This window comes from Ammospiza caudacuta, chromosome 8 (genome assembly GCF_027887145.1).
Source record: "Ammospiza caudacuta isolate bAmmCau1 chromosome 8, bAmmCau1.pri, whole genome shotgun sequence".
Lineage (NCBI taxonomy): Eukaryota > Metazoa > Chordata > Aves > Passeriformes > Passerellidae > Ammospiza > Ammospiza caudacuta.
The window spans coordinates 29,672,247-29,736,301 of NC_080600.1; the positions used below are offsets into that span (position 1 = coordinate 29,672,247).

General features: G+C 44.3%; 2 protein-coding genes across 5 annotated transcripts; both read right to left on the reverse strand.

Moving 5' to 3' along the window:
* Positions 1 to 16,332: 16,332 nt before the first annotated feature.
* On the reverse strand, positions 16,333 to 19,517 carry RPL37A (ribosomal protein L37a). Its single transcript, XM_058809808.1, has 4 exons — positions 19,463 to 19,517; positions 18,415 to 18,543; positions 17,126 to 17,208; positions 16,333 to 16,494 (listed from the first exon to the last, which is right to left on the reverse strand). The coding sequence occupies exons 1-4, from the start codon at positions 19,463 to 19,465 to the stop codon at positions 16,431 to 16,433; spliced, it is 279 nt and encodes a 92-aa protein (XP_058665791.1). The 5' UTR covers positions 19,466 to 19,517; the 3' UTR covers positions 16,333 to 16,430.
* A 3,827-nt stretch (positions 19,518 to 23,344) lies between these two features.
* Positions 23,345 to 58,835, reverse strand: SMARCAL1 (SWI/SNF related, matrix associated, actin dependent regulator of chromatin, subfamily a like 1). Of its 4 annotated transcripts, none has more exons than XM_058809534.1 (17): positions 58,816 to 58,835; positions 56,794 to 57,973; positions 56,049 to 56,099; positions 53,201 to 53,461; positions 52,017 to 52,067; positions 49,130 to 49,310; positions 48,036 to 48,186; positions 45,016 to 45,174; positions 43,208 to 43,273; positions 35,419 to 35,559; positions 30,004 to 30,222; positions 29,149 to 29,219; positions 26,916 to 27,018; positions 26,068 to 26,250; positions 25,485 to 25,585; positions 23,976 to 24,072; positions 23,345 to 23,601 (listed from the first exon to the last, which is right to left on the reverse strand). In XM_058809534.1, the coding sequence occupies exons 2-17, from the start codon at positions 57,881 to 57,883 to the stop codon at positions 23,404 to 23,406; spliced, it is 3,123 nt and encodes a 1,040-aa protein (XP_058665517.1). In that variant the 5' UTR covers positions 57,884 to 57,973; positions 58,816 to 58,835; the 3' UTR covers positions 23,345 to 23,403. The 4 variants fall into 4 exon arrangements, 3 of the variants coding, with proteins under 3 accessions (XP_058665517.1, XP_058665518.1, XP_058665519.1); XM_058809535.1 differs by having other exon boundaries at positions 56,794 to 57,917; positions 58,816 to 58,824; XM_058809536.1 differs by lacking the exon at positions 58,816 to 58,835 and adding an exon at positions 58,389 to 58,569 and having other exon boundaries at positions 56,794 to 57,917.
* Positions 58,836 to 64,055: the final 5,220 nt, after the last annotated feature.

Consider the following 64,055-nt stretch of genomic DNA (forward strand, 5'->3'; position numbering starts at 1 on the left):
TGACCTTCAGTGCCTTCTGTGGGAGGAAAATGCACAGAGCAGCCAAGAACCTGCTCCCTGTCCAGTACAGTCCCTGCTCCATGAGCTCCTGGTGGTTTCCTTGCCCACCTCTCAGGACAGATGGAGACGATGCATGGAGGTTTTGTTCCTCTTCAAGGCTTTTAACAGTGTTTTAATGAACAATTAGCAAAGCTGTTCAGAAAGAAAGGTTGTTAAAATGTTGCTTTTTGCTGCTAAAAAATGTCATTATCCTTGACCTCTTTTTAAAATGTTTCTCAGGTTTAACATGAAGAAATAAAACCTACAAGGTTTACAGCAAAGGCCCATAAATTTGATTTAAAAGAAAATAACCTCAGAGTTGGGTTATTTGGTCAGTTTCCCATGAAAAATCTATGGAAAAAGTCCTCAGAGAGAGATGTACCCTGTTGAAATACTTAGTTTCACAAAAAGGACTGGTTTTCATAATAGGAAAACAATTTATGTAAGAAAATAAGAAACATATCTGATGAGAGAGTTCATATGGGTTTGGCTCAATAGGAGCTACTGGATCTGGTATTCTTATATTCTTACCCTGTCACACTCTTTCTGAAACTGTCAGTAAAGGATCTTGAATCCTATAACCAGGTAACTAAACAAGATTGACATGTCTTTGCTCTTTCCATTACAGGCACGGATTCATCGTTGTTCTTGAAGGCTTTCATTTGCAGTATTCAGCAGTTCAACAATTGCCCCATGCCTTCTGCTCATTAATTACATCAATGAAAGGAATGTATTTGATTTAATGCAGATTGTATCCATCTATGTCAAAAAACAACATGAGTGACACTTTCTAACATGAACAATGTATTCAGCAATAAGAGGAATGTCACAGTCCTTTCCAGGATGACAATAAACTGATAGATCTTGGAGTTTTTAAAGCAGAGATAAGGTAAATTAATTCAGATTGTTCCTCCCAGTGCCAAGTCTGAAGCTGATGCCTTGCCAAATCTACTATAGAAGTGCAAATTGGTGAGGAAAAGCAATGAGAGATATGAACTTGTCACTTGTTTTCCTGTTGCTCCAGACAGTATTTCAAACCACCTACTGCAAAACAGCTGCCTCTGTGGCACACACATCCTACCCACAGAGAAACCCAAGCACTCCTTTTTTCTCAGCTTCCACCAAGGAACAAGTGCAGGTCCCTCCTGAGAGTGAGCTGCAGGTGATGGCTTCAAGGACCTTACCTATGGGTAGTAGCACAAGGAGGGAGGAACTGGAAAGGACATGGAGGTGCCTGGAGGCCCAATGAAACCTTTCACAAGGCCAGAGGGGCAGATAAACTGACTTACTGCTATCCAAAATGTACAGCACTCCTGCCCTCACTTTTCAGGAAAGGACCAGAGGTAGCACTAGGCAGACAATGTCTGGTTCAAAAACACTATCTGACCATGCCTTTACCTATCAGCAAGCTCACAGGATACCCCTATCTGCTTGCCTTTCTTCCCATAAATGTTGTTGTTCAGGTCCAATCACAGCAAATAGTTTCACAGTGGTGGCTCTGGAAACTTAATCCGTTTTTGCCTAGAGAAGTCATCCAGTTGAGCCAGCAGAAGTTTCAGTGCAGCCAGGAACAAGAAAGATGAACCTGTCTTTTACCAGACACATTTGTTGGGCTGAATTTTGAAGCTGAGGCTGAAGTACATGGGAAAGAAAATTACTGAGGACAAAAGATGGAGGGGGAGGAGATATTCCTTATGAGATCTGCTCTTACAGTCCTGAAAAATTCTGGCTCTGCAACTGTTCAGAAGACTGGATCACCAGTGTCCCCTTCATCTTACCTGAGCCACTGCTCAGCCAGCTGCAGTGGACCACTTGAGATGACCAAGACAATCAGTCCATTAAAAAGAAATGGTCATCTACATTTTGGTGAGGGACTCTGATTAAGCACCAGGCTCCTGAACAATGCAGCTTGCATTGTCCAGGTATTGCTCTCCCTCTGCCTAACCCATAAGCTCAGAAACCAGCCAGAAGACACTAGAACAATCACTCAGTCTGAACTCTTACACAAAACAGACCACAGAGCCAGCCCCAGTAATTCCTGCATGAATACACTGCAGTCCTCTGGAGCCACTGGGAATACAGGGATGGAAACAATAGCTCGAAAGAACAAATCAAACTTATAAAGCAAAACAAAAAAGGGGGGGGGGTGGGAGCAATAAAAGTCACGATGAGTCAAGGAGGCAATTATGTGTGATATCAGGGTTCCTTTGGCTGGGGACCAGCAAGAGACACTGTCTGCATTCAGCCCCTGGGATGAGCATGACAGAGCAGTTTGTGCTGCAGAGAATTAAGTCTCCAGACAGGAGAAAGGCAGCCATCCGAGACTGGGCCAGGCCTTACTCAGACACGCACAAGTCATTAAGCTAATGTCTCTTAGCTAATTGCACACACAGAGACATATCCTGCAAGGAAAACAGCCTGAGAAACAGCCTCACGGAATGGGCATTAAACAAGCACATTAACCAGGGAACAGTAATCCCTCCTCGGTGCCAGCAGGGTGTGAGGCATTTCTCATCCACAGGACCACAGCCATTCAGTCATGCTCAGCCCACAGGAATCCCACAGAAGCAAGAAACTGCAAGAAGCTACAAGCCCCCCATCACTGCTTTGTGTACAATGGCTCAGGGCAAAGAGGAAGAGATGTGGCTGATGATATGTGTATGCTGTTAAACACACCTCCCGGGAAGGGACTGTGAGCCCCAGGTTTAGATTTAGTAATGAAATCATGAAATGTGAGCAGCAGAAGGAGCCCAAGACTTCTGGGTATTTGCAGCTCTGCCTGTTTGCTCAGTGATTCAACACAGCATTACTGGGCTTCTTAGAAAAGGGCCATGAGTCATCTCATCTACACCATTGGTTCCTTCCCTCTCCAGAAAGCCCCCAAACCAAGAGGGTGAACATGGGAGAACAACAGTTTTCTGAATGGAACCAGTTGGCCTCCCAGATTCCCCCATCCTTTCTCATGTCAGTTATCTGTGAGCCTCAATATCCTCCAAGCAGAAGTGGAGGATGCATAGCCTGATACCCTCAGATGTCAGTGCTTGAGAGTGAAGAGCTGATGGTTTTTAAAGTCAAAAACAGAAGAGACATCAGAAGGACATTCTGCTTTCCCTCCTTTGAACACTGACAGCTCTCCCCAAGCCACTTCTGACAAATGCTTGCCTAATCTCCAACTTGGAACTTCCCAGACGTGACATTACTATGACCTCACTTCATCACTGTGTGGCCTTCCTTATTGAAGGGAAATTGTTCCTATCACAGAATTTTAGAATTTTATTGCTGGAAAGGACCTCTGGAAGTCTCTGCTCCAAGCCTAACTCAAAGCAAGGTCAATCAGATCTACATGGCCAGAAGATGTCCAACCAACACTCAACCCGCTGCTGGAGTTTCAGTCATCATTTCTTGTTAGGTCTGCAGTGAATACAGAGAACCAATGAGGCCATTTCACCTTACAGCAAAATATCTTGTGTATTTAAAAACAAATGTTTTCAAAAAGGCTCTCCTTCTTCAGATCTTTTAGCCTTTCCTCATGAACACATAGGTCATGTGTTTAGACTGATGATCTTTTATGCCTACTTCCCACAAATAATTTCCAGTCTGCAGCCACACAGATCCTGGAGCTGCCAACTCCATGAAGGCTACTGTGACTGTAGCTGGGAAGAGTCAGATGCCTCCATGGCTTCCTCCATGGAGAGGAGAAACAGAAGAAAGGCTGGCAAAGCAGAAACAGCTCATCAGATGCTCTGAATACCAGCCTTCCCTTGGCTCCCTTCTCCTCACATCTCTGACAACCTCAAGCATAAAGATGTGTGAAAACTCCACATGCTCAGTTTAGCTGCTGTACTTCTTGCTGTGCCAATATTCTGTGCTCCAGCTCTTTCCCAGGGCTAGCATCATAAAAGAGTGGAAAACCTAACTCACGAGACCATAGTGTTACTGTTATCTAACTGGACCATGCTAAAACCCCCCCCACCCAGAGGAGAGCCCTTTAGTGTCATGAACAGGCCAAACAGAGGCCAACTGCTGACCAGCAAAGTGGGAGGAGAGACACTCCTGGCAAGATGTGCTCCTCAGGATCCACAAAAACTAGGACCAGGTTTCCTTTGACTGTAAGCCTATGCTTGGGTATCCCCTGCTCTGCAAATTCCTTTGTGGCATCACCCCCATCCTCTTCCCAGTCCTGTCCTGGGAGGTGTGCTTCACCATCCCTCCTTGCCTGTCCCTATCCCCCAGAGCACTTGTTACTTTACCAACCATGAGAAAAACCCTCACTGGAGTTCTCTTCCACCTGCCCTGTGTACTCCCCACATCTTCCCCCTCCCCAAACACATGCATTTTAGGGCCAAGAAATTCCTCTAAAACAGGAGGTGCTTGAGGACAACAGGACTTTGAAAAGAAAGGGTCTTGCCATGTTAACTAGAGGTGCGTGCCAGCCAACAGCCCAGCCCCTAAACACACAAAGAATTTTGACCTCACATAGTGAAATTTCCTAGAACTTTAAACCTTTGTTGTTGTTGCTGCTGTTGTTGTTGTGTCATTGTCATCCTCTCTCTGGCTCTCTCTTGCTTTTCAATTTTCCACTTGGCAACCGTGTTGAAATGATGCAAGGGAGCAGCCGCTGCTAAACTGCAAATTATTAATTAGCTGCCAAGGAGTCTGTGCATGACTGCACGCAGGGCAAGGGGGGCTCTGTCCTACATTACAAAACCAACCGACTGCCTTGGCACTGCTTTTCTGCCCAGAGATATAATTTAGTGGTGAGTCTCCATTTGTTCCAGAACTGATTCCTAAAAGAGGAGGCACTTGCACAGTCTGCTGAGGGGGAGAGGGGGAGGATAAAACCAAAACAACTCCCCGCCCTTGGTGACCAAGGACTGATCCTTTAGCTGTTTAAACTCTTTCCAAAGAGCCTCAGTTGCTGTTAGAACAAATACTAATTGTTCTCAGCTAGGGGCTGGCTATTTATAGCCTGAACAGGCCATCCTGCTGTGAAATATCAATCTGATAAAACTGGGAATGACTTCAGGTGCTCAGGGCTACTCAGGTCTCTAAGTTTTTTTAAGACGTATTGCCACCCCAGTAAGAGAGCAGACACCCCTCTGCTGAGACAGCATGTCTGGCCACATGTGCCCTCCTGAACTGCTGCAACACAACTGAGAGTAGGTTTGCACAAGCTGTGGCTGAAGGCGCTGAGGTTTTTGGTGCTGTACATACACTTTGCCCTAGACATGTCTCTGCTCACAGAACCTCATAGTTTAAATACTGAAGACCAACAAACATCCCAGGGGGGATCTGCTCCAGTGGGTAATTGCCCTTATTGTTAAAAATTAACAACAAAACAATAATCGTAGACAGCTGGGCCTTTCGTGACTTTTATAGCAACATTCCCACAGCTCCGCAAGAGACATTGTTTGGGATTCACAAATAAATTTTCACCCCAAATCAGGATAAATCTTTAGTCAACCATTTCAAATACCTTCCCAAGAGAGAATGGTCATATCCCAGTGGCTCACCATGGCATATCTTCCTGGCATGCACATCTCTGGCAGTGGGGCTGAGGGGCTTTAATGCTTGTGGAGACAATCTCCAAACAATTCTTGTACCCCCAGAGCTGCTGCATCCCTCATTTTCTTTGTGTTTTAACTCACAGAATTTCCTGGCCTTGACGTTGACAGAGACTTGTGAGCCTTTGGTCACCCCCTCCTTCCAAAAGATCATCTGGTGGCAGATGGCCCAAGGCAAAGGGAGGCTCAAGGGGAAGTGTAAGCATACAAAAAGCTACAGCCAGTTCATCTTCAAGGAAGCAGGCAGGGGTGACCAGGAGATGGACTAAAACTGAGTAGAGAAACAACCCCAGCTCCTGCAAGCCAAGCTGATACCTAGGGAAAACTGATGGGAAGGGTGGAGGGAGATCAGCTGTGATGATCTGCATCCTACAAAGCCAAAAAAGCACCCTTGGCTTGGAATGCTCTGAGTGCCAAACCTGAAGTGGTCTTGAGACTGTTATTTGAAGGCAGATCTCAGCTGCACCCTGCTTGTCTCAGGCTTGGGTGTCTCATTCTTCTACCACTCATAACAATTTGTATTTCTGTGTGCCAGGAAGTGCTAACCAAGACTGAGGGTGCGGGCTTGCAAAGCCTCCTGCAGCTCCCCGAGATGCTGTGGCTGATGTCTGACACTCCACAGCCTGACATGAAACCACAGCAGGGTGATGCAAACCATCACATAGACCCTGTCAGGATCAGCAGGAACAGCCAGTGCTCAATTCCTGCCCTGAGAATCAGAAACTTGGTAGTCCAGACCAAGAAACATCCCTGGGGAATTTGCTCCACTGATTAATCAACATCACACTTAAAAATTAATAACAAAATAATGATAGTAGGCAGCTGTGCTTTTCCTGCCTTTCATAGTAACGTTCCCACAGCACAATGAGGGACATTGTTTTGGGTTCACAAACAGCTTCTGGGACACTTACACATCTTTATCTCTTTTTCCATGGCTTACCTCTCACCTGCTGGACCAGCCTTCAATAAATCTAACTGTCTGGCAGAAAAGTACATGGGTTGGCATGGCAAGGTTTTGATAGCAGAGGTGGCTTCTGTGATAAGCTTCCAGAAGCTTCCCCTGTGTCCAGCAGAGCCAATGTCAGCCAGCTCCAAGATGGACCCACAGCTGGCCAAGGCTGAGCCCATCCACAGTGGTGGCAGCACCTCTGGGATAAGGGATTTAGGAAGGGAAAGAAAAGAAGTTACTGCACAACAGAGGGAGGAATGAGAGGAACAGACACCAGCTCAGTGAAGAAGGAAGGGCAAGAGGTGCTCCAGGTGCTGGAGCTGAGATTCCCCTGCAGGACATGGGGAAGACCATGGTGAGGCAGTGGTGCCCCTGAGGCCATGGAGGAGGGAAAGAAAATCAGGAGTGGAGCTGTGCCTGGGAAAGAAGCAAGGGCTGGGAGGAAGGTGTTTTAAGAGTTTGGTTTTCATTTTCTCATTACCCCACATTGATTTGATTGGCAATAAATTAAATTAATTTCCCCAAGTCAAGTCAAGCAGCTTTGGTGGGCACCTGGCAGCCACCACACAGACACATGCAGCTAGCTTGGTCCTAGCTTGGGGGAAGATTAGCATTCCTTCACATTCTGGGATATGGAAAGAGTTGCTCAAACCAGGCTCATGGCAACCTTTTAGACGTCGCACTCAGAGTTATGTAAAATATTTTTCCTGCTTTGGTAGCTGGCAAACTTTGTTTTATAAGACAAATGGAATTTATTAATGCAAAATATTTATCAAGTCTTTTTGCTTTTTTCCCCAAGGGAGTAGAGAGGTTGATCAGCAGTCTTTCATCTTTGTTGGCTTCTGAATGTTAAAAATGCAGCTGATTTAGAGCAAAACCACAAGCCAGAGTCTGTCTCATTTCTATGCAACCCCTTTTTCTGCAAGTGATGGCAAGTTTTCCCTTTGACAAAGGTACCAGTTCCTGTTGTGATGGCAGGGAATGCTCCTGAAATGTATTCTCAAAGGCTTGGGTGATCTCCATGCTCCCGATGAGCAGAGGTAACAGGCAGCATGCAGGATCCTCTGTGCTCAGCTTGCCCCAGTGGGCAAAACAAGAGGATGTTCCATGCTTTAAGGGCCTCACAACATGGGAGGGGTCCATGTAAGGTGAGAACACACCAGAGAAGGAAGGGAAGCAGTAGAAAAGGGCAGGAAAGTACATTGACCAAACAAAGTAGCCTGATTACCATGTACAATCACTCTCTACCCTCTGAGAGCAAAAAAGTAACACCACCAGCAGCTCTATCACCATTTCTTATGCCTCAGATTCTCCAAGTGAGCAATGTGAAATGACTTATCACTGATGAAGGTATATATTGTAAAACCATCATTGTCTTCACCTGCTAAGCACTGGTGCAGTAATAATAGTCCAAACCAAAGTGATGGCCAGGCTGCTGATGGGCTCAGATAAAAAGCCTGTTTTTAGGGCTGTGAATCTTCCATATCTGTTTGATTGTTTACCATCTTCTATCTTTTTCTTGGACTGTTTTGTTCTTTGTTTTGACAGGTACCAGCATAGTCTTCACCTGAGGTCCCCAAGGAGCACCACAGCATTTCTGAGCATTTCTGTCAGAGGTGGACCTACTTTGGAACCAGCATCTCCTGCTTGCTGCAGGAACTCGCAGTTTCATATTCCTCATGCAAAAAGAAAAATACATCTTCAGCTGACTAAGGTTAAAAATTAATTGTTTAATGCCTAGATTATTTATTTGTTCCTCTTCTTTCCTTGCATGATTTGGGTCTAGTTTTCATTTAAGGATTTTTTTAATGTTCCCTTTACAGATTTGCCTTTTAATCTCAAATCTAATCCATCATAGTAATAGTAGGGACAGTTTCAAATGCAACCACTTGAATGGAAAAAGACATGACTGATAGAGCCCAAGATCCTATCTTCAAGCAATCAACTTGCCCTCACAGCTGGGATATTAGAGACAATCCTTCTTTGCATCAGAATGTCTTCCTTCAAAGGTGAGGCCCAGTAGTGGGTGGCAGCTTGGAAGAAGTATATTCAGTGAAAAAGGCAAGTGCCCTCTTGGCCCATCACTTAGCATCAAGTATGTTTACTTGAAGGAATCAGGTTCTCTCTGCACACTTGCAGAGAGCTGAAGCTGTTCCAGAATTGCCTGAAGGGCAGAGCAAAGCTGTGACTTGCAGGACATTTGTCTCAGGGTGGGGAAGGACTGAAAAATAAAACTCTCGTCTTACAATAGGAGGTTTAATCAAAGAAATGGAGAAGGGTCACAGAGCAAATTCCTGAAACTAAACTCATGAGTTATAAATAAATATTCCTCAGTGTGAGCAGAGGTCCCTTCAATAACACCACTGCTCATTCCGGGCTGCAGCGTGATGCACTCAGGCTCTGGCCCCACAATCAATTCCTCTGCAGCACCTTCCCTGCATCCCACATGGAGCATCCTCTCCATGAAGAGGAGGTAGGACTGAGTACAGGGAGGGGAATCCAACCCCCCAACCTGGACACAAAGGCTTGCTCTCAAGGTGTGCCCATCAGATGATTGAAGGCCAGGAGAGCAAATCAGGGGCAAAGCTCTCCAAATGCTCAGGCAGGATTGTCTGCAGTGAAGCCAAAGGGGGATGTGTAACCTCATACTGATTGATGAATGCCGACTGTCCCAGGGTAAGGCTTCCTTCAGGGAGACATTGAGGTTTCCAGAGGTGCTGCTCTGGCTTCTCGCTGCTTTCTTTGCTTTGTAAATTCCGGATGCCAGAGCAGCGCAGCTCTTTGCCTGGGGCAGAGGGAGAGGAGCAGCCCGGTCTGAAGCTCTAATCTCGGGTCCTGCCCGGCTGCAGGCACCACCTCCAGGGCTGCTTCTCACCCGGATAAGCGCTGGGGAGGAAACAAAAGGGGAGCATGACAACCTCATTCACTTGCTAATAGGCTACTGGAAGAAAGACATCAAATCTACAATTGCCATGCAAGAACACAGTCCAGCTTGCTAAGAACAGAGGAAAAACAAGAATGGCAAAGGAGGAGAGGAAATGGATTAGGTTTTCCACAAGCACCCCGAAATCCATGCGTCTTACTCAACAGGAGCCCGGGAGGTTGAGCAGGGCTGTGACACCAAACTGTTGAACACGAATCAAGCACCTTTTTTTGGCTCTGGTTAGAAAAATCCTTTCTTGCAGAGCTGCCATAGTTCATGTGCTTAGAGCAACAGCGTACAAAAAGAAGGGTTGGGGTTTTTTGGGAAGGAAGGTGGAAAAAAAAAAAGAGCACAAACCCTGCACTGGGAAAGCCGCACCGATGAGCTTGTTAACATTTGAAGAGACTGCTTGGCATGATTCCTTACACAGATTCCTGCCAAGAATTTGCAAGAGAAAAGTATATTTAGCAATCCAAGGCATGCCAAAGCCTTGACAAGAGAAAAAAAAAGCTTTTTGAATATGTGGAATAGCAATTAGACATTTTCTAAGCAGCCATTTTCAAAATGCATCCAGGCATCTAATAAGGGCACCTGAGGCATATCCACAACTCTGCCACACTCCATGGCTCAAAAGACATCCGCTGAGATCAAATACTCGGAGCAAGGATGTGTTACCGGTGGCAACTGCCCACTTCCAGAGCACTGGGGCCAGCTTCAAGCAGGCACCTCAAGCTGTTGGAAATACACAATCTCATGCCGCTGCAAATCATTTTGTAGCATCCTTTAAGGAGCCATTTTTCCAAGGAAAGCTGGGTAGCAGAGAGATGTCACCCATAGGACTGGCTTCATCCATAGGAGCTGGGCCAGCTCTGTGATGCAATTGTCCCCCAAGTGGAGCTGCTGAAAATCCAGGTAGGATGAGCAGCAGGTGGAAGCTAGGATAATACATAAAATCAGATGGTGACTTGCAGCCCATTGAAGTGGTGCTCACATCATTCTCTAAATCTGGCTGCTTCTCTTGTTGTCCAGTGTTCTGAGCTGCATGCAAAGCCAGCAATAAACTTCCTCACTAAATCTCCTTTCTTTCTAGGGAGAGACCTGGAAGATAATCCCAAGACCCGGTTAGTCTGCACCAGGAAGGTGACTCACCTGCATCAGTCACTTTTGTTTCTGAAGTGCCATTGAAATCTCCTAGGGATGCAGCATGGAGGAAGGAGTTTAGGAAGGCCATGAGCAAGCCTTGGTTGTGCTCAAGGAGGAAAGCAGCTGGCCATACAACAAAACATTTGATGGCCATGAAAGTTAGAAATCACATTGGAATATGCTCCTTAAAACATGGTGCCTATTGCTTATAACTGCGAGGCTGTGTTACAGTCAGATTCCTAAGACACCAAACCAAAAGGGAGCACCTGCACAGAGGCTGAGTTCACACCACCCTTAAGTCAGGACATGCAGAAAGAGCAACCAACCAACCTCTGTGGCTGAGGTTTCTCATTCCTGTAAGCCCTAAACTCCCAGTCTTTAATATGGGGCATAGCTCCAGGGGTGCCCCCAAAGCTTAGCATTGTGATCCCCTACAGACCAAACAGGGTGTTGGTCACCAAGAGGGGGCAGGAAGCACAAAGGGGGAAAAGCCAAAGCAATTATTTTGTTTTGGAAACAAAGAAATGCTTAACAGAAATCAGAATGAGGAAAGCTGCCCTGAGTTTGTTCAGTTTTTTTTATTTCCAAGTTCCTTTGGGCTCCTAAACACCTTTTGGTACCTGAAATGCCATGCTGATTACAGCTACCATCCCCTTAGGTTATATCCTTGATCCTGAAAGAAAAATCCCACGGGACTGGTAGGTTGCTCTGAGAAAGAGGTCCCCTTCTCACTTGCTCTTCAAAAGTAACCAAGATAAACTAACCTGCACAGCCACATCTACAGAACATTCAGTCAGATTCAAAGTCTCAGTTTCCATCAAACCCTTCTCCAGTTCCCAGAGCTGTTGTAATCCAGATGGGTCTGGCATTGCCATAAACTCACACCTTCCAGGACAGGTATCAGCTCTCTGCTGCTACAGCATCTAAGACAACTCTACCCCGGTTCCTGACTAAGGTTTAACAGCAAATGTACTGAAAGCAGTAAGCAATATTGTTTAGAATTCCTGTTTTCACCCTAGATTCCCAGAGGAAATGCCAAATTTGGAGAACCACCTGGCTGAATCACATAGTTGTCAATGTAAATTTCTCCTAGTATATACACAGCATTTGGATTGAGAACTTGTGATAGTGTTCACAGGGGTTCTTGGATGAGGGAAGAGATGAAGGATCTGACTCCATGTTTTAGAAGGCTTGGTTTATTATTTTATTATATATATTACATTAAAACTATACTAAAAGAATAGAAGAAAAGGTTTCATCAGAAGGCTAGCTAAGAATAGAATAGTCAAGAATGATAACAAAGGCTTGTGGCTCGGGCTCTGTCCCAGCCAGCTGACTGTGATTGGCCATTAATTACAACCAACCACATGAGACCAATCACAGATCCACCTGTTGCATTCCACAACAGCAGGTAACCATTGTTTACATTTTGTTCCTGAGGCCTCACAGCTTCTCAGGAGGAAAAATCCTCAGGAAAGGATTTTTTACAAAAGATGTCTGTGACAAGCACTGACACAAATTCAGCTTTGCTAGAGGTGACCAATGACTACAAAATCCTCATGTCCAACCTGCCCTTTCCTATTTTAACCTCCCGATGCCTTCTGTCACAGACAATCGAAGAGAATGCTATGATGTGTTTTGGGGGGGAGCAGGAGCCGCTGAGCTGAGCAGCTGTGGCCGGAGCCCAGGGGCGCGGAGCCGCTGACGGGGGGATGCAGCGGAGCCGGGGATGCAGCGGAGCCGGGGGATGCAGCGGAGCCGGGGGATGCAGCGGAGCCGGGGATGCAGCGGAGCCGGGGGATGCAGCGGAGCCGGGGATGCAGCGGAGCCGGGGGATGCCGCGGAGACGGGGATGCAGCGGAGCAGGGGGATGCCGCGGAGCCGGGGGATGCCGCGGAGCCGGGGATGCCGCGGAGCCGGGGGATGCCGCGGAGCCGGGGATGCAGCGGAGCAGGGGGATGCCGCGGAGCCGGGGGATGCCGCGGAGCCGGGGATGCCGCGGAGCCGGGGGATGCCGCGGAGCCGGGGGATGCCGCGGAGCCGGGGATGCCGCGGAGCCGGGGGATGCCGCGGAGCCGGGGATGCAGCGGAGCCGGGGGATGCAGCGGAGCCGGGGGATGCAGCGGAGCCGGGGATGCCGCGGAGCCGGGGGATGCCGCGGAGCCGGGGATGCAGCGGCCGCGCAGCAGAGCGGCAGTGGCGCCCGCTGGCCGCTCGCAGCATTGCCAGCGCATCCCTCCCTCCTGCCTGCCTCACTTCGGGGAAATGGCACTGGCTGCCTCGAAGATTCACCCACGCAGAACGCCTCTGCCGAGGAGCACGCCGGGGTACCACGGCATAAGATGCCCAGGGGATCTGTGGGCACAGCCCATCCCACAGGGCTAGGGATGACCACACAAGGTAGGACCACACAATCCAGGTCAAAAAGATCGTCTCGCATCCTTATCTCGTCTTTGTATTTCTACCCTGCCCAGCTCCAACCTCTGCAAATATAAATCCAAAGGGAACTAATAACCTCTTCAGCAGGAGTAGAAGTCGTCTCAGAGAAGATACCTGTGCAGCCATCCTGGGGTATCAACACAGTGAAACATATCCTCTGCACCTGTTAATGAATAGCCATCCGTACTTAGAGCAGTTGAGAAAGCTTCATCAGAAACCTGTACTTCAATTACGACCTCTGCATTAATGAAGAAAGCACAGAGGTGTGCAGAGTCATGTCTCACCACCTGGAAATGTGACCCAAGCACACTGAATCAAGAATAAAAAGCAATGTGCAGAACCACACTGTCCTGCCCATGAGAGGATGCAACATTCCCACGGGGCAGGGGCTGATCTCTCTGGTGGTCAGTAACAGGACCCAAAGGAACATAATTAAGTTGTCAGGGGAGGTTTAAGCTGGATATTAGGAAAAGGTTCTTCACCCAGAGAGCGGGTGGCACTGCAACTGGCTTCCCAGGGAAGGGGTTACACCACCAAGCCAGCTGGGATATGAGGATGTGCAGATTGATATGAATGACACCAGATACCTGAATGCATGAATTGACTTCAGTAAGGGAAGTTTGAATTAAAAGGAAAAATGAAAAGTTTGGAAAACAAGTTCAGGTGACTGAAGTCAAACTTGTGAGCCACAGACTTTTTGCAGCTTGGGAAAAAGTTCCTACTTAGGTCCAGCTTTGAATTAATATTTTGAAGATGTCAGGCTCTTTAATGAATCATTATTGCTGTGGCTTATCACTCCCCAAATCCATGTAAAGCTTAATTTGGAATAAAAATAAGCAACTCTGCTACTTTCTTGCTATTTTTCCTCCAGCAGAAAAAAATGTTTATAAATTTTGTTAATAACCAAAGTTATTAACAAGACTTTTGTTTTCTGACCTGTATTGCTAGGGATGGGAGATGCAGCCACCAAAAAAAACCCAGATAAAACCAAATTGAAATTCACAAGTCAGACCATAAAAGATATTCCAGCATCTTGACAGTTTAAATGGATTATTTGTAGGCACTAATTAACTCAAACAGCAGCTTTTTCAACAAGACTGAATGCCCAAAGCATTGGCTTAACATGAAAATTTATTGTTGCAACTCAGTGTGGATTAGGTGACTCAAACATCTGGACATGAGAGCCTGCTACCAGACCAGGGAGCAAAGTGTTCAGGTGGGGTAACCCCGAGATCTGCACACACCAGAACACTCCCAGCTATCTGTGTGAGGTGCTGAAGGATTAGCAGCACCAGCCATCTTGCAGCACATGGCCCAGTTTCTTGAGGAAATGGGAAAAGACAGAGATGTTTTATGTGTTCTCTCTTCCCCCCCTTACATCTGCCCATTCCTCCATTCCTTGAGCTCTACTCTATTCCTCGAGGTACAGATGTGAAGGACATACCAAGATGAGCCAGGCTTCTCCAAGTTATTTAAGCTTTCCTCAGATTCACCTCAGCGCATTCAAGCAACAAAATGTGCAATTAACTAGAAAGGAAAGTGGTTTTTAATGGTTTCCCCAGTAACCAGGGCCACTCAAACTACTGGATAGCACTGCTAGTGTCCCCATAGCTAGACCTATAAATACAGAGCAGTGCACTGGGTTTGCATGGCAAGGTTTGGCAGTGGGAGGGCTGCAGGGCGGCCTCTGGGAGAAGCTGCCAGAAGCTTCCCCTGCCTGACAAAACCAATGTCAGCCCACTCCAATGTGTCCCACCACTCGCCAAGGAGGAGCCCATTGGCAGTGATGGTGGTGTCTGGGGTAACAGATTAAAGGAGAAAAAAACCCAAACAGCAATTGCAGCCAGAGAGGGCAGTGAGAGTATGAGAGGAACAGGTCTGGAGGTGCCCAGGCCACTGCAGCAGAAACAGGAGATGCTCCAGGCACCTTTGAGAGACTGAAATTTTAAGGGTTAATGACAAAATCAGCCTTTCCAAAAGCAGCTGGTGAGGTGCAGGACTTTAAATCAACTTTTGTTTAGCAACAAACTGGTTTTGAGCCAGGTGAGGGAGAAGGGCATTGAGCAGCAGATCCTTCGAGATGGGAAAATTCTTTTTAGCATGCAAATGTCCTCCCTTACACCACTGGCTGAGATGTAAAACTCCTCCTCCCTTTCCTCCCTCCCCTGAAAGGTACTGGGACACCCACATGCACGGGTAGGCATGACAGCATTCATTCCTGCCTCAGCGAGGATGATGTGAGGCAGCTGTCATGGCTTGGTCATAAACCATCAAAGAGCCCCGAGGCACCCCCAGACCCATTTAGGGCCTGGACTGCACCTGACCCACAATGTTACATCCAGTGGACACCCCACCCCCCTCAGGGGAGGAACCTGGGCATTGCCACCACACCTGAAGATACTAACCCAGTGAACTTTTGTGTTTCAGGGGCTCCCCACCCCGCACAGACAAACTGTGACCATCATCTCGACTAAGGGACGTTGAAGTCACCCACAATCAAGTCTTGTCACTGGATCCATGGGTGGTATTTTTCACATTTTACTCTTTTTTTTTCCCATTATTTGCTTACATATGTATTTTTCATACTTTTATGGTGCTCTCTCTATAGCTAATCAAAACAGCTACATACCTCCTTTCCACTGCAACCAAATTATTCTAAAATGAATCTGCCATCCCAGTCCTACAGCCCATGGAGGCTCCATGCTGAAGCAGGGCTGTCCAAAGGAGGCTGTGACACTGCAGGAAGCCTGCAGTGCAGCAGGCCTGTGGCAGGACCTGTGCCCTGCAGAGAGAAGAGCCCAGGAGCCCACGAGGAGCAGGTTTGCTGGCAGGACCTGGGATGCCATGAGGGACCCATGCTGGAGCAGAGGAACTGAGAGGAGCTCTCCCCCTGAGGAAGCTGGAGCAGCAGAGTCAGCATGTGACGGACTCAGCCCCCTTTCCTCATCCCCCTGTGCAGCTGCTGGGGAGGGCAAGAAGAGTAAAGCTGGGACTTGGAAGAAGGGAGGGTGATTAGAATTAACATTTGGTCTTATTTCTCATTATCCTACCCTGATACAACTGGTAATAAATTAAACTGATTTCCCAGGTTGGTCTGTTTTGCACATGACAGTAGCTGGTGAGGCATCTCTCCCTGCCCTTATCTCACCCCACAGACCTTTCATTCTGTTTTCTCTCCCTTGCTCAGTAGAGGAAGGCAATGACGGGGCAGCTTTGGTGGGCAGCTGGCACTCACCATACATAACAGACAGGACTTTTTGCAGAAAAGACAAAAATTATTCCACTCCATCATCATCATCCTTTTATTGATAAAAGGATAGCTCTTGACAGTGGAGGAAAAAGGATGTTTCACAAGGAGAACAGGAAGTAGCTTCTACTGGTCTTTCAGTTCCTTCAGTCTTCTGATGGCAGATTTGACTGTCACTGCAGAGGTGGTACTGGAGGGAGAAGCAGAGTCATTTGCATGTGGCAGAACAACTGTGCTGGTGTTGTTTATTTTTGAGAAAGCACTTATCATTTCCAACTGTTATAATCTGACTGCGCTGTCAAACAGGGTCTAACTCCACTTTGATTTTAATTTTTCCTCACAACACAGCGTAGGCCTGGCTCCACAAAGCACATGGAACTTCAGAGGCTGCATCCCAACCCCAATCTCCCAGTCATGCACTGACCACGAGCACCAGCGTGTGGGCTCAGGTCCCTCACAACTGCTACACGCATGTGGGGCAGGAGTGTCTTCTACAGGATTGTGGGGGAAGGAGCAAACAAGGGGAGCAAGCAACTGCACCCTCACAATAAAGGGTATTATAACTCAATTTTTTTGCTTTTACAACAAAAGGAAAACTTGAAAATAACTTATCTTGGAATAAATCTGGCTTTGCCTATTGCAAAGAATAGCAATCAAATTTTAACAAAACAGGCAACTTCCCCCATTACTATCTCAAGACAGATCCACTTAACGATTAGTAGATCAAAATTAAAAAAAAAAAAAAAAAAAGAAGTCAAAAGCTGTATTATGCCACAGCTATGTGAGAATAAATACTGATTAGAGCTCCTTCATTTCCTTACTTGTAAGTCCAGGCACCACCAGCAACTGTCTTCATGCAGGACCCGCAGTGCCAGATACCCACAGCCTTCCTCTTCATCTTGGTCTGGAACAGAATTACAAAGAAAAAAAATAAAGTCACTCTCCATCAGCTGAAAAAGCCGAACAAGAAACTTCAGGCAAGGCCTTCACAGCACTCCTACAAGCCAAGTTTAGACAAGAAAGGGACAGACAATCCTTTTACTCAAATTCTGCAGACACTTCTGAAACACTTGCATTCAGATATGAACTGGGTCATTTCTGAAGGCATCATCAAAACTTTAGCTTATTGTGAAGGAGAAAAATAGTAAGGAGCTACCTTGGTTATAACAACTGATATTCTCTCTGGTTTGGTGCTCATGTAACCCCACTGTTCCCAGGACTCCCTGGGCAAGCCCAGCTTGCTCAACCAGACCCACTTCCAACAGCATCTGAGTGAGTGGTGAGTACAGAACTCCCTCCCCAGGCAGGAATCCCTCACCCTGCAGAGGTGACAACAGGCTTGCCCACACCTATGCCTGATTTAGGCCGCTCTGCAAACTATGAACATTCTCACTTCATATATGAAAAGCAGTAAGTTAAAAACAAACAAAAACCCAACAACAAATCAAAGCAAGTAAAAACCCCATGACGAAAATATTTTTACATTTCCAGACAATTTAAAGATTCCTACTCTACAAACAGCAATAAAATTATCTGTGCAAAGCATAAGGTGATGGACCTTTCAAACTGTCAAAAACTAGATCTAACAGAAAATTTTAATTATGTACACATGCAGGTAAGATCACTTTCTATCAGAAATTCTTCCCCATCCAGAGTTATACAGCACACAAAAGTAAGCAACTGCCATCAGAAGTTTAAAGTAGAAAAAGCAAGCTCTGTTCCTCTGCCAGGTAAGCTGTAGAAAGTTACCGAAGGGGAAAAACGTCCAACTTAAGCCTTAACTATCAAGATAACAACTGTGATGCTTCAATTCTGTCAGGTTTCTTTTATTAATTATGTAAAACATATAATATGGCAACATTGCTCACTCTTTTGCATCATGAAATGTAATAATGTTTGTTTTCATTTAACTACTACTAAACATTCATGTGAAATGTCTACTCTCTTTTTCAAGGACTCTGACAGCAGCTTAAAGCTCACTACACACTAGTCCCTGTCTTGCAACCAGGCACGTTTCTTTTCAGTACAAAAATTACTGTTGATGCACCTTTCTGGCATCAACAACAATGCGATTTTTAAAGACATTTTTTGGGGGAAGGAGCTCTCTCACCTTGCCACAGAAGGAGCAGGTATACTTGGCATGCTGGCTGATTTCAATCTTCTTCACCATTTTCCTAAGGGATGCACCGTAACGGGTCCCATATTTACCCACGATCCCGACCTTCTTGGTGCGCTTGGCCTGTGGGGAGGCAAACCAGAATGAGCTCCAGCCCTACAGAGACAGCTTTCTCCTCGCTGCTCCCCTCTCCCAGCATGGCAACTGAGTGCTGAGCACCTACAGCCGGGCTGCAGCCTGGGAAAACTGAGTATGCACAGGGTGCGGCTGGAAGGGCCACCTGGTCCAGCCTGCCTGCTCAAGCAGATCGGCCCGGAGCACACGGCACAGGAGGGCACCCAGACTGTTCCCGAGTATCTCACTGAGGGACACTCCACACCCTCTCTGCGCAGCCTCTCAGTGCTCGGTCACTGCACAGCGAACTTCATCCCCGTGCTCAGGTGGGACTTGCAGTGCATCGGTGTCTGCCCGTTTGTCCTACGGCTTGGCACCACCAGAAGAGCCAGGCTCCTGCCTCTTGACAGAAGAGATAATATCCGTACGCTATTTTAACTATCTAATTATATACATTTATATAATGAAATCCCCTCTCAATCGCCTCTTCTGAGGCTGAACAGGCCCAACTCCCCCAGCCTGTGCTCATGAGAGCCGTTCCAGTCCTCCAATCCTCCTCGCTGCCCTCCCCTGGAGCACTGGCGATGAAACGCCACCGGGCTGGTGCTGCCGCAGCCCCGCAGCTCCTGCCGGGCACCCGGGGCCGCCCACACCGAGCAGAGCTCCGTCCGTCCCGGGCCAGCCGGCGGTGACACGGAGCGCTGCAGCCCCGCTGTGCCCGCGCCCCGGCTGCCATTCCCCTCACCCAGGCCGCCTCCCTCCGGCCGCCCGACCCGAGCGAACCGCTGTCACAACGCAGCGCGGAGCCGGCTCGGGGACGCGGCGCATCCCCAGCCCCGAGCTGCCCCGGACGCGCCCCGCGGGCTCAGCGCGGCGGTCCCGGCGCGGATGGAGGCGGATGGAGGCGGACGGGCCCGGGCTCACTCACCATCTTTAGCCGGGGCCGACGCGGAGAGGGAGCGGCAGTGCGCAGGCGCGGGCGGGCCGGCGCGGACGGAAGTGACGCGGAGAGAGCGGACTCAGCGGGACAGAGCACGACCCGCAGGACGGACAGGCAGACTGGCAGACAGCCGAGCGCGGGCTCAGCGCTGCCGCTCAGAGACCGTGTGGGGGCTCCCTCACTGCGACACTGCCGTGTGCTCTGTCAGGGCCCTGCTCGAGCAGGGAGGCTCGAGCGGATGAGCAGCGCGGTCCCTTCAGCCTGACCCATCCTGTGGAACCCGTGTGAGACCCAGGCGGTGCAGGGGCGCCAGCACCGCCGGAGCTCACATTCCTGGGTTTCCAGCGAGGGAAGTCGCAGCAGAAAAGGAAACTGGGCAGTTCCATTCACTCAGCTCGTTTTTAAAGAGGATGAGCAGCAAGTCAATACAGGGACAGAAAACGTGCCCAGAACTGCAGAAAAAGTAAATATAAAAATCAACGAGAATGAATGCTTATAATAAAACATATCAACCCTAAACCATGAGGTTTCAAGAGTTTTGTCATCAGGTCAGGTCTTAACCTGATTTCCTAATTTCCTCGGGGTTAGCCAGTGCTGAAACCACCAGCCCTGAAAGCCCTCGTGTGCCACTTCAGAGGTGATTCCCAGTCCCAAAACACACAGGGAAAAATACAGCAGTGCCACGGAGCTGCAATGCTTGTAAGGGGATTAGCAACTTATTAGCCTCCATTAAGAAATGTAATCCAGTTAGCCTGAGAGCTTTTCCATGCGCAGAGGAAGCTCCCGTCCGTCCCCTCCTGCCAGAAGAGGGCCGGAGCTTCCCAGTCCCCAGGTAATTGCTGCAGGTAATTTTCCTCCATACCCACCCTGCCTGCCTCAAGCAAGGACAGCACTCTTGCAGTCTGTTTAGCTAAGAGGGAATCAAGGAATCGAATGTACCCAGCCACTGTGTTACTTTCCCTGGCTGGGGTCTGTACTTTTAAGAGATGCTCATGGACAAATGTCACATCCCTTCTTGGCTCTTGCTCTGAGGGTTTGAACACTGACGTTTTTAATGCCCTCTGTCATGCCAGGCTCTGCATTCCCTGCTCATCCCTGCAAGCTCTTGTGGGAGCTGGTGGGCCAGAGCAATGTTTGAGATGAGGGCTCAGCAAGGCTTTAGGCAATGGTATTTATATCTCCCTCAGTTGAATCAAAATTTCATTTGCTATATCCTACGAATAAATCTGCCCTTTTCAGATCCTCGTCACAATGATGACTCACAGGATACAGCTTTGATACCAACATATTAGAAAACAGAAAAAAGTAATTTCCTTTGGCTGCCTAGTGACTATATGGTTAAAAAATATAAATTGTCAGCCAACACATCCAGAGAATCTACTGCTCTGTATGTACAGAGTTCAGGTTTGCTGTGACAGTGCAGCACACGGCCATATCCATCATCTACCAGTGTCACAAAGAGCTCTGGCAACAACCAAACCCAGCCACCCTGGGTGACAGCACATTCCCAGTGCCAAAGGAAACACACATTTATTTCCAAGGGACTGAGAAGATGAAGGACACAGGCCAGCACAGCCATGTCTTGATAGTCCACCTCCTTGAACTTTTCAGGTCACGAAGCTAGCCAGCCTGAACACTTAGTTGGAACTGCTCCAGTTTATTGATGTATTTTAACCTGTTGTTGCTGTTTTAGCATCCTCCTTGAAAACACACCTTTCTCCAACACGGGTGGGAGCACTGATGCAGGTGTACAAGCAGGCAACCAGCCACAGCAAGATGCTCCAAGATCCAGTGAGATGAGTCCTTCCCTTTCCTCTGCTGGTTTTAGATGATGCCAAAAAGATACAGCTCTACCATCTTCAGCTGGCAGGTGCAGGAGGCCCAGGAGTGCTCCATGTTCCCGAGCCTGCTGTGGGTCCCATCCTGCACACTGCCTTGCAGAATTCTTCAGCAAGCCTTGGAGATCCTGTCTGAGCCTGCTGCCAGCTGCCCAGCCACCTCCTCACCAGATAAATGATTGACTAATGGTGCCATTGGAGTAAGGCCTGCAGTCCTTCCAGTCCCTTGAAGTAATCACTAACAGCACTTTCCTGAAAGCTTCTTCTCCCCTTTTTCATGTAGCAAGGATAAAAAGTGGATCTCAGGTGTATCTGAAAAACCTCTGTATCTGGGCAGCAAACCAGCTGAGATTTTATATGTCCTAACAAATGGAAGGTTCACCTGGCATTTCTCTAAAAGGGATTTATCAACATACAAACAAGATGAATCAAGTTAATAAGAAGCAGAATTCTCCAAGGATACTTTCAGTGTATCTTAGGAAAGTACTGTTTTGAAACAGCTGCAGCTTTACAAAGAAGAGAACTACTCCCATAGGAGACAACAATATGGGTACATAAATAAGGCCTTTTGCATTTTTGTTTTTCAGTCAGCAGACAGCAACATTTCTCACCCCTTACTCAGAACAACCCACTTTGCAAGTAGAAAGATCACTCATCCTACAGAAAGATTAAATACTATGTGTTCAAGATGACAGACATTATAAAATGTCAAAAAGTGTGTCTTCATCACCTGGGCAGCTGTTGAAGTAAGAGCAGTGATGGTTAACTCAGCCTCAAACCCAGAGATAAAGCATTTCCTCCAGCCACAACACCCCTTGCCACTGCTCACACCCCAAAGCACCATCTGCAGGCACGTATGAAATGCAGCACAACTGTACATGCAGCCTGTGGGGCATTTCCATGACCTCACCAGCTGAAAATGGAACAATCAAACCCTTCAATGCAGGAAAGAATACCTAATGTTACCAGGTTGATCTGACAGCACAAACATTTTTCTCCTCTGCCTTGCAAGAGGTATTTTTGTCAGTGTCTGGTACCTGCACAGAGCCAAGCACATCACCTCCACAGCACGTTAGCTACTGGCCTCCAGGAGATAAATGTAAGCCTTCAGTTTGCCACCTTTTGTACAGATTAAAGTGTAAAACACAGCCAACTGGGAGATGGAATGCTAAAATAGAGAAAGTACCCAAAGTTTGGTACACAACCTAGAACAATTTTTTTTAATTTAAACAGTTCAGTCCAGAACCAGTTTCTTACAAAACAAGAGCAAAAGTCTGCCTGTGTCCCCTTCTCATCATTCACCTGTAGAAATCAGTCAAGTCTTGAAGAAAACACCCACCCACCCACCCCAGTCAGGGTTAACCCCTGGCAGTCAGCACAAGCTTCCCCCTCTGCTGATAGAAGCAGCACATGCCATGGAGCAGATCCTAATATTCAGCATGAGGCCAGAGATGAGTGTGCCGAGGCAGACATGTGCCTAAAACAGGTAATGCACACTTAGTGGCAAACAGCTACATTACTTAGCTCAAGGTGGTAACTTCCTCTTTTCCCTCCTCTTCCCCACCTCCACAAAACATCAAGATCTGTTTGGATCTTTTTTCCTCAAGGCCAAATGGAATACCCAAGAGCCAGTCTGTGAGTGATTCAAGTAATGGCCCAATTTGCCAGTGAACAAACTCCTAGAAATAAATACTTTTGGAAATGGAAAACATTGTTAAAAGCACTCTGCAGCTGTTGATGAGTTGGTTTTCTCAAGAGTTCTGCCTTGGGGACAGACAACCATTATCTGCCTTTTAAACAAAACAACTGTGGAAACTGACATGCTGAAACACAGCAGAATGATACTTGCCCGTGTCCATTCAGTCATCAGCAAAACCAGGACTGCAAACCCTGCAGGCTGCCAGGTGTGTGCTGCACACCTGTCACAGTGTCAGACTGCCTTCTCATCCTTTGAGATGAAACATGCCAGAGATACAGAACATTTCAAGTCTTTTATTTTCAAAAATTCAAAAAATAATATATGATTGCTTTTGGTTTTTCTTTTTTAATAAAAAAAATAATCTCTAAGCTGCTATTTTTAGCTGTCACCATTTACACTTCCTCAATACGCCGCTTTTTTTTGGGACTCACTGAACATGCCTCTGCTTCTCTGTCTTGCAGGGCAGTGCCAGAGTCAAACTCACAGCCAGCATCAGCTGCCTCCAAAAACAAAACATCATCAGCATCATCTCTGCTCTCAGAGAAGGTCTTCTGGAAAAGGTCAAAGATTGTCTTCTGCTTTGCATCTGTCTGAGGAAACAGAACAGAACAGGATCTGCATCCACACTGTCATGTAAAACACAGTGAGCAAAATCAGAGGACACTCCCCTTACACAGTGCACATGTGTGTACACATCATACCTCACATGATACACACCCACATGTTTCTCATATATTACAAACTCTAAGACATATCTATGACATGCATGCTAACAGGTTTCCTTGCAAGTAGCAGGCTTGGAACTTCTGTGGCAAGGCATGGATCCTGGGAGGAGCTGAACAATCTGGTCTGTGGCATTAAAGGCAGAACAGGTGTAAGGTCACCTGAGCCAATCTAGATGTACACAAGCCAAAGCCCATCCAGCCTCTCCCAGGGACCACCAATATTCTTTCAGGTCAATTACCTTAGGACAGTAATTAGTTGACTCAGCTGTTTCAGAGAAATTGGTTTCTGAAAGACCAGCTTCACCCAGCACTTTGATCTTCTCCTGAATCATTGGCCTAGGAGTGATAAACAGATATTAATGAAAGGAAAAAAAAAAATCAAGGACACTGCTTCATTTACTATGTAGATTAAAAAAGGATACAACTGGGAATAAAGATGGCTTTTCTACTAAACTTTGTTGCTTCCTTAACCTGTCCTGGTCTTGGTTATAATCACTGTATGCTGTCTTAAGATATCAATTAAATTAAATTAGTAACAATTAGAGGATTTTGGGCTATAGACCTTTGGAGAACACATACGTCCAATAGAGAAACTAGTTGACTGAGGCAACACCAATGATGAATTTCAAGGATAACTCCCAATGTACAGCAGGAGAAGAATCCATCACTGGCCCAAGAGGCTGAGAGGTCCCAGCCATACCTGCACACTGGACACTGAAAGATGCCAAGGCCACAGCACAATTAGTGCATTTACCAAATAGCCTTGCCCTCTTGTTCTTTTTCTTGTCTTTAAAAAGATGCCACTGTCCTTTAGACAGCCATATTTCTTCCCCATTAAGCACTAATGACTGCACAGACAGCATTTCACAAATAAAGGCAGAATTACTGTCATTAACTTTCCATGAAATTTGGGTGATGCATCAGTTTCCAGATCCTTGCATTGTAGGGTTATAATTACTTGCCATCATGATAGTCTGGGAACTGCACAAGTTCACTTAGTTCATTCATTCCTTTAAACAAGGTAATAAAGATGTAATTTTGGATTTAAATGAAGCAGCTGTGGATAATTTCTTCTCATCATTTGCAGGTCAGCATCCTTGCAGCACTAAAGATTCCTCAGATCCTGCCCACCCCCAGATGTCAGATTCCCCAGCCCTAAGGACTAATGTCCACTGCTAACTCTCACTGAAGCCAAAAAGCCTCAAACCACAACTACCCAGAGGTGGGTCAATAGCTTTTACATCTATTTGAAGGGCTCACTGAAGAGCAAGAGGAAGGCAACAGTGCAGTCCTCCTCCACAGCTCCTTGTCCAAGCACACAGCAGCCAGACTGCTCCTCATAACTGATCTACAATACACTGAGAACCATCTCCAGTGTCTGCTGACTTCATTTCAGTCACAGCACTTTACAGGACCCTCTCTAGCACAGGAATGTTCTGGACTGGTACCTAAGACAATTCCTCCTCCTTACACAGAGACTGTGAAGGTTTTAGATCTATCAGCTCTCCCAAAATTTCTCTTGAGAACCCTTTCTTTGTCAGGTAACTACTTTTATTCCTCCTGCTTGTCAGCCACTCAGTCATGTCCACTGCAGGCAGGCCATGCCACCAGCTTGCAGCAGCCCTGGCACACATTGATCCTCCCCTCACAAGCCGTGGAAATCAGTACTAGCATTACCCCTCACACCACATCTGTAACAGACAGTGGAAACATGTCAGGAGAACCAAAGTGTCTTTCTCACTTCTTACCATAAGTAGTCATCTGCTGTGCCTTTAGCCACCAGGTAGTGAACATTAACAGAGCTGGTCTGTCCAATTCGGTGTGCCCGATCTTCTGCTTGGATCAAAATCTTAACGTAAAAACATGACAGAAAGTGAAAACTGCAACATTTGAGAAACAGCGTAAGCTCAAAGAACAGAGGATCTCACTAATTCTGCTTAGCAACTCTTTCTTATCTGGATCCCCTTAAGACCTGTATTCTCAAACAGAGTAAGCCAAGAAGTAATCTGGTCCACCAGGTTCCCAAAAGGCACTGAACAGTTTTCCAAAGTTGAGGGTCAGTACTGATGATGAACCCTTTCAGGAGCAAACCCTTAAGAGCTTTGTTAAATAAAGACAGAAGCATGTTTCCCTTTTGTGCTATCTTCCCCTGCCAGCAAGCTGTGTAAACCAGCCTCACAGGTTCCAGCCCAGACACCTGTGGTTGCAGAGCCAGCAGACATCAGAAAGAGACAAACGCTAGAGAAAGTTGCCTGCCCATTATATCTCTTAATCAGCAACATTTCTCCTCTCCAGGGAACATCCAACCCCTGTCCCCTCCAGGACACTCACCCCTGGGTTCCAGAAGAGCTCTGCAAACACCACCAGATCTGCAGCAGACAATGTGAGGCCCATGTTTGCAGCAGTGAGGGAAAGGACAGCCACAGCCTGCTTCTCTGAGAGCTGGAACTTCTGGCACAGAGTCTGACGCTCAGCTGAGGATGTGGAGCCGTCGATGCGAATGTGCTCAACATGCTGTGAAAGGGCAGAAGATGCTGTTTAGAGATCTGCTGTCCCCTTTCTTGCATACCTCTTCCATGTTTTAGTGGATCCCATGTCCAGTGCTGCCACTGAGCAAAGTCACCAGTGCCACTGTGGGTTATAGTCTGGAATGTTATCTTAAATCATTCTTCACACTGCCCCAGCATGATCCAGCATGCTTTAGGAGCATCAAAGGAAATCTCACATGGAAAGTTAGACAAACAAGAGAAGTCAAGAGAAATGACTGGCAGGTCTATCAACTCTCCCTACAGTATCTTACTTCAAAAATGTAAGAGTACCACAGAGGTAAAGGCAGGCAGAGATGGTGGGCTTGGGTAGCCTTGTTCTCCCTCTGAGGAAAGCCTGGAGAACAACGGCCACACAGGGTAACACAAGAATTCACAAGCTCCAAGGCAGACAGTGGAATTAAAGAACACTAAATACATAAAAGCCATTCAGCTAATACAAAATGCATGCTGTGAGGCATTCACCCTGACAACTCAGCTCCCTCGGTGAAGGGCACACTCAGAAGCACAGCAAGTAGAAATCATCTCTGTCACTAACTGTCCTGAACTATCTGACCAGGCATAAATCCATGGGGCTGTTCAACAGCTTTGAAGCTGGAACAGTGATAAAGTTAAGACAAATCAGCCACTTACTTTCTTCTTCAGCTCTGCAGCTACTGCATCCAGCATTATCTTGTGATGAGCAAACACCAGGAATTTATTCTTCCCACTTTCCAGTAACTCCAGGATGTACTCTCTACATGAAAAAGGAAAAACACCAAAACACTATAAAATTATGTGCTGAGAGAATACAGACTTTGCTCACAACAAATTTTGGCTACTGCCCATCTATACACAAACACTAGGAAAGAGGCTAGCATAAAAAGCTGCAGTAAAGTGCAAGCAGAAAGTCAAGTCTTCTGTAGATTAAAATATAGAAAGGAAAATTCCCTCAGTTTTTCTTCACCACAGGCAGACATCTGCCTACATTATACTTGAGTTCAAAGAGAATCAGTTTATTATATCCTACTTGGAAGATGATATCCCAGGCCAATCGACTGAAGATAATCTATACTTAATTACAATCTCACTCACCCATCTGTATTTCTAACTTCTGCACAACCACAATACACTAAAGTAATCTGTACGCAGTTTCACTTCCTGGGTTTACTTGGGATTGTTTTTATATCAGAAGAAAACACCTCTAAACACACTGATCAGAAAAAAATACCTTTTCTTGCAAGGGTTCCCACTGACAATTTACTCCAGCTTAAATATCTAAATTTGTCAGCTATTTCTAGGAGTTATCCACATGCATATAGGCTAATGGCCAACGAGAGGCAACAAGGCTCCTTTTAAGTGACTTAAATGAAAACATCTAGCTTTTCCCATGGACTAGCAGCACAGCTACAGAACCCATTTCTGTGTAGTAACTTGTATTACAATCAGGTTAACTCAAGCCTGAGGAAAACCTATAAGCCCATACAGATGATGTAATTTTTTCTTTGGAACAGCAAAGTTGTTGAGAAGATCAGGAATACCAAGACCTTTGCTAAGTCAACACATCTAGGTCAGCTGCAACTGTCACAAAAGACCAAGAAGGATTTCCAGCACTGTATTAAGAGGGCAGACAACTTTGCAAGGTTCATAATATTCAGATCCCCATTACATGACAGTATTATTTTAACAAAGAAATCTGGGAGAGAAGTGGAACTACTGTATTTTAAAACAAATATCAAAGCAAACATTCAGAGTAGTAGGCAGATGCCAATCAACACATCAGTTATTTTATTTTGTATCTCATTCCCACATTCTATTTAACAAGTGGTAAGTCATTTCAGTGGAAGCAATGGAAGATAAGTCATTAAGGCTAAGACATGGGAAGTGCTGATGATCATAGGACAGTATCATTAGTTAGATGCAGCTTGTAGTAACTGATATTTTAAATGCTACTAAACCTTAGGAAAAAATTGACTACTTCCTCCTAGAGAGTCAAATAAAAGCACTTCATGGTTTTATATTCAGTTCACACTTGTAACTATAATAAAAACATTAAAGTCTTGTAACTGTTCACTAACAAAAGGAAGAAACTCTTTTACAGAAATGAATGCTGGGACTATGAAGTGTAGTTCTGTGCCAAACAAGCAAGTTTTGCAGCAAGGTCTGTGACTGTGAAATCACACAGTGCACATCAGTTGGTCCTTACATTCAGAGAGCTGTGGAAAGTAAATAATTTTCATATTATTACCATATTACTTATTATAAAGTTATGCTATGACCTAAAGCAACTCCTCTGCAGTCCCAGCAAAAAGGCTAAGGATGAAAAAGCGCAGAAAGAAATTACTTCGAGGGAAGAGAGAGTTAAAAGCACATATGTGGTACAAAAATTTTACTACTGAGGTCCTTCTTGAGCCCTGTGGAAGAGCCAAGAACCTCAGTAGGAGCTGTGAGATTCCTAAAGCACACTACAAGTAAAGCTAAGCCCATCTCATAAGCTTTTTGGGTCAGGATTCCTGCTGCAGCAGAACTGCAGCATTTGTTTTCTCAAATTCTGTTGATGCTTTTAGTTTCATTATTTCCCTGCTCCTTAAATTGAAAAAGGGTCCAGACCAGGGAATTTGATCCAAGTCCCAAAAACAAAGCCATTTTAAATGGTTCAAATGACAGTTTAGATTTGTATCTGGAATGAAATCAGAAGACTTATTCAGCCAAAGAACCCTAAGAGAAGAAAATGTTTAGTACATTGTAATTACAATCAAGTCTTTCTAGGCTGACTTGAGGCTATACTTCATGTCCCTGCACTGTTATCTCTCAGGCACTGTCTCCCTGTTCTCAGCAGAAAAGCACATTTTACTGGGCAAGAATGAGGCAGTGACACGGAGCTTACACGACTGAGCGGATTTTGGCTTCTGCTGTTCTGCTGAAGTAGACAAGAAGAGCTTCCTTCTCCTGTTGTTTCTGTAGAAGGAAGAGATAAACAAATCTGAGTCTCAAAAATGCCTCTTCTCCTTCTTGCTTACAAATCTGCTATTTCTGCTGCTGCCAACAAACACTTTGCTAGGAAAAAAAATCAGCCTAAAAAAGCACAACAATAGAGGCCTGGGAGGGAAGTCTCCTATTAGCCATTAGGTACAGCAGATACTCACACAGCCCTGACACCTCCCTCCCCACTTCCCACTGAACTCCTACCAGCTGGATGACAAGTGTATCACAAATGTAGTTGTAGTTGAGAAAGCGTGTCCCAACTAAAATGGCAAGGAAAAACCCCCAAGTTCTTACAGAACTGTATTAGCAGCCTAGGAGCCTACAACACGAATTTTCCACCCATACATGGAAAACAAACAAGAAAAGCAAAAATAGATCCTTTGCATTTTTGGCCACTGCTGTGTTCACAACACAAATAAGTCTACTTTTGTAGGCTGAATGAGATTACAATGCTAAACAGGAGAGTAAGTAGAGAGGCAGGAGATATAAAAGACAATTTAAAATTACTAGCAAGAGAGAAAAAAAGAGAGGAAATAGTATTTCACACAAAGGGACAAAGTTGACCACTTAGATCAAAAGCAAATCAAGCTGAGCTAGTTTTGATTGTGCTGTACACTCATTTAAAACTGTGCCTTCACAATAAAGGTGTGGCTCTGACCTTTGGAACTCAGGGTACTGCTTTTTCATTAAAAAGTTTTTTAAAATAGAAGTACCTGAAATAGCAATGGCTCATCGTGCAAATAAGTTTCTGACTTACACTTTCATATCCTTTGGCCATCTTCTTTGCTTCAGCTGCCAAGGCAGCTTTGGTCTTTGCACTAATGCCTTCAGGAGCCACCACAACCATTTTGCGTTGCTTTGCTGGAAGCTGGGAAAGCACATCTGACTTCAGACGTCGGATCATGATGGACTCCTCCAGCAAAATTTTCAGTTCAGTTAAGTTGGATGATCCAGAGTAGTCCCAACCCCATGGCATCTGGGAAAGATCAAAGCAGTTATCAGTCAAACCTGTAAGAGACTGCTCTGCACACAATCCAAAAGCAGAATAAATTTCCAGGGAATCTGGACAAGGCAAGAACTTGATGGTCAGAAGGAGATTTGACAAAAATTGCAGTAAGGTAGAAGCGTACAAACGAATCTATTCAACATGAAAAGGTTCCTTACAAGCTTCCCTTCTTCCTATCTACAGGAGCCCAGGGAGGAGCAGGGAAGCAGACTATGCAGAAAGGTGGCAGGAATCCTTTCTCCAGCCCTGTGTCCTGATACTCACTCTCACACAGCAAGGTGTTGCTGCTCTCTACTTGCAGCTTTGAGCAGGCCAAAAGAATTCACTGCAGTTCTGTGCAGGAACATTTACCTCAGCTTTAAGCAGAGAGACACAGGAAAATATTCTCTACCAGCACGAGGACAAACATCCTTAACCCAGATGCCTTCACAGAGTTGTTACACTTGTCTGACATGCTAGGTCAGAACTGCCTGTTCTCCACTGTGACCTGACTCCTGCTCTGCTTCCTGGCAAACTCTATTTCTGCCATTACTGTGTTTGGCTCAGACTCAAGCAAACCAGAAATAAACTGTGGCCCAAAAGACATTACTCCAAACATTGTCTCTTCAAAGCATCATCACTTCAAAGCTCTTCTGAACAAGCCATTCATTTACTCCTCCTTGAAGCACTCCGCTCTGAAGCTGGTCTATCCTCCAAGATCCTGTGTGCTGGCAATATACACCTGTTCACTTAATCTCAGCTCATCACTTCTCCTACCTGCAACCCCACAGCCTATCTTTTGTTCTCTGAGAAAGAAAAACAGTGGCATCAAAATTGGTACATTCCCCAAAAGAAGCATCTTTCAAACAAGTGTCTTTCAGAGAAGAGACCAATACAGTTTTAATGCGGAAGCAAGGAAAAAAAAGAGAAACCTTTCTGCTACAATTTCACAAATAGGCATAGGGAATTCAGCTACAGGAATACCAAAGACCAAGGTGGGGAGAGAGGTGACATCTTTCTCATAGCTCTAGTCCTAAATAATATTGGCAATGTCCAAAAATACAACCTCTGGTCTTGGAATAACAATCCAAAGTAAGCCGTACATATACCTTCCTGAAATGCATATAATGGATATGGGAAGAGTATAAGCACCTCAATCAGCTACATTAATTGATAAAATATACTTAACATTAAATATCTATATTGATTTTGTCTTCTCCAAGAGAAAACTGCTACAACACATAAATAAATGGAAGAGAAAGATTCACTGCATCCTCCATCCTCTCCTAGAATGCATGAGACAAAAAATAAATCATACTAGCCATAAGGTTAGTCATGCCACTTACTACTGACTGTATTAAGGGGTGGTGCTTGGATGAACAGGGATGAGAACATGCTGTGGGACAGGAAGAGGAGGAATGAAAGAGTTTATAGGCAAGTAAGACCTCTCTGGTATCCAAAAGTGAATGTTCTTACTTTAGGTTGAGATAAAACAATCTGCAATCCTATTGCCATATTGTACTGATGTGAACCATTAACTGACTTCAGATTCTGGTACTTAATGGCCATCATTAAACTCATCTGACTTAATCTATTCCTACAAATTATGGCACCATCTGATTAGCTACAGTTGGTTCATTAAAGCAGGAAACAATTCAAACCCTTAATACATAGCCAGTTTGAATTCTACAGAATTAAAACTTTGGCTCTGACAACCCAGTGGTATAGGGCTAGAGTTAATAAACCCACCTGGATCTCAGCCAGCCCCTCAAGAAACCAACATGGGTATCACTGCTCTGCTTCCCTGAAACCAAGAGTGCACCACAGACGCATCTCTCAGGTGCATGGAAAGCTAGCTCAAGTCTCCCTGGGTTTGTTAGCTTTAGGTATTCTGCATGAAAACTGACACTGCTGAGCCAGTCTTTATGCTCCCTTTCTGCATTTCTCAAGCTCCATGGCCCAGCAGAGCAGATGGACAGAACCAAGAAGGACCCCCTGGCGCTGTGCCCAGCCTCCAAAGCCCCACTGCCCACACTGCTCAGTGCACTGGAAGGTGAGTAGGAAGGACCAACATGATTAGGCTGCTCAGCAAGGCCTGCTGTGGGGCCTGGATATCCCCTGGGCTACCTCTTTCCCCTTAAAAGCCCATGTTTTCCCACTTTCTACCTCCATAACAAGCAAGTATACATATGCTTTGTGTCCACATAGCCAAACTGATTTCAGAAGAGCAGCATGCTCATAAGGCAAAGCACAAGGCACACACAGAGCCAAGACACCATCTACTGTCATGTTAAAAAGCACACACAGGCAGAGTCCCCACAGCATGGTTAAGTTATATGTCGCTTATGGTGCTGGAACAATTTGCAAACAAGGAAATATTCTAGCTCTGTGCTGCACCTAGCTAGTTATAAAGAGATAATTGCTTTTGGAATTATTAAAATTTACTTTGGTATACTCTATTGTGGAAAAGAGAGAAAAAAGAGGGACATTTATTTTGCCAAAATACACATCTGGCTTTGATCCATAATACTCCAGAACACATGCTTCCAACTGTGATTTTCTTACCAAAGTGTTACAGCATCTTACATGAGTCAGTAAACTTATTACAGTGTTAGCAGAAGCTGCCAAACTCTTACAAATTCAGAGCATGTGCTCAGATAGAAATTACTTAATATTTGCCAACATCAGCCAATTTGAAAAATGAATTCACAGCATGTATTTTGGGAAACAGTCTTGGGACATCTTGTAAACAACGGGTGACATTTCACTTGCTGTATTTTTAAAAGTACAGATGCTGGGAGGTTGAATTAATACTTATAAACTTCTATAACTTTTGTAATCAGATCTGCCAGATATTTGCAATTTTCTGTCATAAAATCTTGAAACAGAAACTAGTCAGACTTTACTTTTAAATTGAATGGATCAGGTTTGCCAATTTTTCTTTAATCTTATAGTGCAATTGGATTTATTATTAATACCAAAACATTTTTACATAACACCCTTCATCCTTACACGTCTTCAAAAGCCTTGCAAAGCCTTTCTGTGCAATTATATCTCCACTCATAATGCTGCCAATTTTAGGACAGAAAGCACAATTTATTTGAGTATTGACAGCAGAAGTACCACAACAGTTCTTCAGAGAAGATGCAGCTCCTAACACAGTCTCATGTTAGAGCTACAGCACCAAATGTCAGGGATATTCCACAGTCATGAAGGAACCAACTACAATCACCTTTTAAATTTTTTCATTGTGAAGTAGATCTGTCGCAATCCATATTCAGAAGTTCCATATTTGTCTCTAATGCTATCTACATCTCTTCATTTCCAGCAGCCCCACTTCTCCAAACAACCAAATTCCTCCTAAGTTCATGCTATCATTTACTGACATTAACTGCAACAAAATGTCCCAGGTGAGCATGGAGAAGACCAACAGTGTTCAACTGTCTAGGAGAGGCAGGTCAAACACAGAAAGAAAATTGTACTAGAAATCCTGACGAGGTTTTGAAGGGAAGCTGATATAGACTGTGACCTCCATGCTGAGTTTCACTGAAGGTTGAGAAGTCATTTACACTGGACACACAATTATAACCTGGATCCTGTAAAACAATTTTATTTTCTTTCATCCAAGGTCCATCTGCCTCGTAATTGAAATGACAGCTACTTGTACAGAACTTTACCCTTAACAGGGCTTATCAAACTCCAAACCTGCTTAGACTCACATGCTGCGAATGAACTTTCCTTTTTACTGCAGAAAACCAAGATTAAAATGTATTTCTTCATTTTCCTCTAGGAACCATCCTGAAAGGAATGCTCAGGAAGGAATCTTTCAGTTTGAAAGATAATGAAGCTTACCAGAAGATGTGGCCTCTCCCTCCATATGATTCCTACTATGGATGGAGACCAGGACTGATGATCTGTGATTCTGCATGCTAATGACCTTTCTCTCATCAATGGCACCAGCACCTGACTACCAAAGCCAGTTAAGTGCTCCTCTCACTTGCACACTTGCACATACACAGAACAGCACTACACTGGCTATGAAAGCAAGTGGGAATTCAGATCTAGGAAAAAGGGGATTCAAGAATTTTATATGAGACTGCAGTAACAATCTTCTTGGTGGAAACTTGGTATATGTTAGCTACCCCAAACAGAAAAGAAAAACACAAAAGCCCTACAAATAGCTGTAACTATTTTTATGGCATACACTGATGATGTTCAGCTCTTCAGTAAATATTTTTGAACACTGAAATGGTCCTTTGGTGTTTCCAAGTACTTTGTTGAACATTATGAATTAGAGCTGTAGGGAGATTTGAGTCCCTCTTTTGTGTCTATGCAAGCAGCACAGAAGATCCTAGAGCCTCTGTCTACAAGCTGCAGCAGCAACAACTCTTCTCTTAGCAGTGTGTGTTCCAACACACACAACAGCCCTAGGGATGTAAAATCCACATACAGGTGAGTTACCCATACCTTGGTAGCAAGGCAGACATTTGCTATCATGGCTGCAAATGCTGGCTTCAAGCAAAACCAAATTCTTGCAGTGGTTGGACTCAGTAACTCCGTGGAAACAACTGCTGAGCAGCTGGCAGAGGAGTTATTTTCAAAATATGCTGAGGATTGCATTCATTTTCTAAATTAGAAGAGGGTGGAATACATAGATATAGTCTGTAAGCCTTCCATTTTTTACTTACCTGGAGGTATAAAATCCAAAACCCCAAGTAATGAAGTCCTTTATCAAACAGTGACTAAGACTAGGAACTAGGTTTTTTTGTTTTCTCTTTTTAATTTTTTTAAAATCAATTAGCCTAAATCTGCAGCTGCTTAAAGGCCCCTTAGTTACTCTGCCCCTTTTAAAAACTTGGGGGGGGAAGATCTGATAAGAATAGGCTCTTTTCACCAGTTATGGCCACATTTGCTCGGGGATTTTTTTTTCCCCCATTTTTATTTCTGTGGCTTTCAAGGCAAGAAACACTACTGCCTTCACATCTCAGTAGTCTTCATCTTCACAGGCCCACCACTGCAGTACCTACACTTCCTCAGCTTACAAACTTTCAAAGTGTTACTTTGCAGAGAAACTTTCTCAAGAAAAGATGTAATACCGTGCAGAAAGAAGAAAGAAAAAGCCTCCACATTTTGCAACAGGCCAGTGCTGTGTGCAGAGTGCCACGTGGCCCTTTGCCAGGGCAGTACCTTCCTGGCGTCGCAGTAGCGCAGGCCGAAGGAGTGGAAGAGCGGGAAGAAGCCGGGCTGCACGGCGGCGATCTGCGTGTACAGCTCCGCGGGCCGCGACATGGCCGGCGTTCCCGAGAGCAGGATCACCCTCCTGGCAGCCTGGGAAAAACAAGCAGGGCATCGTTACCATGCAGCTTACAACTGCAGAACACAGGAAGTCACCACAGTCCTGAAAGAAAATCCCAGACCCCCCATTCAAGTACCCTAAATGGAAGAGTGCTTCACCTTCACCTATCGCTGCCTGAAGACATTCAAGACCAGTACTTCAAACTTCCAGGGACACACAGTTTCTTAATACCCATCCCCATGCTCTAAGAGAAGGGTACATCCATTTTCACCACAGTACTTTCTGAATCAGCATTTACCCACTAGACACATCTTATGGCTGGCTCAGCTTTTCATTTGGCATCAGCTAACCCAGGAAAATGACACACCCTCGCAGGTACGTCCCCACCTCCAAAATAAATTCTCTCATAATAAACCTGCCACAGCAAGCTACAAGCAGACTGTCTTTCTCACAAAAGCAGAAGAGATACAAAGAAGAAGGATTTTTTTCTTACTTCATTTTTTTTTTTTTAATTATACAAGCAAGGAGAGAAAAATTATGTCAGAAGAAGATCTGACAGCCAATGGTGAGTACAGGCACATCTGGCTGGATGCTAGACCATGAGAGAATAAATACAAATCATGGAAGAAGATTGTAAAATGTGTTGTAGAGGAGACAGGAAGAAGACAGAAAGCCTCCATCTAAAGTAGGTGCTCCCAAGAAGAAGGGGCAAAAATTACACTTTAAAGTTTCCAAGATACACTTCTACCTTCATACCACCACTATTACCTAATTCTATTATAAGATAAAAGCTATGAATTTCTACTGCTGTAAATTCACATATTATAGTTAAATTACACGTGCCTTGCAATTTCCTACATGGTTTAATGCAGGTTCATTTAAATAACAAAGAGATTGTTGAGTGACATCTGTACCAACAGCTCATTCAGATTTAAATGAAAAAGAAAATTAAATTCTTTTATCATTTCACTGAGATCAACAAGTCATCCAGATCTATTCAGCTGTTTCATCCACTTACCAACCAAATCTGGTGGAAAAAGAGTTCCGGAAATTAATTCAAGACTCTATCAGCTATTTATATACAGGTTGTGATCAAGGTGGGACTTGCCTTCTCCAATAATCCCTACTAAAACAGATCAGAGGGAAATGTGATCACCACCAGGATCAGACAATTCCCATGAACATTTAAAAAAGCAGATTAGTTACTGAACTAAGCAAGAGGAGAGGTCAAACCTTTGAGCATGTCAGCAGGTGAGAGTTTGAACAAGACAGAGGTGCTGATGCTACTCAAAAGAGGAAGGAGTCACAGAGACCAGAAATACCATATCCCATGAGGAAACTGATCAAGCAGAAATTAGGTCCTTTTTTAAAATTAAGGTAACACTAGAGAGCAACTGAACAGAACCTAGACAGTATCTGACACCTAGCAGAAACCTTTGAGGAAGAAACTGACACTACCCTGAGAAACCTGCTAAAAAGCAAGACAAGTAAGTCCCACAAGTGCAAGAAACCTCCAAATTAAATTTGTTCCTCATGGACCAACAGAAGGTAACTGCCAGAAAAAGTGAAACATGAAGGCAAAGGAAAAAGGAAATACGGGATGACAGACATCTCATGTAAGAAAACTCTGGACCAAGCTAAAGCAAGAACACACTCAAAGCAGATGACGGACATAATAAATGCAACATAAACCCAACTGTGTTGAAAGGGTTTATGCCATTCTCAAGGCTCTTGCTTCTCAGAGGGTGTTCCCTGGGAGCTGCACAAGAAGAGGTTGGAACACTAATTCCCCAGTACTTAAAACAATTATTCAGGCTCCTTCCCCAGTCCCTAAATAGGTGTCAAAAGAGAGGATGATGAAGTTACAGGTTATTTGAATTCTAAACTTGTCCAGCTGCTGTTTTGCCGTGTGTAACTTATTTCTGAACAGAGAGGGTATGCACCCATTGCAAGCTCTTACCAAGAGCTGCGACATGTCTTCTAATGACCATGTAAAGCAAACTGAAAAGTAGAAAAAATCAATAAAAACAACAACAACAAAACCAACCAACCAAACATACCCCCAAAGATACTAACTCTACAAGAGCTGTGAAGAACTTCAGAAATTAATTCCAGAATATTTCATGGAACATAGGTGGTCTAACTCATTATCCCAAAGGTCCCTTTCAGTTTTAAAACCTGTGACAGATGGAGCTCAAGAAAGAACAGAAGGAAAAGAAAAACCCTAGGACGACAAATTTCCAAGTGTTGAAGGCTGACTTAAATTCTGGATGAAAGAAATGGCTTTGATTCCCATTTCTTTTTCTAGTGGCAATTCATTTTGAATAGATGCCAATAAAGATTTGCTCCTGCAGAGAAGTCGCTACTGATCACTGCTTAATTCTTGTTTCCTGCTGAACCTTCTGTGCTGCCAAGAGTGAGCATGTAGCCTCTTTCTTCAAAGGTCTGTAACAATAATATGGAACAATGCCACAGAAAATAAGATTGCAGGGGCCAGAAAGGACTTTCTAGCAAAATCAGATCTTGTAATCAATTGATACATATTTCCACACAGATGAACTAACATTAGCTGCTCAGCTGCATTTAGGCATGAAGTTCACAGAGCTCGTGGAGACCTGGTCTCAAGTTCTCATTTACTAAGTAGCCTAAGACAAATGTGGCTTTGTAGCATTACAAAATACACCAGCAAGAATTAATTCCACAGCTGTAAAAACATTTACAAAAGTCATTTCTGAAAGTCAAAGAATAATTGATGAAATTATGGCACTTACTATAGAGGTCAAGACCCAGCAACCAACGATTGAAAGGGGAGTAGGCAGGCAGAGAGGTTATGTGACAGACAAATAATTGAACAGACAAAGAGCCTCATTAGCATACAATGACTGTCTCTGTGTTAAATGGATTTCCCAGCAGGAGCTCTGCCATATGCTATCAGACTGACATACTTTTTTAAATAAGTGTGGCTGGTTCTGGCTGTACTCGTGTCCCCAGTTTTTGCTTACTGTGTCATTTTAAACTGCTTAGCTTAAGAATAGCTTATCCTGCAAAATGAAAAATCTGAGAAGGACCATAATAAAATAATCACCTAATGAAATAGAAGATGAGGTAAAGGAGAAGAGTAGCAGCTGCTTTCAGGAGTTTGTTTCTCTACTTGGGCAAGAGATCAGGCTCCGCATTTTTTAAGATTAAATTACTAAAAAAATATATAAATACTTTTCCCTATTGTTAATTGACATCTAGACAGACAATGTGTGTCAAACAGCAGTGATAAGCTATGACTGAAACAAATTAAACTGCCTTCCTATTCCAAGAAGAAAAAAAATTTGGAAGGTAAGAGCAGATCTGAAGATGAAGCCCTGAGGGCCCACAGCTTCTTCAGTTTCAAGATGAGGCTCCTTCTCTCAGCAGGTGACAATAAGGAAAAGCTTATTTATCTAATCCATACAGATTTGTAGCACCTAAAGACAGCTGCTGTTGATTTCCTACCAGGAATAGAAATTTTTGTATTCCCTTCTCACCTTCTACCTTCAGCATGGACCTGTTTCTCTCCACTGTTTTCAAGTTGCTCTATAGCAGCAAGCATAAATGGTTTAGATTCCAGCCACACAGTGTATTTGGACTCCCACAACAAAACCAAAGACCTTTAACCCTGCAAACATCTGGATGTGTAGCAGACTATTAACTGGAACAGCAGCTCAATGGGAACAATCAAATTAGTAATATTATCCATGTGTTGGAGAGCAGTGCTCATAGAGACCACAAAGAGTACAGGAACATTTAATGCCACGGGAATTTTTGATTAGACAGTACCTTTTATTTATCAGTTTCCAGTGCAGTTCTTCACTACTTATTGTAATGCTCCCAAAAAACACATCCATTTTCCATTGGGACCTTCCCTAGTTTCCATGCCTTGCACTATTCCATGCAATTACAGAAGAAAAAAGACCATGCAGCACCTCAGCTGGTCAAAATAAGTAGAATCCTTTCCACTCTGGTCCCCAAGAGATCCTACTACAGATCAGTGAAAAACTTTTGTTTTGTTTGTTTCTTCTCCATCCACATCCCTGAGGCTTTGCTGGTTTAAGGACATTGGTAGTATGTATACTGCCTCTCCTGTGTCTATGTTCTGAGCCAGTCTAATCTTAGAAGCAAAAACCAAAATGCTTACAAAAAGTGTAACACTATTGACACTTTCTGCCTCTGAGGGAAGCAGATCCAGGGCAGAGGTGAAGGGAAAAACCAGTATTGTCACTATGCCTAGGAGAACTTAGTCCCAAACACGAGACTACAGAAAACAGCAAGATGACAAGCAGGTCCTATTACCAATTGACACAGCTTTGAGTTAGGGGGAAGGACATGCCAGGCCTAACGAGGCCTTTTGGTGACTCAACTACAGCCCAACAGTATGAAGCTATTCTCACTTTGATGTGCATGGAAACAAGACACAAAGATCACTTTGAACACAGCAACCTCTGGCCCCTGAGTATGTGAGAGCTGCTGCAGCTGGGGACAAATCTCAGGCAGCTGCTGGCACAGACCTGCTGGTGTGAAAGCCAGCTGACTTTGAAAGCAGCATTTCTGCAACATGACCAAACATCAAAGGACTGTTTTCTACTACAGCTTTCAATCCATCCTTCTCCATAATTCTGCAGGGATGCACACAGACTGTGCAAACTCTACCACCTCCTTTCACTGAGGCAGACAGAACATTCTCCCCCATGTACAAGCCTGCACACCCACAAGTTTGCACATGCACTGGAACATGAAGGGAATAAGATATATGGCCTAAACATCTTGCTGCTGCTATTTCACTCTATCTTACTGTTCCTCTCAAAGTTCTGTCCACTAACAGTAAATCTGGCATCACATGTCTATATATTCATTCTAAACTAATGACAACGTGGGGTGAGCCATGAGGCAGTGAGCACAGCCACTGCATACATTCATCCAGCCATTACAAAATTTCTTCCTTTGTCTCAAGCAAAACTTTTCTCAATCTCTGTCAGGGTAGCAGCCAAGTATGTCAGAAAAGATACTGAGTGGTGCACACACAAAATCTGCAGCTTTTGTTAATATTAAAAAGATGTCTAAAAATCCCCAATGGGCAAACTTAGGTGACATGTTTAATACATGGCTTTGGTTGACAATTCCATACCACACTTGCTCTGCAATATATACAAGAGAGCAGGAAAAGATGAATTATGACTGACTGGCTAAAAACACCATTTTGAAAACCTGTCAACATCAGACATAAAAACTAAAATAAGGCTTTAAATGCTGTAACAATGAGATAAAGATCTGAGAGGTGGAAATTCAATTTGGCTATCTAACAAGACAAATTAGAAACTAATATCCAAGGTATGTCATCTTTATTATCAATGTACCAATTTAATCCAATTATTGTGCAGTTCTGTATAAAACACTTGCAACAACTTATGTATTTCATTTATTACTCAACTGGAGAAGTCGAAAGTGCAAATTCTATCAAGATAGAAATTTTTTTCAGTTCCATCCATACTTAATTAATTTTTTTTATCTCCAAAACATTTTAACTTAGATCTGTCCAGTGTCATTATGGACTCATAAATCTTTGCAGCATGTAAGGGCCAAGGATCACATTTCTTAAGTAGGTTTCTTGTTTTTGGTCCCTAGAAGTCCATTCAAGTTTTATGCTTTTAGACATTGAGATCCTCATAGGAAATACCAGCAACTATGGCAATTTTGGATAGTTTAAAGTGGTATTATGCTAACAGTTAGAAGTGGCAATGCTCAGAAGGTAAACAAACAAGGCATGCATTAGCTCCAGAGCCTCTGGTTACAGCACTGGCACAGCTGCACACTGTAACCTTAAGGCAGGGACTGGGGTACTAGAAGCAGTTTACCTCTCAAGGACTTGCTTATACAGTTACACCTTTTTCTGCTCTCTTCTAAGAGCCCTACTGCTGCTCAAACCTTTTTAACATAAAGAAGGCAAGAATAAGAATATTATCTTCAGCAGCATGTTTAGCCACACCTCTTATTCAGTAATTTCAAGGTATCATGTAAAAGAATGAAAATACTCTAATTTCTATCCCACTGGCTACTTACTATAGGTATCACATAGTATAGTTGTTAAATTCAGTATTTAAGTGATGAAAGCTTCTGATATTTTGGCAGTTCTTTCAAATACAAAAATACTGGTGTGATGTGTTGTGCCAGGAGTGACCACAGCATCACTCACTAGGAGCTGAAGACACACCTGCCAAAGGGGATAGTTTTAGAGCAAAATGCCTATGTTGGAAAGCAAGAAAAATGGCTATTATTGCAAGTACTTCAGAAATTTTAGTCAGCAATCAGGCAAACAGAATTTACCTGAACATCTAACACAAAACATCTGGTACTGCATGCTCATTGCAGGTGAGATAATGCACCATGGTTCATATGAATATGAAACTCTTAATGCTTTCAGAAGACTGAAATTCAGTTTCAGAAGCATCAGCTCTCAATTCTTTAAGACCAGTGATGTGACAGCATAAAACTGTAAATTCTCAGGAAGTGCATACAGGCAATTAACCTCTGCCTAACAGCTACCATCTTTCACTCTCATATCTTGCAGCCTGAAAATAATTTTGACAAGCTGATCCCTACAAAGCTTCAAGTAGCAAAGGATGAGGCTGGTTTTTGAGCATTTTGCTCAAAATGATGGCGAATTTGTTATTTTCCACGATTTTCAGTCATACACCCTAATTACTGTATTTCAAACTGCTCACAGAATTGGACCTCCCACTTAAGCTTCCAAGCATTAAAAGCCTGAAGTGATTTGAAAACTAAGAGAAGAGTCAGGCCTTTAAGGAGAACAACCAAGTTATTCAAGGACAACCATCTTCAGCAAGCCATTAAGAATCTTGCATATTAAAGGTGGTTGCAATAAAGCCATCACAGATCAGATCTTCCCTTTATACATACTGTTGGTTAATTGCTGAAGAGGAACTGCATCTACCTTCTTCCAAAGTACAGACTCTGCAGTGTCTAGAAACTACCCGTAACTTAAATCTGTATCTGTTAGAGGCCACAAGGGTGAGTTTGAGTCTGTGATCCCAGGACAACAGGCAAATTTTAGAATTTACATTTCTCCTGGTATCTTATAATTGACTTCTGCCTCCCTTCTGTGGGCCACTTGTCCCACTAACCTCACATTCTGCCATTTCCCAGTGGCTCTGTACATGTAACCAGACACACAAATACATTGGAAGCCTGCAGTAACAGTCTAGAACCCTAAAACCAGGGAAGGGCCCTAGGCAATGCCAGTCTGACATGCAGCAGCAAGCTGTGTGCCAAGAAGTAACTGATAATGATTATTTTCATTTAACAAGCTATTTTGACACCACTATATTCTGTGTACTCTCCCTGAATACATCCAGTAAATTCTGACATTCCCTTCTCCCTGTCATGACAGAACCCATCAGTGGCAGTACCACAATTGTATCAAGCTTTTGAAGTTGTTTTGTTAGGTTTTACCATCTAATATTTGTATGGAACCAAGTGGTAAAGTCCAATTTCTGTTTTGGATCTACACTATTACCCAAATTTCCCCTAACACACAAAGAATTCAGCTGCTGTTTCCTAAACCTGGTAAGTGGAGCTACACTGCCCTGGGAGCCTGAGGTTAGCACTCAGAGCTTTGGCAGCCAGCAAACACACCTTGAGTAGAGGCATGGCAGCTTGGCAGCGTGCAGTTTTTGTGTTCTTCAGGAAATGAGATTCATCCTGAAACAAAACAAGCATGAAAGCAAAGTCAGTTCAGATCCATAGTCCAAATGGAGTCACAGAACAAATTCCCAGTATTCTCAGCTATCCAGCATTACAGGCCTTTCATTCAGGATATTTCAGGCATTGGAATAGTCACATCAAATTCTAAACAAAAAGACAGGATGCAGAGTAGCAGGCTTCCTGCACTCAAACCTGCAGCTGCAATCAAATGGAACAAAATCAAACCTTGCAGGCATGAATCATAAATGAACACCAAAAAAAAGTGAGCAGAGAGGGCTGGCGAGGGGAGGAGAAAGAGGAATATTATTTCCATAACTGATACTCATTTGCCCCTATGTATCTTTTAAATGCAGCAAACATAGGAGGCCTATACAGTTCCAGTTCCCTTAACAAGGGGTTAATGCAAATAAGGAAAAAAGAAATCTAATTAAGATCCAACTGTTCTGCTGATAGGGCTCACCAGGTGGGTAATAGTCTCCTACTTCAGACATCACCCTCAAATGGGCTTCACTTCTACTGCTATAGTAAGGCAGAATTTAAGGCGCAAAAAGCAGTTGGCACCCTCCAAGGGTATATTCTCATCTTTCCATGTGTGTGGAAACAAGCATGCAAAGACAATGTAACTGCTTAGCCTCTCAGGCACAGCCTTCTCCCTCACAAATAACAAATAAGCTACATTCATTTTCCCAGCTACCAAAAGAAGAGTGGAAGAAAAAGCAGGAAAGCTCAGCACTCAGTAGGACTACTCTCATCTGTAAAAACCCACCAAGGGTCCAAATTTGAACATACAAACACACAGAAAGAACATCTGCCAGTTCAGGGCTGGTTAAAAGTTCCAAGGCAGTAGCCTCAAGTCTACAAAAATAATAATCTGCATTTCCACCTTGACAGAATGTTTAGTCAGTGTGTGTAGGAGACAAAATATAAAAATGAAAAAGATCAGTTCTCCCATGAGTAGCTTGGTCTCCAAAGAACTCCATCTATTACCACATTCCCATCTGAAGCTGAGAAACAGAAAGATTAGTATGTTCCAATTGTCATGATCTTTGGGCAGGTGTGTGTGTGTGCTGAAAACCAGACTGTGAACATCAAATACTCATAGTAAGCTACATGTACACTTTTGCTCTCTATTGATCCAAGCTGGATTTGAAACACTAGATGTTTTGAATTTTTAGTAACTGAAATCCAGAAAAATTCCATTTACTGTGGCTCTATAAAAAGATAAAAACTGGAATTTGAAGTAATTTACAAAAGAAATGATACAAATGATCAAAGAAGGCTTAATGCAGATTGTCAGTGGAACACAAGCTAAGGAAGATGTTTTTGATGCTTTACCCACACACTTGATGTTGAAAGGTTATCTGCTTTACTGGATAAACACTAACACCACCCTGAAGTCCAAGACTTAAGAAGATACAATTCCATGACTACTGTATTGACACACCACATTAAACACTTTTCTCTCCAGCAGAGGACATGAGCAAGCACAATGAAATCAGAGAGGCATCATAACCAGTAAGTGAAAAGACAGCCTTAGGAATCACAAAGGAATTAAACTCTACTAGTTATTTCAACAGGTTTCAGAGAAACCTCATGCTTGTACTCATGAAGACAGCTGTGATCACAGCCACAATTACAAGATACTTTCAGTTCTAAATAAGGCCCACTTCACACTTCTTTGCTGTACAAAGGCTACCACACTTGCAGGCAGAATTCGAAGATTTTCATGTACCACTTACAACAATAACTACTTGGAATGTGCTCTTAAGTTGCTTGTCCATCCTGCTGAGGAGATCAAAACTGATGATGTTGATCAAGCTTCCTGTTAGGTTGTCTTTCCCACTCACTACGACATTGGTGCTTCCTGGACTCAAGGATGGAAGCCATCTGTGGAATGCCTGGAGGAAGAGGAAAGAAATTAATTGCATTCTGGTGCTTATCTTCTTTGTCAAGATCCCAAAGCACTACACAGAACATCCTCATGAATATTTAGAACATGGACCCATCCCATCCACCATCAGACATTGCTTTGGAGCACAGTAAGGGTAAGCAGCCTTCCCATGGCAACCTCCCTGGTAATGGGAACATCAAGAAAAAAACCCAGGCTACAAGGCAACATCTACTTTATACAGCAAGGAAAGCTCAAACCGTATTCCCTCGTAGTGGAAAAAAACCCAAAGCCAACAAACAAAAGACAAACAAACCAACCCCAGTAATACCCCAAAAAACCAAACAAAAATCTGATCTTTAGTGGAAATGTGCATAACCTCTTGAGAAAGGTACCTGCTATGCTCAGAGCCAGAGAATACTGTGACCATTGCTTACAGGGAAATTTAGTTTTCCCATTCAACAGAAACCTATAGCTGTGAAACACAGACTTCTAAGCAGTAAACATCTATGACTATAGCAATGTTTACTCCATGGTGAGGGTGAAGTACAACTCATCCAGATGAACAAAACCCTTCCACTACCTCCTCTTCTTAAAAAGTCCACGAAAAAACCCCCAAAGCCAAAAAATCAAAACCAAAATGAAAAGATCAAGTTGACAACACACCAGCTGCTCTATGACAGCAGCTGAAATTCATGTGGTAATTGTCATTTAATCAACCCCTTGAAATGCTCCACACACCAGAGCAAGATATCCTCCCCCAAACCCATCTGTTAGCCAGACCACCCACCATTTCCCTTGTAATTCTGTCCCCAGTGACACCAAGCTCTCTGCAACGTTTGAGTTCTGCTGATGTTGCTCTGCAGAAAACTGTCTGGGCCCATCAGGATCTGGTCCCTACAGACATGTAACCAAATGGTGATGAGAAATGGCATCTCTGTCTCTAGGAGCTTTGCCTGTTGAAATCCCCATACCACAATCATTCCTCTCCACTGCTCAGCAACCTCATGCAGCAGCAGTTAAAAGTGAGCTTCTCACATTTCTGAGTATGTGAGAAAGTAACAATGAACTATCCTTCTCCACTCACTGAAAGCACCACCAAATGAGTGAATGTGCAGGCAAGGTTAGATACCACCCAGAAAAGGATGTGCTTGACACCATGTCAGAATTTAGGACAAAGGTGGCAGCAAAAGGAAAGTACCTGGAAACTCCTACTGTACAGCCCTCTTCTTTTATAAAGGGCATGGGAATAATTTACAGCATAAAACTGATCCTGAATTTTTTACGGGGTGCTGACTTTAGTCCACAAGGAGTGCTATGAAACCACCCTATTAAATAATTAAGTTTCAATGCTGAACTCTAAATGCACAGGGGTACAACATTTCAGACCCAAGAGTACCTTGTCTCTTCCTATGGCACCTTGACTATAAAGTCACTCAGTGGCCTGAGCACAAAAAGCCAAAATACAACACTGATATCACTAAGATGAAGAAAATTTCTGCTGATTTGGTTCCAGAGACACCACAAAAGCTTGTAACCATTACAGTACAGCACATCTGTACAAGAATGAACTGAGTAGATTACAGACTATAACAAATTTCACCTTCTGAATTTCTGTGACACATTTTTCTTACATCCACATCCATCACATACTCAAAAACCAACCAGATCTCTAAAGAAGTGTCCTAACAAAACATCTCTCACAGGAGCCTCCTGGGCAGCTGGGAGCAGGGGAAGGAAGAAATCAAGCACTCAAATTTAAAAAAAAAAAAAAACAACAAAACAACCATTCAAAAATGCCTCATATTTCTGAAATCTCCTGAAGCACCTGAAGCAGAATCTAGAAGTTTATTTGCAGTTCCCAGTACTTCAACAAGGAAACCTAGGCCCAAATTGTTCCTGGTAGATAACCCACAGATGCACTCAGGTTAGGTGCTGTCCCACAGGTCTATAGACATTGAGATTTCAAGTATGATGAGCATCACTCCCATTCTCAGTAAACAACTTTATCTTCTTTTCCCCCTGCCTTTTGTTGCACTACGGGATAATAAAACTCACACCAAGATGCTCTAACAACCTGGTTATAGCACAAAACCAGTAAATCCAAATCAATACTTTTCTCATCAATGCCATATTCCAGGAAAAGCAAAATTCCCACCTCCTCCTTCTCTGGAAAGAATTCACTGACCTAAAAGCTCTGGCTCACCTTTTTCTCCCACACTGAACATTTCACTAGCCCATGGCAACCCAGCAGCCTCAGGGTACAAACTATGGCAGTGATTTATTTCAAGACACTTCTCAGCCATCCAAGCTCTCTTGGGCTTTGACCAACATTAATAAAGGACTCAGAGAGTCAGCAGCATACACTGGACAGGCCAAAAGACTTATTATGACAGACAATGATGATGATAATGGGGCTTTTTGAACAGAATGGAGAATCCCAGCATCTGGGACTCTGTTCCAGCCAAGGAACTGGCAAATACTGCTATGATGGGCTCAAATACCAGACAATTGCTTGAATGTAACTATTATCTTTGACACTGATGAGTAAAATGCCCACTTGGAGCCAACTGACTTGCAGGGAAAAAAGTTAACACAGGGTCAGAGGACACACTTTCTCTAGCTGTCCCTTTTCCCAACAGATCAGCTGGACTATGAAAAGAAAATCAGCCAATAAAAAAAAAAATTAGGCATATACCATACAGTCAATGCCAAGCATTTTCCCACTATCATCAAGTTTCTAAATCAGTATATTTTTTTTTGTTTCTTTGCCTTAATACATTTAAAAGTTTAACTTTTGCAAAGCACAGCACAGTGTAACCATCCCACAGGCTCTTCACTGACCCCTGCACATGGCCAAGCCCACAGTACCTCTGCCCATGTAAACCTCACAGAAGAAGGAGTGACCACCAGCAAGGGCCACTCCTGCTGGTAATAGGCAGCAATGCAGATGGCCTGGATGGTCTTGCCCAGGCCCATGTCATCCGCCAGCAGCAAACGTCCCTTTCTGGAAATGGCAAAACTGGGAAAAACAGAGAGGGAAAGAAGAGTCAAGAGATGGGTTATATCTGGCAACCATGATGAGCACAAGTCATGATGAAGCCTCTGATGTGGATCACCTGTAAGTGATCTGGGTTCTTCAGTAAGCCTGGATTTTCTCCCTTAGTCTTCATACAAGTGAGCAACTCCCACAAATCTCTCAAAGCTTGCAAACTCCTTAACAGAGTGGTTCAGCTGTGGTTCTCATATGAAATCTTTGATTTCATATGAGAAGTAGTCTCAAGACCTTACAATTATTTAAAGCACATTTTTTCCATTATATTACTCACATTGTGTTCCAGAGTTCATTCTGGCTAAGAAATTATTACTAACAACAATAGCAATTTAAGACCATTAAGTACAGACTGTCCTGGATTGCATATTGAAATCAACAACTATTGATTATATATGATGGGGACAGGGACACTTAAACTTTTATCTATACATATAAATAGTAATTTAAAATGTTTTAGGGCTTGAGTCCCATTTCTTGGTCCTTTCCCATACGTATTTAATATTCAAAAAACAACAACAACAGAAGAGATGCACTTGGGGAAAAAAAAAAATTACCTTACAAAATAAAAAATCATATGACAAATATCTACATACTGAATCACAAGAGGGAGATCAGAGATGTATCATTTGATCAATTTTTTAGGCTAGCAAAATACTACTTTCCACCTGACTCATGATGAATTCTATCTCGAAATAAAACAGATGTGTCACCCAAAAAATAATAAAGAATTAAAAAAAAAGTCCTAAACAAACCATCCTATACCAAATAATCAAAAGTGGCAGAGTATAATAGGCCCAGACTCTAGAGAAATGCAGAGCCCTCCATGGACAAGAAGGCAATCTGTGCACCAATAAAAATGACACAATTCTAGACAAGGACTAGCACTTAACAGCATGCAAAAAGGACATACTTCACACCTTCCCGCTGAAAGGGCATGAGGCTCGTCACAATTTTGGAGTCCACTCCTGAAAGGTCAGCATCAGGAATGTCTGTCAGTGATGGAGATCTCTGGACCTGAGCAGCAAAGGTCTTAATTACTGCTTCAGGCAGTGGCTCCACTTCTACGGACATGAGGCTCAGTAACTCTTGCACTGCAAAGAACAGAGCAGTTCATTATCTGAAGGACAACACACACACAACTTCCATTATGGATCTCGGGACACAACCCTCAACCTCATCAAAAATATCATCTCCTATCCTGAAACAGGTCACAGAAATCATGGCATCATGCACAGGTGTTAGCCTGGCCTCTTCCCTAAAGTCTATTTCAGAACCACATGATGAATCACATCTCCTCCCCTCTTACTTAGACTTGATTATAAAAAACTGCAACTCTGATGCCATCATTCAGAGACGATTGCTACTAATACAGCTGGAGCTGGATTATTCATGCTGAGGGCAGCTTAGGGCACACTTTACTCAGAATTGAAGTACAGATTTGAAAAAAAGAACTCCTGAAGCCTAGAAAGCAGGGGCATCTTTATCTTGACCTTGGGATTCTGTACCTCTGAGGTGCCCACCATGACAAAACCATCAGAAGTGACTGAAGAGAGTTACCTAAAGAATATAATTAATCTTCAATTTTGAAAACTCTCTTCTCCTCCTGTTCCCTGAATTCACACAGTTGGGTTCTGCCTCCACTTTACCACATTGGGTAAGAAAACAGGAAGCACCTCAAGACTCAGAAACAGCTTTTGTACCATCACCAGCAGCACTCCAACAGCCATCCTTCAGGATCCATAGCACCTCCCTGCCCAGCTGGTGGCCACTGCTCTTCTCCTGGACAGAAGCAGCTTACAGGCAGCCACTTCAGTTCCTCAGTACTTCACCCATGAAGCCCCACAACTTTACCTTCCCAGTTTGACTAAAGGGATCCCCAGCATCCATTATACCAAGACCTCAGAGCCTTCACCTTTTCAACCCACACATCATAACAACCAGAGCATCCAACCAATTCTCCTCCTGGACAACCCTACTTTAGTCCCCTCCAACAGCCTCTCTATTCCATCCCCCCAAAAATAAAAGTGTTTCTTTTTAATCCAACAGTTAATCTCTAAGCAAATTAACACCAGTTTTAAACACACAGCGAGCTGTAACCAGGAGAACTTATGTAATAATTTTTGTCCAGTGACTATGAAATCAAAGACACCTCTACACTAGGAACACAAATGCAGGGGCACAAATTTTTACTGCAGGAAGCAGCTTCCTTTTTTTTCTTTAATAATGGTTTGTATATGAAGTCCAGAAGGCAAAAAAAACCTGCTTGGAAAAACAACTAAAATAAGAACTCACTATACCAGCAGTAAATGCACCAGAATTCAATTAGGTATTTTTGTTTCAGTAGTCTCCAAGAGGAAAACAGCAGGATGGACCCCTGCCATATAAAGGGGGAAAGCAATTCCAAGAAATATACATATGAAAAGATTTCCATTTGTGGTTGGGCAATGACCAAACTTTTAAAACTCTCTGGTTTAATTTATACTTCTTCAATAGCAGGAACTCTCTCCATCCAAAGAAGAGCACAAGCTTGTTATTACACTCACAGACCGAGATGTGTGTTAGCATAATTGCTACAATTTGCTCACTGATAATTCTGTTGCTATTGTTCTGTACATGAGCTGGGAGAGTGATTAAGATATATCTGCCACCGCATGATTCATCCAACAGACAGTTTTTAGTGAAGTGACCTTTATATAAAGATGACTGAGCAACTAGGCAAAGAGACATTAACCTCTACAAACAGTTCCCAGCTAACAGATCTCTCTGCTGGAAATGGCATCCAGCCTAAATTCTCTTTTTTTAATTTTGATGTAGGGAAATGAACAGGCAACAAAGTAAATGCTGCTCCTCTAAAAGGCACGTGCTGGAATCCTCAAATGCCCTCACAAATTACTCTCTGCAAGATTCATGGAATTATTTTCCTTTCCTCAAATCTGTGGGATTCTGAACACCTCATGTAATGTGTACAACTCCCAGCCAGCATGACTGATCCCATGACAGACTAGGAGGTGATGTGCGTGCTCACACTGCCTGGCACATGCTACAGGATCAGGCCCTTTGCATGTACAAAAGGCCTTCTGACCAAATTGTGAGTGATCATCAGCACTCACCAAAATCAGGAATGTCAACATCCTAATCTTGCAGTTCCATAACAGTCTCCTCCAAGACACACTCACTTGTTTTCAAGACCTGGCCTTCCTACACAGCCCCACCACAGGGCTTTCAGCCCTACAACCATTACTAACGTTATTAAGGCATGCATCATAGAAGCAGGCACTTACTCAGTTATTAAACACACTCTGATATCCCATGGAAGGAGGAGCCCATGCTGGAGAACAAGCACTCTGAGCAACAGCATTTCACCTCTGAAACACTCACACTTCCCAAGGATGTGCAGAGAGCACCTGGCTTATTATCCTTCTGAAACTTACCCCCACCAAATTCCACAGCCACAAACCCTCACATGAGCAGTGAAGCAAACACAGCATGCTGACTGCGATGATAAATAATAGTTACAATCTATAGGACTTGTGTACTGCTATTCATCTCAAAGCACTCTATAACCTCAATTAAACATAAAAACCTGAGAAGCAGATGTGCTAGAAGCATGCTGCAGAGACTGGATGATTCTGCAAAGTTGCATCTATTAGGAAAAAAAACATACTAAAAGACAGTTTTACATTTCAGTTTGGCAAGTCACAGTTTCAGCAGATTATACAGATACATAAAGGCAAAAGGAAATAGACAGAAACTGATGCACAGAAGTTCTCCTTCACTGGAGAAACACAGCTACTCACTTAGTTTGGGGTAATCCTCCAGCAGGAAATTCCATTTTCTGGTATTCATATCTGCAATAGTTACAACAAACACTGTCATAAGTCTCTTTTAAAAAAAGACTGAATTCTCTGTCCATTTTAGAAGAACTATTACCTTGATCAAAATCAATTCTCCTGTGTTTGCTGTCATGTTAAGCAGTTAGTTTGGAAAAGATTTAAAAGTATGACCATACATCTAGAAATGGTGGTATCACCACAGCAAGCCAAGATCAGCTCTCCTAATGAGCCCATCTGCTCAAGGATTTTGGCAACCATTTTTTCTTCACTGCAAGAAGGGATGAAGAATGTGTGCAAAGTTTCTGCTTGTGAATCAACAAACTCTGACTTCAGTCAGTAAAACAATCACTTTCACTTGTGCCTCCATACCCTAGAGTCAAAGTGCTCAGGAGGGTGCAGGAGGAAATTCATCAATATCCAAATTTAATGCCAGATCTATCTGGCAGGCTTATCCCTGCGTAGCAGCTGTGTGCAATACCAGGGAAAGAAGACTAAATTCAGAGTCAGGTGAAGGCACAACAAGGAAGTGGGACCCTGCCCAAAGAACTAGAGCTCCAGAATTTCTTCTCCATGCTGTCACTGCCTGTGACATTGTGTATGTCACCTCATCACTGTGTCTCATTTCCCAAATTACAAGTGGAAAAAAAATTATATTTACCATAGAAATCTGAATGCCAACATAAAGAGTGCTCTACAGTTACACTTGCCTTGAAAACATTGGTAAAACTCCTGGCAAACTAAATCTGCTCAGGCAGTTGCAGCCACTGTACACCACAGTAAAGCAGAAGTAAGAGAACATCCTGCTGCATTTGATAATAAAGACAATAACTCTGCATGGTCTCCATACTGCTGGCAGATTATCAGCACAACCCACCTCATTCACAGTATTTACAGTAAATGTCAAGGTAATCATGCTGAGACCTGAACTATCACCTCAGCTAACAGGCAGAGGACATGTTCTGCCATGGGATAAAGTGCTGGACATGGATACAACACTAAACTAGAACTACAAGATCTTTTAAAATCTTCACCAAAGCACATTCTCCCGTGCTCTTTCAGAGGGATGTACTCTCACAACCTCTTATCTACAAAGCAAGAACAGCCCCAACACAGCCATTATTACAAAGCAGACACAGCAGGAGACCCACCATAATTTCTGGAATCCATCTTTTTGAACACTGCAATCACTTCTGCAGAATACCCAACATCGACCTCAAATCGCAGGCGGGAGATGAGCACACACTTCCCTTTGACCAGGGCTGAGGGCTTCTTCCAGCTCTTACACATCTTCAAGAGGGATTTCACATCAACCCTGCTGCCAACAAAATGAGAGCCTGATGCCAGGCCAACCACACTTTGTCCTTCCAGTGGTGCCAGAATTACTGATGAAAGTTGATTGGCTGCTTCCACTAGGGAGAGTAGAGATATAGAAAAGAATTAATAACAAAGAACCCACACAAGTTTAAAAGGGATGATGATTCCCTGCTTTCATTCACAGGGACAAAGAATAGAGAAAGCAATGGCCTGGAGGAGGAGGCTGGTGGGATTTTCCACAGAGAATGCAGCAGGGGCAAAGGGAACATGTGATAGTAAATGAACAAGGGCCTGTCCAGCACTGTGATTGCACTAAGCTCCCTCTCTGTCAGCAATTCTAAAATGTGGCTCCCTAGGCCAGGGCAAACAATCTGCAGAAGCACATTTAGCAGTAAATTGCGCCCAGCCTTACAGTGCTTTAACTCAGAAAATCACAGGGATGGGGGCATGGTGATCAACAGCATGTGTCTGAAAAGATGGGGAGGTGCTTCTGTAAACAACAAAGGAGAAAAACTTAAAAATCTGCCTCCTGCCTCACATCAATGTCTGATACACAATCCACCTAGGAGGAATGCTGTAGGAAGGAATCCAGTCCAAATTCCTAAATCTCTTTTGTTACAATTTAAGTTCCCTTTAACCTTTATTACCCTTTATTCTGCGTCCTACAGTTAGACTTGCACGTCCACCCAGCCACCTGCACTCCTGTCCTGCCCACCACCAGCAATCACTTCTGACACAATGCCAGGGCATGGAGACTGGAGGGACACAGCATTTTACTGATGTTAGCCTGAGAACACAGCTGTCCACAGAAATAAACATGTCACTTACCCCTGTGTTTCTCTGCCAATCCATACCCATGTGTTGCCTTTATTATTATAACTGAACTTTGATGGTTAAGAAATACTATTTCTTATACTTTTTACAGCACCAAAGTAGTGCAGTTTGTGCCCAAGCCTCCACCTCACAGATACCATAGTAACACAAAGATTCATGAACATCTGCAGAGTCAATTACACTCAAAAGCAAGGCACCATTAAGCACACTCTCTCTTCAAGTACTTGTAGAAGGCAACTTTCCCTCTGTGGGAGATGTTTAGCATAAACCCAGGTGAATCCAGTCTTTTGAGCACTGAGCTGCACATGATGCTCCTCTCTGCTTCTTTTTAACTAGTCCAGAAAACTGATACACAACAAAAAAGTACAAACTTTAAGTTCAGTGGTCAAGATGTGAAAATGGAGAAAAAAGAAAATCAGACGATTTCTTCCTAATCAATTAATAAATAAACCATTTGGGTATCATCCAACCTTATTTTAAAATAAGCTACTTCCTGAATAAATCCAAGCATTTGAGATTTCTACTCCAAATAAAAAGTTTAAGAGTACCCACTGAAAATAATTTTTAAATTAGAGGGATTGGAAAACACCAATTTACACCTTCTCCTCCCAATGCACCAAGCAAAAGATTTTAAATGCTACTGGTTTAGCATTGTGTAGTTAGAGGTCACCTCTACAACTAAAACGGAAAGAAATTAGGGAGAAAAAAAGCCTATTTTACTCCTTTATTTCAACATTTGTTTCTAAGCTTGACTGCAAGTTTAATTTATAGTACAAAGGAAAAAAAAAGGTAATACAGGATTACATTATTCAGAAAAACTAAATTACAAGTGGGAACTTTAAAAATAATTGGTTTACACTTTCACTTTTACATTTTCAAGGCCCTTTTAAGTTAGTTCCCTTTTCTCAGGCTATTTTCCCCAATTTCACAGGCCAATGTTGGTCACATACTGTCTTCACTTGTAAATAGGAACCTCCCATAGAGTCCTCAGGTATTTCATGGCTTTAAAGAAAAATGCTTGATTTCTAAAAACCATTCTCTTCATTTGCAGGCTCCTTGGTGCAGAGACTCTGCTCTCATCTGTACTTGATACACTTCAAGCAAGCCAACAGCATTTAAATTATAAATGTGTGGCAACCCACATGGGAAGCTAAAATACCAGCACTCAACTGTGGTTTTTTAAAGTGCTCAACACAGGCCTAATTCTGTTCCCACTGAAATCAATAGTGATTTATCACTCACTTCAGTACAGTGTGCTTCTGAAGAGCCTACCTGAAGTGTTTGCCTCTATAATCTCTCCATCTTTCCAGAATAAGACGACAGGAGAGGAAAAAAAAGATGAACCCACCCTTGTTATACCAAAAAAAGGGCAAATTCATTTTCAATCTCACTCAAAACTCTGGAGAACTACCCTTTATCCTTTTCTGACACAGAAAATGAACAATAAATGTGTTTATAGAAGAGCTATTTAAAAAGAAAATACATGAATGGACCCAGAAATTAAACATTAGCCACTGGAACACACTCAGTTTTCAAAACAAATTCAAAACAAGTACCAGCACAGCAGATAATTTGCTATGATCTTGTTGGTTGCTGAAAAATGCAATGGTAGAGAAAGGGCAAGCTGTGCTTGGTATTTAGATTACATGAAAAATTAAATTATTTCTAATCAACTACAAAATATCAGAAAAATTTTATGAGCTTGATGCCTAAAAGATGGGTATTATCTTTAAGTAGCACTACTTTTATTACTCAAGACACTAACAAAGCTAAACAATAACTATGGAAAGCAGGGGAAGGAGGGGGTGTCAAGATTCCACTTGTTTTTATCATTCAACATTTACTTACAGACACTGCTGTAATCTTCCATGCTGAAATTCCATTTTTTCATAGCAGGATCTAAAGTAGGGCAAGAGTAATAGGGCAGAATATGAATCATTTGGGGCAGAAAAAAAGTGGTGCCAAAAAATGTTCATGTGAGGTAAGAGTATTCAATCTACTCATGCAAATTTTTTGCCACACATGTGAAAAACACTTATGCCCATGTTTACAGCTACATGACATCAGAAAAAACATAGGGAATATGAATACTAAACAGGAATGCAACAACCACTCACAGGGATCAGCAAAACCCGAGGGAAAACAAAAATAGAATAAAACAAATAAAGATAATGGTGAAATATTAGAAGAAAAACAAAAGGGAGAGATTCCACTGCTCTCCGTCACCCATGAAACAGAATCAGCTCATAACTCTGAACTATAGCTGAAGTGACCCATTTTCACATCCCAGTATATGAATAACTTTGCTTCCTTCACTTTCAACAAACTGACCAGCTGCTGCCACTTAACTTCTCAGAGCACTACTCATAAAGCAAGGCTTTAGACTTCTTTTCTAAATCCAAGCTCAAGCTATTTATGTCCAGAATTCCTATCCAATTTAATCTGTATTTACTTCTTTAACCTCCATTAATACCACAAATTCCACCCCAGCAATAGGTACATTGGTAAGAGCAAGTAGCAACTACAATAGCAGCAGATGCCAAAACTTCAACCCAATTTAAAACAGAGATAACAGCAAACAAACAATTCTTACCATAGGCTTTGCTTGGAACCTTCTTAAACACAGCAATAAGTTCAGCGTTGTACCCTATTTCAACCTGGAATCGGTCTTCCCCATATTTCACACATTTTCCTTTTGTAACATTATTTGCTTTCTTGTGAGAGGCAGCTTCAAAGGCAGAGCCCACAGCAGCAGAGGTGGCCAGCTTCTGCATCCCACCACTGGCCTGAGAGACAAAACCTCCCTCTGTTCTTTCTGTAGGTATGTTTATATTTGCCAGCATTTCTGAATCGCTCAGGAGGACACAGATTGGTGGTGAAACATATTTAATGGCAGATTTGTCCCAAGTTTGTAAATCTTTACTACCTTTTATAACATTATTTGCTTTCTTGTGAGAGGCAGCTTCAAAGGCAGAGCCTACACCAGCAGAGGTGGTCAGCTTCTGCATCCCATCACTGGCCTGAGAAACAAAACCACCCCCTGTTCTTTCTGTCACTGTGTTCATGCTTTCCAGCATTTCTGCATCGCTTGGTGGTGAAACATATTTAATGGCAGATTTGTCCTGAGTTTGTAAATCTTTACTACCCTCAGGGTGCCCATTATCAGCGAATCTTGGATGAGCTGGTCCTGTGGGGTTTTTGAACATTGGGTTGCCTTTGGGCTGCTGGAATGTTCCATGATTAACAGAAGTGTGCTGTCCATCTTCCTGACTACCAGCATCCAAGAAATGTTTATGGGAATAACTCAGAGAATTTGGGATCATCACAGGGAACTGCTTTAGGCCACTTGCTTGCTCCGAGTCCTCTGAACAACTCTTCTGCTGCTCTCTGTGTGAGCCAGCCATCTGTTGCTTGGCTGTGTAATGGTTACAGCCTTTCTGGAGACAGCTCCTCTGCTCCATAGGCGCGTTTGGATTGAGTGGGGGCTGGCTGGTGAACCCGACATGATTGTTTTCCTCCTTGGAGCCGCCCGGCTTGCCCAGCCCGTGCCCGGTGTGCGGAGCTGCAGCGATGCCCCCGTGCCCAGCGCCCTGGGCTGCCAGCCTCTCTGCCCTCCTGGCCAAAGCCAGCCGCCGGTTCTCCTCTATCCTCCTCTTCTGCTCCTCCGTAAGGCCTGATGACATCTTCAACAATTCCAACAACAAGTCTCTACCAAAACTACATTGGGAATAAATCACAGAGGCAACTGCTTCTTTAGAGGAAGAGAGGCCAGTCTACAGAAAAACAAACAAACAAACAAACAAAAAAACCCAAAAACAAACAAAAAAACCAATCCACAGATTACTATTGTATTGATAACTTAGCATTATTAGTAATTGAGTATTACTGTAACTGATCCTACATGAATCTAGTAGTACAGTAAAGCTGTCACATTAATGCTGAGCCATTATCAACACGTAGATGGTGACAGACACTGATGAGGCCTTGCATGCCAGTCCTGCATAGATAAAACATATGGAAAAAGGAGAAAACTCCTATTCTATTCAAGTACTCTTCTCTGCAATTCCCAGCAGAACTAGTAAAATAGCAAAGCACAGGGAAACCCTGCACTGCAGAGCCAGCCCTGCGAAGGCACATGGAGGCAAAGGATTACATCCCTTTGGTGTTAGTGTGTCCTATTTCGGGTACCTTTTAGCAAAGATGGGACGATGCCCATCTTCCCTGTTCACCTTCGGTTCCTGGGTATCTCACACAGCGTGGCACATACATGCTGAACCCCACAGGACAGAGCCAGCTCCTCCTGAGAAAGCTCCGTTCGCAGGTCACACACCTTCACACAGCAGCGAGGAGCTGCCTCCCGCCACTTCTCCCAGCAGCCCACCCCGCTCCATGCACTCGCCGCCCGCGTCCTGCGGGATGCCCGCCCCTCCGCTCCTCAGCTTCCTGCGGGCGGTGGGGCTCACCCTCTGCCCCCTCCTCTCCCAGGAGCCAGGCAGGCTCCCGTCCCAGACCCCACGGAGGTCCCGACCCGTCCCTCGGGTCCCCCCGCCACCCCCGCGGTCCCGGAGGTCAGGCTTTCTTCCCGCCCGCCGCGGAGGCTCCGCCGCCCGCTCACCGCCGGCGGGCGCGGCCCGGAGCGCCGTCGAGAGACTACAGCTCCCAGCAGGCCCTGCGCTACCGCCCTGTGGCACCGAGCGGCCGGGAGTGCACAGCACGCCGGGAGATAAGAGTGGCGAGTGGGGCGCGCGGGGCACTGGGAAATGAAGTCTTCCGGTCGCGGCGCCATCTCGGGGGCGCTGGAGTTGCGGCGTTCCGTGGAGGGAGCCGGGACACCGGGGCCGCCCTCGGTCAGGCCCCGTACGGCGTGCGGGGACTCTGTTGCCGGCCCCAGGCTGAAGTCTTTCCCCAGCCAGCACCCAGCGCTGTACGGGCGGGGCAGATCCCCTCGCCCGCTGCCCCTGCTGTGTGGGTCTGGCTCTCCAATATGTGCTTTTCCTAACGTTGTCTGAGCGGGGAGTCAGCAGTGAGCTGATGTGTGAGAAAGGGTCACGGCTCTTGTCAGCAGTGAGGAAGGACTCTGTCCCCGGGGTTAGGAGCAGCAGCTGGCATTGCAAGGCTGCTTTGTCATTTTTGAATATCAGTGGTAGGTTGGAAAAGACCTCTGAGATCATCGAGTCCAACCCATGATCGAACACCACCATGTCAGCCACATCATGGCACTGAAGCCTGCGTTCAGTCTTTCACTAAACACCTCCAGGTGACTCCACCACCTCCCTGGGCAGCCCATTCCAATGTCTAATAGCCTGTTCTGTGAAGAAATTCTTCATAATGTCCCACCTTAACCTCCACTGGCGCAGATTGAGGCTCTGTCCCTGGCTGCCTGGCAGAAGAGCCCTACCTCCGCTAGCTGCAATCTCCTTTCAGGTGCTTTCAGAGAGTGATAAAGTTTCCACTGAGCCTCCTTTTCTCAGGCTAAACACCCCCAGCTCCCCCAGCTGCTCCAGACCCCTCACAGCTCTGTTGCCCTTGTCTGGACTCCAGCACCTCAATGTCTTTCCTGAGCTGAGGGGCTCAGAAATGGTCACAGCACTCAGGATGTGGCCTCACCAGTGCTGAGCACAGGGGGACAATCACTGCCCTGGTCCTGCTGGCCACACTACTCCTGATACAGGCCAGGTGCCATTGGCCTGCTTGGCCATTTGGGCAGTACTGGTTCATGTTCAGCTGCTGTCAGCCAGCACCCCCGGATCCTTTTCCACTGGGCAGCTTTTCAGCCACTCTGCCCCCATCCTGTAGCACTGCCTGGGGTGGTTGTGGGTGAAGTGCAGGGCCTGGCACTTGGTCATGTTAAATGTCATACCTTAATCTCAGCCCATTCATCCAACCTGCCCAGCTTTCTCTGCAGAGTGACAGTCCAACCCAACTTGGTGTCGTCCACAAATTTGCTAATGGTAAACTCAATCCTCTCATCCAGATTGCAAATAAACAGGACTGAGCCCAACACTGATCCCTGGGGACACCACTAGTGACCAGATAGATGAGGGGATGTGCCTGGAGGCTGGAAGAGGACAGATGTCAAGGTTTTCTACAAGCAGAACACAAAAGAGGACACAGGAAATTATGGGCCCATTAGTATAACTCCAGGCCCTTGGAAAGTAGTACAGTCTTCCAAGAAACTATCACAAAGCAAATTAAATAGGTGATTGGGAAAGCCAGCATAGATTTATTAGAGGGAAATCATAGCAGATTAACCTAAACACCTTCTACAGCCAAATGACATTTTCTGTCTATATGGGAAGAGTAGTGGAAGTAGTTAACCTGGACTTCAGCAAAATATTTGACCATGTTTCCCATGGCCTCCTCCTGGATGAGTTGACCAGACAGGCTGAAGGGGGGGGGGATCTGTGACATGGGGAGGGAATTGGCTCCCAGGCCACAGCAGAAGGCAGCAATCAATGGGTTTTATGCAGGCTGGCACTGGCAGCCTGTCACAAGTGCAGTTCCTCAGGGAGCAGCACTGGGTCCTACACTGTTCAAGAAATTACACTGGAAGAGGTTTCATCTTGAAATGAGAAAGAATTTTTTTGCATTGAGAACAATCAAACATTGAAACAAGCTCCCCAGGGACATAGTGGGGTCCCCATCATGGAAGGTTTTCAAGATCCAATTGGACAGGGTGATAGATAACCTCATCTTGGCTCCCTTTCCCACAAAGGGTTTGATCAGATGGTCTTTCCATGTGCTTTCCAACTTGGGCGGATTTATGGTTTTGTGAACATCTTCAAAATAAGGTGATTGTTCATATTTGCATCAGTTAAAATAAAAATTCAAATAAAAGGTCTTCCCAGAGTTTTAATTATACATGGGGCTTGATCATACACATGAAAATGCCTTTCCTGAACAGTCACATTCCCATGTGGGTGACCAGAGCAGGGGAGAAAGCAGAGAAAAGGCCCTGGGGAACACCATAACCCCCTCCCACCTCAGAATTTTACTACCCTGCCAATGGCAGGCCCAGAGCTGCCATCCTTGTTCCCAGACACCATTTTCTCTCACCTGACAGGCCCTTTGGCTCGGGACACTGCAGCCAGCTGGCTGTTTCACAGTTTATTCATTTTTCTCTCTGCTAGTTAATTAGAAAAGGTTATCATTAAATTGCTTCCTGATTAAGCAGCAGTGACTGCCATTAGTCAGGAGCTTGTCAGCCCAAGAAAAACAAGGCAGGCAGGAAGAGTGAGGTGCAACTCAACACACATCACAGCCCTGAGAGTGCTGATCCTCACCTGGGAATCACACACAGACATGAGCACACCACATGCACACAGGCACTTCCAAACACACCACTTTTCAAGAAAACTACAGGCTAAGGAGATGTCTGGGTCCAGGGTTTTGCTTCTCTCAAGCAAAAAAATCAAACTTTTTCACATGTTTCAGGTCCTCTTGCTGCAGAGCATGTTTGCTAGGAAGGGATGCATAGCCCCATGGTCTCTGCCCAGATCTTCTGCCTTCGCCCTTTCTTCCCTTGCAAGCCAGCAGACTCCAGGTGGCTGCACAGCAGAGAGACACAGGAGTGGATGAGAGACCTTTTTTCTCTCTTTCTTGTCACACTTTTCACTGCCCAGAGCTAAACCAGATCCCAGTGTCACATATGGATGAGAGGGAGAGGGAAGGTGCAGAGCATAACCCTGCAACTGTTTCCAGCCACATTCTCCCTGCCAGCAGCCATCCAGTTCCAGGTCCCTGGAGATGGCTCCTTATGCTTTGAGAGATCCTGTGGGGAAAAAAAAACAACAACTTGGGAAGGGTGAGAAAAGCCCCATCCAAGGACTGTCCCAGCTCATGCAAATACTGAAAGCAGAGCACTGTTTGCAGAGAACCCTTGAGTGGCACAGTCAGGCAGACACAGACAGACGTTGCAGCATTTGCTCCATATGGCACAAGTTCAGCGAGACACCAGGAACAGCCCGGCCATGCAGAGAACAGACCTACAAAATGAGAGGCCACTTGCAAGCAGTTTGCTGGTGCACTCCAGGTGTCCTTTCAGCCAGAACATGCTTCCAGCAGTGGCTTGGACTCACTCTCCACATACTGGGTCAGGGGCAGAGATGCAGAGTGAAAATCCTGGGAGGGATGGTGCACCCCGGCTGTGCTGCAGAGGAAATGTTCACATCCTTCCAAAGAAATGCTCCCATCGGTGAAAAAAATTAAGGAAATGGGGTTCTCAGTGTTGTTCTTAGCAGGAGCTTTGTCTTATTTGGATTATGCTCTAAACCTCCTCTCATGGGCTGAGTTGGCTGACTGCTGGCTTCAAATAAGCCAGAACTGCCTGTATTGTACATCTTATATGAGCAGCAGCTAGTATATAATATGAATCTCCCAAAACTTCCGAGCCATTCTGGAATCTCATGGATTATCCTTTGAGGGGTCTTAGGCTGCTATTTGGAGGTCTTACAACTGTAATATTGAAAATATTTGCCCCATTTCACCACTTTGCCAGCACACTGTGGTGGTTCTCCACATGAACAGAGCTCACTTCCTTCCTCCTGGATGTGTGGCCAGCCCGCACTCTCTGCTGGGGCTCAAATGCATGCAGGGCTGCTGTGTGTAGCAAAGCTAACCACCAGAGACCTGGAAATCAGCCCAGGCTAAGGATCCTGAGATGCCCCAGCTTCTGGGAGGGTTTTGGTAGCCCACACTGAGCTCAGAGACACAATAACCAATGCCCAATTGCACCAACCTTTGACTAGCTATGGAGAATTTGATTCACCTTCTAAAATAAATTAATCCCATGTTGTCAGTTTGTACCCAGCTAAGACCAGTCAAGTGGTTGGACTGGAGACATACATAAGAGAAGGTTGTGGTCCAGGAGAGTCAGAGAAAGGTTTCTCCATCTGGAACAAGCATCAGAGCTTGTTCCAGATGGAGAAACCTTTGTTTTGGGCTGTTAGGGTCTGACCTGAATACTCTTTACAAGACCTGTGCTCTGTAGGCTGTGGAGTTGTACTTCCTCTGCTCTGGTTTGGGATCCTCAAGAAGATCAAAGCTGCCTAATGGGGAACTTGAGCCCTGAGCTTGGAGGGCCAGGGTGTGCTTGGGTTTGGGGACGTGCTGACCCTGCATCCCCTATAATTCCCTGGATTTGTTTTCTTTGACAGCTCTGAATCCCCTTGACTTTCCCTCTGCCATTAAGGCACATCAAGGACCAAGGCCTTTTGGCCCATTTGACATCTCAGACCCTTTCCCTGAGCATCTTTGTAGGACCAAAGACAAAATTTGGAGTTTGCTGAATCCTGTTGTCCTTGAAACTCTGATGAAAGGGCACCTGCAGAGGCTTTTCTGTGAGTTTTTCTAGCATGAGAAGGTTGCTCCCCTCCTCTGACTGCCAGCTCAGTGAAGACCACTTATTTTTCCCTCTTTTTGGCCGCCCGGTGCAAGAAAAATTAGTCCCCCTCCATTTTTTTGAAGCAGCCTCTTTTATCTACACAGCTTGTTCTTCCCTGGCATGCTGAAGCCTTCCTGCTCTTGTTCATAGTACAACCCCTCCAACAGATTGCAGGGTCTCTTTTCTGCCTTCTGTTCTTCTTGGCTGGGTTCCCCTCCATAGCTGCAGTCCAGAGCAATGGTCTGCACAGCACATGGCCCCCACTTCGCTGCCAGGCCACTGCCTCACAGAGCTGCTGCAAAGTTGAGCCTACTCCTGATCTTTTGTGTGAGGCAGCCCAGGTGTGGGGGCACCCAGAACGAAAAATTAAACCCCCCCCACATCTTATATTGAAATTCAAACAGTTTCCAAAGCTTCTGTGTCACCAGCGTTTAACACAATATGAGCTGTGATCCAGCTGGGTGAGGGCACTG

Coding starts and splice junctions, on each gene's coding strand:
- RPL37A (XM_058809808.1), bottom strand. Junction 17,209..18,414: donor CCTGCTCCTTCTGTGGCAAG/GTGAGAGAGCTC, acceptor ATTCTGTTCCAG/ACCAAGATGAAGAGGAAGGC. Junction 16,495..17,125: donor GGTGGTGCCTGGACTTACAA/GTAAGGAAATGA, acceptor TTCTCCCTCCAG/TACCACCTCTGCAGTGACAG.
- SMARCAL1 (XM_058809534.1), bottom strand. CDS start 57,883: ATGTCATCAGGCCTTACGGAGGAGCAGAAGAGGAGGATAGAGGAGAAC. Junction 35,560..43,207: donor CTGCCATGCCTCTACTCAAG/GTGTGTTTGCTG, acceptor TGTTTTTCCCAG/GCTGCCAGGAGGGTGATCCT. Junction 23,602..23,975: donor CAACTAATTACTGTCCTAAG/GTAATTGACCTG, acceptor CTGTTTCCTCAG/ACAGATGCAAAGCAGAAGAC.